The 59,329-nt window shown below is 40.1% G+C and overlaps 5 protein-coding genes across 5 annotated transcripts; 2 read left to right on the forward strand and 3 right to left on the reverse strand.

Moving 5' to 3' along the window:
* Positions 1-19,929: 19,929 nt before the first annotated feature.
* On the forward strand, positions 19,930-29,247 carry LOC103707735. Its single transcript, XM_017842960.2, has 5 exons — positions 19,930-20,333; positions 22,804-23,009; positions 23,220-23,318; positions 25,135-25,208; positions 28,769-29,247. Exons 1-5 carry the CDS (start codon positions 20,006-20,008, stop codon positions 28,995-28,997), a joined length of 936 nt encoding a protein of 311 aa, XP_017698449.1. The 5' UTR covers positions 19,930-20,005; the 3' UTR covers positions 28,998-29,247.
* Positions 29,248-30,570: 1,323 nt separating this feature from the next.
* Positions 30,571-35,492, reverse strand: LOC103707708 (ycf20-like protein). Its single transcript, XM_008792300.2, has 3 exons — positions 35,299-35,492; positions 34,985-35,184; positions 30,571-31,187 (listed from the first exon to the last, which is right to left on the reverse strand). The coding sequence occupies exons 2-3, from the start codon at positions 35,161-35,163 to the stop codon at positions 30,743-30,745; spliced, it is 624 nt and encodes a 207-aa protein (XP_008790522.1). The 5' UTR covers positions 35,164-35,184; positions 35,299-35,492; the 3' UTR covers positions 30,571-30,742.
* Positions 35,493-36,877: 1,385 nt separating this feature from the next.
* Positions 36,878-39,532, reverse strand: LOC103707734 (pentatricopeptide repeat-containing protein At2g13600-like). The gene has a single exon (XM_008792347.3). It carries the CDS (start codon positions 39,530-39,532, stop codon positions 36,878-36,880), a length of 2,655 nt encoding a protein of 884 aa, XP_008790569.2.
* A 1,111-nt stretch (positions 39,533-40,643) lies between these two features.
* LOC103707707 (ORM1-like protein 3) lies at positions 40,644-47,963 on the forward strand. Its single transcript, XM_008792297.4, has 3 exons — positions 40,644-41,100; positions 43,032-43,180; positions 47,501-47,963. The coding sequence occupies exons 1-3, from the start codon at positions 40,915-40,917 to the stop codon at positions 47,637-47,639; spliced, it is 474 nt and encodes a 157-aa protein (XP_008790519.1). The 5' UTR covers positions 40,644-40,914; the 3' UTR covers positions 47,640-47,963.
* Positions 47,964-52,266: 4,303 nt separating this feature from the next.
* On the reverse strand, positions 52,267-55,732 carry LOC103707706 (dof zinc finger protein 2-like). Its single transcript, XM_008792296.4, has 2 exons — positions 55,491-55,732; positions 52,267-54,817 (listed from the first exon to the last, which is right to left on the reverse strand). The coding sequence occupies exons 1-2, from the start codon at positions 55,512-55,514 to the stop codon at positions 53,852-53,854; spliced, it is 990 nt and encodes a 329-aa protein (XP_008790518.1). The 5' UTR covers positions 55,515-55,732; the 3' UTR covers positions 52,267-53,851.
* Positions 55,733-59,329: the final 3,597 nt, after the last annotated feature.

Here is a 59,329-nt window from a genome sequence, read left to right on the forward strand (position 1 = left end):
AAATAGGCCCAGTTAAGGGTTGGGCCCAAATTTTACTGTAGCCAGTATAATGATTATTATAAAAAAAAAAAAAAAAAAAAAAAATCATACTGTAGCCAGTACGAAGGGATAAGACCGACAGGGAAGGGTGACCCCCACCCCTGCTGGCAGTCGATGCCGGCGCACCGGAGACAGAGGGGGCGGCGGCCATTCCCGGAGAGGGGAGGCATGGAGCGGATGGGACCTCTCAGAGAGGGGGGTCTCATCTTCTAAACCACTATTTAAGTCCCTGCCGGCAACCCTAAGTCGGAGGCCCCCAAGAACACTGAAAGAGAGAGAGCCGAAGCCCTGGAGCCTAAGGCGGAAGAGCCCTGAAGCTCCAAGAGGAAGGAGGGACTACGAGGGGGAGGAACGGCCCAACGGTAACCAGCAAAAATCCAGGTAAGTGGCCCTTAGGTTAAATAATAAAGTTTTAGGGAGTGGAGATACCCCTCTGTAGGGTATTCTCCCCTCTGTTTCACTGATGAAACAGAGGGGAGGAGACTGGCACAGAGAGAGAGAAGGAGACCGGCACGGGAGAGAAGAACAGGAGGAGGGCCGTGGGCCGGACCCACAGGCTGCGGGCCGGACCAACAGGCCGCGGGCCGGCCTGAGAACGGCCCAAGCCGAGCCCACGCCACCCCGGCCGAGCCCAGCCGGACTCGGCCTGCGGGTGACAGGCCCCGGCCGTGGCTGCCCTAGGGCTGAGGGGCAGCCAAGGGCCGCCGGGTCTGCCGTGCCGGCGACCAACGCGGCCTCAAGGCCGCCAGCCTCAGCCGAGCCCCACCTCTCCGCCGGCCGAGAGGTGGTGGCGAGACTCACACACAAAAAAAAAAAAAAAAAAAAAAAAAAAAAAAGAAGAAGAAAACGGAAGAGGAAGAAGAACAAAGTAAAGAAAAAAAAAAAAAAAAAAAAAAGAGAGGGGGCACTTACCGCGGACCACGGCCTTACCTCGCCGTGGTCGGAGCCGGAGAAGTTCTCCCGGAGGAGATCGGCCTCGATCCCACCTCCCGGCTCTTCTCCTCTCCTCCGGCATCACTTCGACGGAGAGGGAAAGGGCCGGCCTCCCACCGTCGCCGCCCCGAAGGGGAAGCACCACTCCGGGCTGATAGATCTGGCCGGGGAGGGTTCGGTGAAGGTCGGAGCCGGAGAAGAGGGCCGGAAGCATGGGCTTCGGTAGAGACAAAGAAGAGAAGAGGGAAAGAGAGGGAGTGACCGAGAGGGGGAAGGCCACAGATCTGGCCGGAGGAGAAGAAGGGGAGCCGGAGGGCCGGCCGGAGGTATGGTTTCGGTGGAGACGACGGAGAGAAAAGAGAGAGAGAGAGAGAGAGAGCGGCCGGATGAGGGAGAGGGGGTCGGGAAGGTGAAGAGGCGGAAGCCTCTGGAAGGGGGGAGAAAGAACCCGATAACGGGTTCGCGGGTCGGATCCGAATCCGAACCCGCAACCCGTTAAGCCCAAAGAAAAAGAAAAAGAAAAAGAAAAAGAAAAAGAAAAAGAAAAAGAAAAAAAAAAGGGAAAGGGTTTAGCCAAATTTGACTAAACCCGAGCCCAATCAAATTGGGCTAAGTCTGGACAAGCCAGACTATAAATTAAACCAAAATTAAAGCCCAATTTAAGCCAATGTAATTAATTTGGGGGCCAAATTGATCCCGGATTGACCCTGACTCAGGCCCAAACGGGTCACAGTGACCCTAAACCCGAAATTAAACCCAATTAAGCTGGGAATTAAGCTTAGTGGCCAATCGGAAGGCCAATTAAGACTTATGAGCCCAGCCAAGACCCCAATACAGAGGAATTAGGCTTGGGCTAAATTTCAGATAGAAAAGGAAATAATATATTGTTATCATGACATGATTGTAGGTGACTTAGGACACGTCACCAGGACGCAGGAGACCTAGGAGAAAGGCGAATCACTGTAAGTAACCTGTTCTAATCCTATTATAGATCATGTCATGTTATTAATGTTTTCCTAAGCATTTATTTTAAGTACATATGTTTCATGCATGATATGTTACAATGCATAAGTAACTTGCATGATCCCAGAAGCTATGGCTATGTATGCAACCTGATGATATTGATATTTTAATCATGCATGTAAGTTTATAAAGTCTTAGCTAGCCCCAGAGGCACTATAATGGGCTCAAAGATGCTACTGAGAATGACTGAGCCGCCAGTGGCTGAATAGTAACTGAGCTGCCCCGCCAGTGGCTGAATAGTAACTGAGCCTGCCCCGCCAGTGGCTGAATTGGAATTGGGCCTGCCCCGCCAGTGGCTGAATAGTAACTGAGCTGCCCCGCCAGTGGCTGAATAGTAACTGAGCTGGCCCCGCCAGTGGTCGAGTCTAACTTCGCAGTAGCATCCGAGAGAAAAAGGACCACGGCATGCCGGGGCACGGTTTCATATGCATATTTTATGAAAAATTTTGTGATTTGCACTACTGCTTTGTTTAAATTGCATACTTATTATGCCAGGATGATTTTTAGATAAACATGCATGTCAGCTTCTCAAAACCCTGATTTACATGTTTAGTCTACTGGTTGATCCGGTAGGATTATGCAGGATTACTTACTGAGCCGTGTAGCTCACATCTGTTTATGTTTCGTTTTCTTTCAGATCCTCACCAGTGATCGCCATCAGACATGTTTTTATTTTGTTACAGAGCTTCGTATTTTTGGAGAAGCTTATATACTTTTGTACATATGAATAGCCTAGAAGTTCTGTATTTTTGGTTTTCAAACTTGAAGGTTGTACTGCAAACTTTTAATATATATATATAAGGATAAATCCTTTTGGCTACCTGTTACCCCTGTATGAGGCTGCGTGCTACTGTGGGCGATAGTCGGCAATAGCACGGCCGTGTCACGGATCCGGATCCGGGGTGTGACATCTAGTGGTATCAGAGCCTTAGGTTAAACAATAGAATAACCATAAAATGCCTAAGGAAAAGGGTAGTTAAGAATGTCACCGTTATAGAAAATGTTATAATATGCTAGTTATCATAACCTCACTTTAAAAAAATTTTGACTGCTAGGTGATCATTAGGAAAATATGGATGACGACCGGAGACCACCCTCCCCGGAGCCCAGCGAGCGGTCAGTTTCCCCGGATACTCCACGGTCTGCAGCAGGTCAGGCAGGCCTAGCCGGAGTGTATCAGCTTATGGCGCAAGTGCTGCAACAGCAGCAGATGATGCAGTTGGCCGCTATGCCATCAGCAGACTCCTGCTATGAGAGGTTCCGCCGACTGAACCCCCCGACCTTTGAGGGTGGGTCTGACCCTATGGCGGCTGAAACATGGATCCGGGAGATAGAAAAGATGTTCCGAGCCCTCCACTTTCCTGATGAGGTGACAGTCCGGCTGGCGACCTCTATGCTGACAGGAAACGCCGAATACTGGTGGACGGCCATGGAGACGGCTTATGCCGTTGACAGACTCACCTGGAGGGACTTTAAGGGGATGTTTTACAATCAATACTTTCCGGACTCAGTGCACCTGGCGAAGCAGAATGAGTTTTTGACACTAACCCAGACTGACCAGATGTCCGTTCTGGAGTACGCCAATAAATTTAACGAACTGGGACGATTTTGCCCCCAGTTCATGGAGGATGAGAGAAGTAAGGTGAACCGGTTTGAGCAGGGATTGAGGTACAACATTCGGTCCCGAATATCCTCCCATTTATTCTCAAGCTACAAAGATGTACTGGACCGAGCCTTGAAGGTTGAGGCTGACCTGATACGGTCCGGGAGAGAGAGGGAGGACCTGAAGAGGACCCGGTCATCAGGAGCACCGAGTAGTGGGGCTGGAGGCAGCAAGGGGGCTGTGCCCAAGAAGAGACAGAGCAGAGGCTGCCCCACCTGTGGCGGAAACCACAGGGGTACCTGCATGAAGAAGACCGGAGCTTGTTATTCTTGCGGGCAGACAGGACACATCGCCCGCAACTGCCCTAGCCGAAAGAAGGACGAGCCCCGACATACTGCACCAGAGGACCAGAGATCGAGGGGTAACCCTCGGGTTTTCGCACTGACTCGACAGGATGCCAGTGCTAGCGATCAAGTGGTGACAGGTACACTTCTGGTCAACTTGATTCCTGCCCTCATTCTATTTGATTCTGGTTCTACGCATTCTTTCGTGTCGGTTAGCTTTTCCAGACAATTACATAGCACATCTGAGAAATTAGTGGAACCATGGCATGTTGCTACACCCCTTCAGAAAACCGCAATTGTTGACATTAAATATAAAGATTGCATAATTCAGATAGGGGAAAAAGAATTAGAGACAAATCTTTTACAGCTTGACATGCAAGACTTTGATATTATCTTGGGCATGGACTGGATGTCACAGTATCACGCCCACATTGATTGTTACCACAAGAGGGTGGTATTTCGGATACCTGGGGAGCAAGAATTTTTCTTTCAGGGCGATATACCCCTTCAAGATGCTCCTACACTACACTTTATTTCTGTCTTGAAAGCTGGAAAGGCTGTGAGAAAAGGGTGTATGGCCTATCTGGCCTGTGTAATGGATACCCAGAAAGAGACCAAACTGGAAGATATTCCAGTAGTCAGAAAATATCCGGATGTCTTCCCGGAGGAATTACCAGGATTACCCCCAGACCGAGAGATCGAATTCACAATCGACCTCGCACCAGGAGAGGGGCCAGTCTCCAAGGCTCCTTACCGGATGGCCCCTGCTGAGTTAAGGGAATTGAAGGTACAACTACAAGAACTCCTGGATAAAAAGTTCATCCAGCCCAGTGCGTCGCCATGGGGAGCTCCTGTCCTATTTGTGAAAAAGAAAGACGGGAGTATGCGACTATGCATCGATTACCGGGAATTGAACAAGATAACCATAAAGAACAAATATCCCCTACCACGGATCGATGACCTGTTTGATCAGCTGCAAGGCGCCCAGGTCTTCTCCAAGATAGATTTGAGGTCAGGCTACCATCAGCTGAAGATCAAATCTGAGGATGTGCCAAAAACTGCATTTCGAACCAGGTATGGGCATTATGAATTTCTGGTTATGCCTTTTGGACTGACCAATGCCCCGGCTGCATTTATGGACTTGATGAACAGAGTCTTTAAACAATATTTGGATCAGTTCGTGATAGTTTTTATCGATGACATTTTGATATACTCAAAGAGCCGGAAGGAACATGAAGACCATTTGAGGATAGTGCTACGAATCCTTCGAGAGAAGAGGCTGTACGCCAAGCTGAACAAATGTGAGTTCTGGCTGGACAGTGTGGCGTTCCTCGGCCATATAATCTCCAAGGAAGGAGTGTCAGTGGACCCCAAGAAGATAGAAGCGGTGGTGGATTGGCCTCGTCCCACCAACGCCAAGGAAATAAGAAGCTTTTTGGGATTAGCCGGGTATTACCGGCGATTTGTGGAAGGGTTCTCCAAAATAGCTACCCCCTTGACCCAGTTGACTAAGAAACGGGCCAAGTTTATCTGGGACGGCAAGTGTGAGAGGAGCTTCCAGGAGCTTAAACAAAGGTTAGTTTCTGCCCCAATTTTGACATTACCATCCTTAACTGGAGAATTTACCATCTACAGTGATGCTTCCAAGAACGGGCTAGGCTGTGTGCTGATGCAAGATGGCAAGGTGGTAGCCTATGCCTCGAGACAGCTGAAACCCTATGAACAGAATTACCCGACACACGACCTAGAGTTGGCCGCAGTAGTGTTCGCCTTGAAACTTTGGAGACATTATTTGTATGGCGAACACTGTGATGTGTACACCGACCACAAGAGCCTGAAGTATATATTCACCCAGAAGGAATTGAATATGAGGCAAAGAAGGTGGTTGGAACTCTTGAAGGATTATGACCTGAGTATTAAATACCACCCAGGAAAGGCCAACGTGGTGGCGGATGCCCTAAGCAGAAAGTCAGTTATAAGCTCCGCCGCTTTACTCACCACTCAACCACAGATTCAGAAGGATCTCGATGAAATGCAGGTTGAGGTGGTTACCCAAACTACAAAAATTTTGCTGGCCGCCTTGAGTATACAACCAACCTTGATTGATAGAATAAAGGTTGCCCAGCAGTCTGATGAGCACATTTGTCAGCTCAAGGATGAAGTGGAGAAAGGGTTGCGACCCGAACTCCAAATGCACCCAGATGGCACTCTAAGGTTTGGCCACCGACTGTGTGTACCGGCAAATGTTGACCTAAAAAGGGAAATCATGGAAGAAGCCCACCAATCCCGTTTCTCTATTCATCCAGGCAGTACTAAAATGTACCGGGACCTTCGGGAACATTATTGGTGGAAGGGGATGAAGAGAGAAATAGCTGAGTTTGTGGCCCGATGCTTGACCTGTCAGCTAGTAAAAGCAGAGCACCAGAGGCCAGCAGGGTTGCTGGAACCAATAGAAATTCCTGAATGGAAGTGGGAGCACATCACGATGGACTTTGTTACAGGACTCCCCAAAACGGTGAGAAAGAATGATGCAGTGTGGGTGATTGTTGATCGCCTTACAAAATCAGCTCATTTTCTGCCATTCAGAATTGGTACTCCTTTAGACAAGCTGGCCCAATTATACATCGATGAGATTGTACGCCTGCACGGAGTACCAGTGAGCATCATTTCTGATCGTGACCCCCGATTCGTGTCCAGATTCTGGGAAAGCTTTCAGAAGGCCATGGGTACCGGACTGAGGCTCAGTACAGCATACCACCCCCAGACTGACGGCCAGTCAGAGCGGACAATCCAAACTCTGGAAGACATGCTGAGGGCTTGCACTGTGGACCTAGGTGGAAACTGGGATAGTCACATACCACTGGTGGAATTTGCTTATAACAATAGCTACCATTCCAGTATCCAGATGGCCCCATACGAAGCTCTCTATGGGAGAAGATGCCGATCCCCCTTACACTGGGATGATGTCGGGGAGCGGAAAATGCTAGGACCTGAACTGGTCCAGCACACCAGAGACAAGGTACTACTAATTAAGCAAAGGCTTCAGGCTGCCCAGGATAGACAGAAAAGATGGGCTGACAGAGGAAGAAGGGCCTCGGAATTTTTGGAGGGGAACTTTGTCTTCCTAAAAATTTCACCATCAAAGGGTATTACCCGATTCGGAAGACACGGCAAATTAAGTCCTCGCTACATTGGCCCATTTGAGGTTCTTGCTAGAATAGGCAAAGTTGCCTACAAATTGGCCCTACCTTCAGAGCTATCAGGCGTACACAACGTCTTTCACGTCTCCTTGTTACGGAGGTACGTCCCGGATCCCAGCCATGTGGTACCACATGAACCTCTGCAATTAAATAAAGATTTAACCTATGAGGAGGCTCCCCTGTGCATCATAGACAGAAAAGAGCAAATCCTCCGAAGGCGCACCATTCCCTACGTTAAAGTCCAGTGGACCAACCACACTGAAAGGGAAGCTACCTGGGAATTGGAGGAAGAGATGCGACAACGCTACCCTCAGCTCTTCGAGAACCAAGGTATGTTTAATTTCGAGGACGAAATTTATTTAAGGGGGGAAGAATGTAATGTCCGGGCCCACAACCTACTAGGCCCAATAGAAAAATAGGCCCAGTTAAGGGTTGGGCCCAAATTTTACTGTAGCCAGTATAATGATTATTATAAAAAAAAAAAAAAAAAAAAAAAAAATCATACTGTAGCCAGTACGAAGGGATAAGACCGACAGGGAAGGGTGACCCCCACCCCTGCTGGCAGTCGATGCCGGCGCACCGGAGACAGAGGGGGCGGCGGCCATTCCCGGAGAGGGGAGGCATGGAGCGGATGGGACCTCTCAGAGAGGGGGGTCTCATCTTCTAAACCACTATTTAAGTCCCTGCCGGCAACCCTAAGTCGGAGGCCCCCAAGAACACTGAAAGAGAGAGAGCCGAAGCCCTGGAGCCTAAGGCGGAAGAGCCCTGAAGCTCCAAGAGGAAGGAGGGACTACGAGGGGGAGGAACGGCCCAACGGTAACCAGCAAAAATCCAGGTAAGTGGCCCTTAGGTTAAATAATAAAGTTTTAGGGAGTGGAGATACCCCTCTGTAGGGTATTCTCCCCTCTGTTTCACTGATGAAACAGAGGGGAGGAGACTGGCACAGAGAGAGAGAAGGAGACCGGCACGGGAGAGAAGAACAGGAGGAGGGCCGTGGGCCGGACCCACAGGCTGCGGGCCGGACCAACAGGCCGCGGGCCGGCCTGAGAACGGCCCAAGCCGAGCCCACGCCACCCCGGCCGAGCCCAGCCGGACTCGGCCTGCGGGTGACAGGCCCCGGCCGTGGCTGCCCTAGGGCTGAGGGGCAGCCAAGGGCCGCCGGGTCTGCCGTGCCGGCGACCAACGCGGCCTCAAGGCCGCCAGCCTCAGCCGAGCCCCACCTCTCCGCCGGCCGAGAGGTGGTGGCGAGACTCACACACAAAAAAAAAAAAAAAAAAAAAAAAAAAAAAAAAAAAAAAAGGGAAGGGGAAAAAAAAAAAAGAAAAAAAAAAAAAAAAAAAAAAAAAAGAGAGGGGGCACTTACCGCGGACCACGGCCTTACCTCGCCGTGGTCGGAGCCGGAGAAGTTCTCCCGGAGGAGATCGGCCTCGATCCCACCTCCCGGCTCTTCTCCTCTCCTCCGGCATCACTTCGAAGGAGAGGGAAAGGGCCGGCCTCCCACCGTCGCCGCCCCGAAGGGGAAGCACCACTCCGGGCTGATAGATCTGGCCGGGGAGGGTTCGGTGAAGGTCGGAGCCGGAGAAGAGGGCCGGAAGCATGGGCTTCGGTAGAGACAAAGAAGAGAAGAGGGAAAGAGAGGGAGTGACCGAGAGGGGGAAGGCCACAGATCTGGCCGGAGGAGAAGAAGGGGAGCCGGAGGGCCGGCCGGAGGTATGGTTTCGGTGGAGACGACGGAGAGAAAAGAGAGAGAGAGAGAGAGAGAGCGGCCGGATGAGGGAGAGGGGGTCGGGAAGGTGAAGAGGCGGAAGCCTCTGGAAGGGGGGAGAAAGAACCCGATAACGGGTTCGCGGGTCGGATCCGAATCCGAACCCGCAACCCGTTAAGCCCAAAGAAAAAGAAAAAGAAAAAGAAAAAGAAAAAGAAAAAGAAAAAGAAAAAAAAAAGGGAAAGGGTTTAGCCAAATTTGACTAAACCCGAGCCCAATCAAATTGGGCTAAGTCTGGACAAGCCAGACTATAAATTAAACCAAAATTAAAGCCCAATTTAAGCCAATGTAATTAATTTGGGGGCCAAATTGATCCCGGATTGACCCTGACTCAGGCCCAAACGGGTCACAGTGACCCTAAACCCGAAATTAAACCCAATTAAGCTGGGAATTAAGCTTAGTGGCCAATCGGAAGGCCAATTAAGACTTATGAGCCCAGCCAAGACCCCAATACAGAGGAATTAGGCTTGGGCTAAATTTCAGATAGAAAAGGAAATAATATATTGTTATCATGACATGATTGTAGGTGACTTAGGACACGTCACCAGGACGCAGGAGACCTAGGAGAAAGGCGAATCACTGTAAGTAACCTGTTCTAATCCTATTATAGATCATGTCATGTTATTAATGTTTTCCTAAGCATTTATTTTAAGTACATATGTTTCATGCATGATATGTTACAATGCATAAGTAACTTGCATGATCCCAGAAGCTATGGCTATGTATGCAACCTGATGATATTGATATTTTAATCATGCATGTAAGTTTATAAAGTCTTAGCTAGCCCCAGAGGCACTATAATGGGCTCAAAGATGCTACTGAGAATGACTGAGCCGCCAGTGGCTGAATAGTAACTGAGCTGCCCCGCCAGTGGCTGAATAGTAACTGAGCCTGCCCCGCCAGTGGCTGAATTGGAATTGGGCCTGCCCCGCCAGTGGCTGAATAGTAACTGAGCTGCCCCGCCAGTGGCTGAATAGTAACTGAGCTGGCCCCGCCAGTGGTCGAGTCTAACTTCGCAGTAGCATCCGAGAGAAAAAGGACCACGGCATGCCGGGGCACGGTTTCATATGCATATTTTATGAAAAATTTTGTGATTTGCACTACTGCTTTGTTTAAATTGCATACTTATTATGCCAGGATGATTTTTAGATAAACATGCATGTCAGCTTCTCAAAACCCTGATTTACATGTTTAGTCTACTGGTTGATCCGGTAGGATTATGCAGGATTACTTACTGAGCCGTGTAGCTCACATCTGTTTATGTTTCGTTTTCTTTCAGATCCTCACCAGTGATCGCCATCAGACATGTTTTTATTTTGTTACAGAGCTTCGTATTTTTGGAGAAGCTTATATACTTTTGTACATATGAATAGCCTAGAAGTTCTGTATTTTTGGTTTTCAAACTTGAAGGTTGTACTGCAAACTTTTAATATATATATATAAGGATAAATCCTTTTGGCTACCTGTTACCCCTGTATGAGGCTGCGTGCTACTGTGGGCGATAGTCGGCAATAGCACAGCCGTGTCACGGATCCGGATCCGGGGTGTGACAATAGAAACATTCGAACTGAATCTATTCGAAAAGTGGCAGAACCCAATCAGCATAATCTAAACAACCACCAAAAAACATAATCTAGATAAAATTGCAAATATCATAAAAAATGTTCTTTGATGGGAAACCTCAAATCTTTCCCTTCTTTTTGTTTCCAATGAGCTTATGACCATGTTAAATGGCCTAGGATTGCTCCATAGCCTATTTAGATAGAACACAAAAGACCAACATGACTATATTCCGGGATTTTGGTTGCACAACCAGTATAATTTATATGAGAAGCACGCTTCAACATTGATGTTAATTCGTTAGTCTCAAGGAGGTCGGAACACCATGTCAATATGGGTGCATGAATCACTACGGCTTGTATCTGATATGAGTAGAGATAGGATGACAGCGATCTCGATGTTGTGTGCATGCACATGTAACCGAGTTATTTTTTTTTAACCTCCATGTCTCATCCATGTACATGTATTATGAAAGTAGTAGTCATTACATGCCCATGTTAACGCCAATCTTTTATTAATCTGAACTTCCATCATGCCTTCAATCCTTTATGAAGAATTTGGTGGAGTGGGATATAATAATAGAGACCGCTATGGGACTCAGGCCACTATGCGTTGATTTCACTCAATTTACTACTACTTCAGCAATGCAGAAAGTTGGGCAGCTTGGGGAGGTATCAATTTGGTCCTGGAATATTCTTCTTCAAAATCTCCAGCACGGGTACGCACTCTAGTTTTTCAGAACATAGGTTTCAGCATTTAGCCACTTATCAATTACTCTTGCTGAATGCTTACAGATCATTTTTGAGAGAGAGAGAGAGAGGAAAGAAGACTACTGGGTGTAATCCCCATCAGTTGATGCTTATAGTTCTTGAATAGAATGTTTTTTTATGTTTTTAAGGAAACTAATCAAGCTGCTGACTATTCGTCCGAAAAGGCCTTTCCTCAAACTTTCTTTTTTCTTTTTTTTTAGTAAAATTAACAAACTTTGGTATTTGGTTTTGCTGCTTTCCCCACATCTCTCTCTTAAACTTGGTAATTAAAGACAAACATTATTACCTCTATTTTGTACTCTCGATAACTAATAAAGCCTAGCCTTCTGCCTTTGATAGAATCAAACAAATAAAGGTACAACAGAAAAACACTCAAAATAAGAGTTTATTTTTTTCACTTCAATTTGATATAGCATATTAGATGCTTATCCTTTATAACACACAAAAATTCCTCTTGTCGATAAGAGACGAGCTAGCTAGCTAGCCTCAGACAAGAGGAACATGATGGCCTTTCCCTCAACCCTAGGCCCTAGCTAGCCGAAGGTCAAACTCCATTGTATGATTCTGCTTGCAAGCAAACAAAGGGACTTGCCATACCCACCTATTCATCAAGCAATTAACCCCATCGAGAAACCAGTTCCCTGACCATGCGTGAACTATGGAATTCACTAGCTAAGCGACAGATGCGTGGCATCGGAATCTTTCGCCATATCTATGAAGCTCGTTTCCGAAACTGTTACATGCCACCTTTTCAACTATGGAGACTGCTTTCGCTTTTGTTAGTATCGTTTCGCTCTCGCAGCTAGAGTAAGGTTGGAGTGGTCGTTATCCTTGACGTGGGGTGGCAGCGCACGTCCCACTGCCGTGGAGATTACGCAATGCCCACTACTAGTCCTTCACAGATGTCAGTTTCTCTGGATTTGGATCCAAGATTGGCATTGGACGATGGTAAACATGGACACAAGTTTTTGGATGGGAGCATGGGTCCGAAGGGGCAAGTTTGGGGTCCATTGGGTATTTGGGTGCGAGCTGCCCGGCTTGTGAGGCGGATGGTGATGGTCTGAGTGGCCCGGGACCAGGAGCAAAGTTGCGGTACACCTTGGGGAGCAATTAATTCCAAGGATCTGGTGGTCCACTGGGGGCCCGCTGTGACCACAACTTGTAGGGGTGTAGCTTAATTAGATCAGATGGTAATGTCACGAGTGCAAGGACCCGATCGAGTTTGTCTCCCACGGGTTGAGGTTTTGGATCCCAATTGTTCAGTAGATCTCAATCGAATTTAATTTAATTGGATGTTATAAGTTGGACATGATATAGTTAGAATTCCTTTTCCTTTTTCTTTTTTTGTTTATCCATCGGTGTTGAGAGATCTGTTAACGCTGTTCTACGACATCCGCAGACTTTTAGGTGAGTGTGGTTTCTATCAGGCCACACTTGTCTATAGAAATGCAAATAGTGTTGCTGACTGGATGACCTTCTTTGCCACTTACTACTCTGAAGGTTTTACTTAGGAAGACTACGTGTTTGTGTCTTATTCTTTGTACTATTTTCTCTTTTCTGATTTTGTTAGCTGCACCTACATCCGTCGCGCATGAGCCGCCTTTATACTATATATATATATATATATATATATATATATATATATATATATATATATATATATATATATATATATATATATATATATATATATATATATATATATATATATATATATATATATATATATATATATATATATATATATATATATATATATATATATATATATATATATATATATATATATGTTAGCTAGGATAAGGCTAGATTTGTTAAAATCATGACCGACTTGTTTGACAATTTAGTTAGATCTCAAGCATGCAAGCGATAAGTCTTTAAGTCATTTACCAACTTCTAGTGTGGGTAACAAATGGTGCACTTAGTAAAATGACTGATCTATAATATCCATTGATTTGGACTTGAATTTTACATATATTTAAAACTTTTTTAAGCTGAACATTAACTGTGCAGATCTCTACGTTATGTTCCAAGACTGCCCATGCTAGGTGGAAAATAACCCCTCTCCTTGTTTATAATCTACTTACCGACTTATATATTGCTTTTTCTCTTATAAACTAGGCCTGATTTTTTTAAGTCTCCTACTTATCAAGATTGAAACCCTATAAGTTGAGTAATAGCTCTCAATATTTTCGAGTCTTATTTGTGCTTCTCAACGATGCCAACCTGCATGACGGATTAAATCCTAGTTGTTGATGGTTGAGTATCGAGCGTTAGCTGTCCAATCCTCTACTATGTATGTCATAAGTTGGTGCTTTCCAATCATCTAAGGTGTTGTTGTGGTTGAAATTTGGCCTGAGGGTGACCACGCTGGAAGAAGCCGAGAAGACGCCGGCTGGGACGAAGAAAGAGGGCCACCTCCTGTGCTTCTGGGTATCGGCACAAAGCCTTGGCCGAGGATTCCGGCGAAGGCCCTTCGATGACTAAGTTAGTCGGACTTTTGGATAGGCTTCTGAGTGCCTTAGACGGCCTCTTACGACTTAAGAGTACTTGTAATAACTTATAATAGCTTACCGAAGGCCTTTTTCTACCCCCTTTTTATAGGGTAAGGGTCTTAGCTGTTACCTGAATTTTTGGGTCAATTCGTAATTAGCTGACCATCAATTGGAGGCGGCGTACAACACGGAGATCAACCCCGCAGGCGGAGAATTTGGGAGATATCTTTCTGGATTTGTTTTGAGAGTCCGCCACGTCGTTCTAAGCAGAAGTGGTCGAGGGAGTTTTTTAATGCATTGTTAATGCGTTGTGTGTGCACTCACTCTGAGACGTTATCTGGTGGTATGTGAGAGGTTAGTCATCAATGCCCTGCCTTCCGAGGTTGCCGTCATAATGATCGGCCTTTAACATGCGATTCAGCAAGATATGCTGAGGGACCTTCTGAGTCTGCCATGTGGCATGATCTGGCCGCTCATCTGGGCATGAAATCCGCGGGATCTTCGACGAGATCAAGGTTGACAGGGCCGAGGTCAGCTCGACCTTCAGCAAGGTTTGAGGTCGGCCTGGCCTCTGGCTGAGGTCGGCTCGGCCATCGGCAAGGTCCGAAGTCAGTCAGAATTGTGTGACTTCATGCCGCAGTAGGACGGCCCATTTTGCCTCCCATCAGGTACGTTGTATAGATACCTTCACGTTTTGTTCCAAAGTAAAGATGTTATATTTTCGAACAGGTGTTGTGAAATATCATTTGAATGACTTATCTGTACCTCGTATCCCTTTGCTTAAAAACAAAGATTCCGGGGTTTGAGTCTTGAAATGGTATTATCTCCAAGATTTCCTCCAAAGAAATTATATTCATGTATAATCGTTAGTTATATATGGATGGGACTCCTTTCTATTCTAAGAAAAGAGCAATACTAAGAAATAACAGATTACGCAAATCCCACCTGGATTCTGTTTACTTAATTCGGTCTACTGTCATTTATTAAGGCAAGACAGTGATTCCTTAAACACCATTAATTACCCGATCACGCGTGACCCACTAACCAGAAAAGCGACAAAAGCCGATGGATCACAATCATACCCTCACCTTAAAAACATTAAAGTAACCAATAAAAACACTCCCTTCGTTAGTAAATCCACTGCCGGCGAGCAATTTGGAGACGGTATCATATCTGAGAGATGTTACGTCAAGGTGGGTATACTTATCAATCTCCATTCCAATCCGAGATTAAATGCGGCCACCAAGGAAAAAAAAAAATCCGAGATTATTAAAATACGTCGAAGCGGGCAGAGAATGTCGGCCCACGGGAACCGGCCCGCCAGGAAAAGCGCGCCACATCGAACCGAGCGCCCGAGGCCCGCCACGTGTCCTCCATGTCGTCGATGACGCGGACGCTATATATCGCCGGCCCCCGCTCGGGCCCGCTGGGCAGCGGGCGACCGACTGACACGTGCCCGTGGACTGCCGGCCCGGAAGGGGGCAGGGCGGCCGGGCCGGGTCGGCGCTTTCGGCCGGCCCGCCGGGGGGGTGGGAGGTGGGACCGCGCCGAGGTGGAGAGGGGGATTATTGCGGTCCGGTGGATGATGTTATGGTAACGTAAGCAGGAAGCCATTAAAGTGGAAAGGTCTGGTCTGATCTGCCTCTCCGCCTGTCTCCCTGCCTCCTTGCTTGCTTTTCTTTTTTTTTCCCCCTCCTTTTGTCCTGCTGCTTTGCAGCTTTTCTTTATTAATTGTTCATACCATCTACGCAGCACTAAAGGTACTGTTCTGAGCCACCATGCTTTTTTTTAATTATTTCTACCACTTGATTTTTTTTTTAGTAGTACTTTAAATTTGTTACCGCAAAGGATTTAATTAACACGTTATCATGTTGCAATGGCACTCATTAAAACCGTTAACACTGTTATTATCTCAAAAAGTAATATTCCATGGGTGGCCTCTTGCTGGGAAATATTTGAGCCATAGTGACCGAAAATATTGTGTTCCAAGTCAAATAAAAAGACTAATAAAATTATAGATTGGGTGGCCTCATTTGTAACTGATTATTTTGAAAAAAATTTATAAAAAAAAAGTTATCTACAACACTTCGATACTTATTATTTTTTAATTTTTTTGGATATATATATATATTAGCCATCCGTTGTAACAAAAATAAATTATTTTTAAAACTTTTAATATCAGAACAATCATCGAAACAACGGTTGTTATAATGGTATTGTAATGAAACGTAATAATGTATCATAATAAAATAATGATATTACCTTTTCTATTATAGAAAATAATATATATTTTACAATTTTGAAGGAACAGTAAATAATGACTGTTATTAATATTATAATGAAGCGGGTAACGATAATAAAAAATAATAATTATTATTATATATATTAATATTGTTTATCTACATGATGTAATAGAAGACAGCCAAAATCGTTCTTGTTTTAAATTAATATTGGTCCGTTGAGTTCAGCATTACTGGCTTGAGCATATTATCTTAAAAAAAAGGAATAAAGAGACAAAAAAAGAGGAAGAAACGTGAGCAGATGGACCTTGCAAGCATGGAGATCCATGTTTGGATAACTTGATCATCTAATATGGTTGGAGTTCTATGTTAAAATCCTTTAAAACATGTGATGCAGTGTATGGTATGGAAGAAAAATTCTTAAATTTCTGAAATTATATACTACATATATCTCATGGATTTTGGAACATGATGCGTTCTATGAATGATCGTATAACTTGGGCATCAGATCATACAACCAATTCTTCATCATCTTTTTCTTCCCCTCGATTTCTCGCAAAGCATAGCATCTTGTTTTAACAACCTTGGATTGTAGAAATAAATTACTTTCAAGATGCGCTTGCTAGAATGCAGGTTCTGTTTCATCACAAAACAACAGGATCTCAATTGAGTAAATTATATGGTGCTCATTTGCCTGTTGTAAGGCCTTTACTATTGCTATCCTGCAAATTATATGGCCCTTAATATTAGACTATAATCTTTGATACAGTAGCACATCAAATGAATTAGCTTATCTGTTATCGAAATCTTAAAAATTATAACATTAAAAATATAATTTACTTTTTAAGAAATAAATCCAGTTTGTCAATATATGACTGATAATAGAATAATATCTTTTTATATATTAAAGTAAAATCTCATTTTTTTATTGGATTTTTGGATGCTCCCCTAAAAGCCCAAAATTCATTTATTAGACCATATTAAAACAGATACAAACACTTTGTGCGCCGAATGTAACATGACTCCGCCAAAACATGTCCAATTGCACGCCTCTCTATGTTATATTATCAGCATCCGTTCGCTTACAAAGACTACATCTATCCAACCAGCTTCCATCGCATCATCATGATTCCTTCCAAGATTTTCCCCACGAAATATTTCATGCAAGATCCAACATGTATTTTTTATTATAGGTTATACAGCATGTGTTGGACATAAATATTATTCTGGATTCTGATTATATGTTTAAAAAGTTGAAAGCACAAAGCATGCATTTTAAGATGAGAACTTGGTAATTTTAGATGTTCTAACATATTATTTATATTATTGTTGCTTTCTCAAAGCAGCTAGCCCACCAAATAATGTAGATCTTTACCGTTAGGGCTTCTTCTTTGGTGCGTAAATATTATAGAAAAGTTGTTCAACATTTCAATCAACCAACTAACCTAAGTTCTCATACTTCTTTAGGTAGGTAAGTTATTTTCTCATAGGTGGCTATTATCGGTTGGTAGAGTGATCTTTTTTGTTTTGTTCCTAAAACACCCTTAACCTTAAAATAATAATAATAAAATATAATAATATAATATATTATAAAATATAATTCAATACAATATATTATAATATACATTACCTATAATATATATCATATTATGTATTATTATCTGTTTTTGTCACAAATGATTAATATTATATTATATAATATATATTATTTGAATATATTATTAATATATTTTTTTGAATAGGTAATATAATATAATATAATATAATATGATACAATGTAATTATATATAATAATACTTATATAATAAAAGGTATTATGGAATATGTGAATAGATCTCAGCAACCTACTCAGATATAATAATATAAGAATATAACAACAGCATAATATAACATAATACATCATAATATATACAATATAATATAATATACTATCTTATAATATAATATAATATAATATAACTAATATGTAGTATATAATATTATATAATTTTATGAATTATTATATATTATCATAATATATTATTAATGTGGATAGATCTTAGAAATTTATCCGGAAAAGTAGTAATGTAGAAAAATGTGGGTAACATATTCTAGGGCTATATTCCAATGTATAAAAAAAAAATGAATAAATTATTTTTTTATCTAAATATTGTCTAAAAAATACTTATGCAGAAAAATATAGAATTTTGGATAAGTATTTTACTTTGAACCCCAGTCAGTGCCTTGTGTCTATCATGCTTGATCAAGAGGCTAGGCTCGCCACCAAGTCAACTTGACCTAAATTACGTATGTTAAGTCCATAGAACCCATATTGGCCCAGAACTGTGAACCCCTGGATGGCCAAGCCCAAAGCTAAGTTGATTAGGGCCCATCAACTTTATTAAACCATGTAAACTGGCATATCATGCGTATACGTGTTTATTTTGTACCTTGCAGTTATGTTTGAGGAGATTAAATAACGGGCCATGCGTAGCCCAAATCCATCTCTTCTTTTGAATGTGAATAGATTAAATAACTACCACCTCAATTCGCAATGGAGTGCGGGAGTTGCTCTTCATCTGGGCATAGAGCCAGGAAGCAATGGTTGGATCGTGGGTTCTCCAATCACTTTGGATTTAAAAGGAATTCAAACTGATAGATCACCGGGCTCCTCAGCCTCCGCTCTTTTTTTTTTTTGGTGTAAAAGCGGCTACTCATCTCATAAAGATCGAACGTGAGTACAGCCCTCCAGATTATAGAAAAATAAAAAGTACAAATGTAGGGATAAAACGCTTTGAAACTTAGCATATTAGTAGAGAGAGCAAGTCTTCTAATTGGAGCGAGTAATGCTAATGCAGAAATGGCCCCCAAAGAACTGCTCCACAAAATGGTTTTAGAAGAGTTCAGTAGGACGCCTGCCATTCTAAAATTTATTTTTGAGAAAGTTTCTTAGTATAATTCGCAGAAAGAATTTTTTTGCATTATAATATTTTTTTTCTGAAAAACTTATATCTGAGTATATGATGCTCGAAAAAATGATTTTTTATATTTGGTTAATAATAAAAAAATGACAAATTTCAGAACGGCTTATGTTTGGTTAAGCATCTATTTTCTTAAAAAAATATATAAAATATTTATTGTACCTTTTATAAAAAAATATCTTATTCTGTTTTATCTAAAAATTTAAAAATAATTTTAAAAATAAGAAACTTTTCCATATTTCACCTTTTTTTTAATATAAAAATTTTATTTTCGAGAAAGTTCCAACATAACATACTTGTATAATTCGCAGCAAGAATTTTTTTTCACTCTAATATTTTTTTAAAAAACTTGTATTTAAATATATAATGCTCGAAAAAGTAGTTTTTGTATATTTAGTTGACTATAAAAAAGTAACACATTTAAGAATGACTCATATTTGATCGAACAACTATTTTTTTAAAAACTTATACAAAGTACCTATTATACCCTTTATAGAAAGAATCTTATTCTTTTCTATCTAAAATTTTAAAAAGAATTTAAATATTAAAATTAAATTTGTCTACATTTCACATAATTTTATTAAATATAAGCATTATATTCTATGAAAAAGCTGCTCTTCCATTTTCCTTTGGCTACTAACGAGTGAAGGTTCCGCATGAATATGGAGTGGGCCCATGTCATCTATGGGAGGTATATCATGGTCTCTCTCTCTCCCTCACAAAGTTTCGAAAAATTTATATAGTTATCATGAAATACAACTGAGCGTGGGGTTCACCCGCACATAATAATAATAATAATAATAATAAGGGATTTTCTGGATCTAAAGGCCGTATTCGGCCTGTTAAACTGCCTTAAAAGGCCCTCCCTCCAAAGGATAGCCGCTGGACCCGGGCCTACCAGTAGATCTGGCGCGCTCACATCAGGATACCGTTGATTGGACCTCCCAACCGATCAACGAAACCTGATTGGTCCTCTTCCATAACGGACCAACCGCACCTACACCCTCTCTTATATATATTTATACATACATATACGTAACACGAACTCGATCCCAACGGCGAGGCCGTCGACCATGTACCTCAAAAAGAAAAACCAGCAGCGCCAGCGGTCCGGCGGTGGTAGTGGCAGGACCTTGAGGCAGCCCACCGCTCCGATCGAAGCGCCTCCGTGCGCGGCGGAGGAACCGCTGGCGGGGGAGCTGCTGTCCTCCCTCGAACGCCGGAGGCTGTACCGGGACGTCGTGCGGGCGCTCCGCTCCGGCCTCCGCGACGCCTCGGCCGATTTCTCCTTCCTGCGGCTCAGAGGCCTCCGGAACCTTCTCAAGTCCCTCCGATCCATCGCCGACTCTGATACCGCCATCCTTTTCTTTCGCCACTCCCAATCCATTCCCGAGCTCCAAGGTGCCTTCTTTCATCGATGCATTCCATTCATCGATCGATCGATCGGTATATATGTTATTCGTACGAGTGTAGGGTGTAGATTTGCGGGCGTCTGTGACGGTCTTGTATTTTGGGGATTTCGATAGTTTGGCTGCTGCTTTTGGTTTGATGTTTTTGGATTTTTGAAAGTCTCTAGTTTGTAATGGACTCACGAGCTGGGATTGAGACATCGGTATGAATTTAGCATTGCACTCATTAGTGGCGATTGTGGAAAAGTTGGGAACTCTTTGGCATTTGCATTGGATTCCGCAGAAATGGTGGCACAAGCAACTCGCTTAGCTCGTATTGCCATGAAAAACTTAGAGCAACATTGAGCCAGCAACGGAAATTAACTTTTCCTTTTATGACTTGCTCACAGTTGCACGATAGCCAGAGAAGCTATTTCAATAACTGCGTGCAAAGTGCCTGCTATTTCACAATAGGGATGTAGAACTAAACAAAGGGATATTGAGGATGAGAAAACAATCATATATTTTTTTGGATAGATAATATCAGTTTTTTTTTTTTTTTTGGATGGACAGTAATTCTTTTCAAGGACGTGTGCTCAATCTTTCCAAGGAACAGGAAGAGGAAGAACTTAATATATTTAACTTAAGATACATAATATAACATTTATATATAACATAACATATATAATATGCAAAATATGTATATATAAATACACACATATGATATGTATTATCTATGATATGTATAATATAAATGATATGAATCAATGCCTATTTCGGTAACGTCTGAAATGAATAAAGAGATAAATATTTATTAGATACACATAGTTGGTCGTCATCTTATCTGTTATGTTTTCATCTTGATTTTCCCGATCTAACAAATATTTGCCCTTTTGGCTGAATTTATGATATGTTATTAGATTTTTTTGAATTTATCCTTTTCCCCCTAATTATTCTTAAAGTGTTTTTCCTTTCTTTATCCAGCATTCAGCTTTCCACTGATTTTGAAGATCTCACTAGAAAGACTTCTCAATTTCAGTTAGATCCATGTCTTGGTTGTCTTTTCTGGCATAGTAGCAATATGTATCACGAACTAGACTGCCTTATACTCATTGTCGAGAGATCTTTTACTTAGTAGTGTTAGTGCTGAGGCTTTAGGACACTGATGGTTGAATCTCTCAAGTTGTCCTCTCTGGTGGAAATAGATTTAGAATGATTAATTCTATCATGTAACTATATAAGTCATGCTCTGATTATTTTCTTCATTCATCAATTGATTTTACTGCTTTGCTTCACAAACATTATGTGAGAGTAGAACCATCTTAAGTAATTTGCAGTGACTGCAAAGGCATGAAAAACCAAGTTAAGGTGTAGAAGTTCCATGGCAAGCATTTTGGTTTGGAAAGATGCGTATTGTTCAGCAAGGAACATGAATGCTTTCATCACGAATATAGGAAGCTGGAAGTGATGGAAGACCATAAATGAGAAGAAATGGATTTCAAGTCGAGAAGAAAATTCTTCAACTTCATGTTGATTTAGATCATCAACATCAAAGATTTGGGAACTTCATTTGGTATTCTTACATGCCCATGATAGTATTACACAGTAATAGGTAGAGTCATTCATGCAATATACGTATGTATGCACACACATGTATGATAAATTCAAGGAAGCGTTACATATGTACGTATGTATGTATATGTAAAGTCAGTTCACTCCAAATGTCTGCACAAATTCAAGGAAGCCTATAAAAAGTGGTCCAAAAATCAGGCGTGTTTTCTCGTGCTCTCCCTTCGTTGCTGGTCTATCCTATTTGGGATTATGTGATGTCAGGACTCCTTTATCCAAGTATTTTTTTGTGATTCATTAGCTAGAAACTAGTAAAGATCACTATATTCTGTATAAATTAGACTAGGCATCCATGCATGCACTTACTCCCATTACAATCTCAAGACGCTTCATTTATATTTAGTAGAGACAGTCCAAAGCATTTCTGCAAACAGTTTCCAGGTGTTTAACCATACTTGGTTACCCATCTTATTGTCTAAGAAATAGTAGTCCACGCAATCTTTTGCTTTTGTTATAGTTTGAAGCTAACATTGTTAGATTATGTGTGCTCTTGGTTCTTGGTTGTATGCAAAGGGACTCAATGAATTTCCAGAAATATCACGCACAAACTGAAGCATTTCTGACTGTGTAGTCAGTTTGTTTTTCGATATACCTGAAATTCAAAGTGACTCCTCATTCGATTGCCCATGATCCTACTCTGTTTAACCTATTGTAACTTATTGCAAGTGTATGCTCTTTCAGATACACTTGATATATTATTACATATTAGTGATGTGGTATGTCTGATGCTTAGATGATACAGAATACCAAGAGGACGTGATGTTTCTTAATATTCCTATTCATTTATAAACAACAAAAATTACATTCATATTTTAAATCTAAATGACTGATGTAGAAACAGATGCTTTCAACAGTGGTTCCAGTTCTGTTTATGATTAGTTTGCGACAATTAGAAGATGATCCTATCGTGGTTGCGGACCATATATTTGGTATGGAGCCTCTGAAGATAAATAGCCCTGCTACTGACTCTGAAGTTGCTCTTGCTCTGAGAGTATTGGAAGGATGTTGTCTGCTCCACTTGGGTTGTGCAGCTTTGGCTCACCAGCATAAGGCTGTCAAGGTAGATTCTATGCTTCACCAGGATGTATGTTTTCCGATCCTATTTACTAAAAAGATACATTGATTCCTTAAATCCTTTTGACCTGTAGTTCTTTGATGGTTTTAGTGCTGTCCTTCCTAACATAGAATCCTCATCCTCCTTGATAAAGTGAAGGTTTCATCTTTTTATTTTGGATACTTTAGGAGGCTGAAAGTAGTATTATTAATGCAGGTGCTTGTAAAAATATTATCAACCCGAGGAATGCTTGAGCAGGGAGCATGCTTGGATGCACTAATATCATTGTTGTTAGATTCTCCAGATAACCAGAAGGTATAATATCTAACATCTCCTTTTTTAGATATCAGACTGTACAAAAGCATAGATTAATAAAAAAATTCTAACATGCAAAACTGCCTGCTTCATACTTTATTTTCTATGTGGAGTGCCAAAACTACAATTTTGAGCTTGAGATGTGATGATCACTGAAGGTTTACTTTTCAACATTGGATTATCTTATGCCTAACTTGGATCCTTGATGGGAACTTAGAGTTTTTTTTTTTCTTTTTAATGCTAACCAGATGCAAACTTGCATCCTTCATACCTTTTTTTTATGTGGAGTGTGCAGAATTACAATTTTAAGCTTGTGGTATGATGATCACTGAAGGTTTACTTCAACAATGAGTGATTAGCAGAATTATATTTCATATATTATGCCTAACTTGTATCCTTGATGAGAACTTAAAGCTTTTTTTTCGCATTTTTTGGAAATAAATATTGTCTGACATATGATGCTTCATTTTGATGTGTGTTATACTTGATTCTCTCTGACAAAATTATGTTGGGATCAAAATAAGTTATTTGAACTGGGTTAAACACTTAAAAGCGAAACTATATGATTAAACATGGTTGAGACAATTTGGCCATGGTTTGGGTTAAAGCATTTCAGGCTGTCTTTAAATGATCCATTTTTCAGGAGATGAATGTGCTCTTGGTAAATTGTGCAACTTAATACCAAAGAGTTAAGGCTACTGGTTTTACGGAGTTAGATTCTATCTTAACAACCACTTCATGCCTTTTGATGATAACTATTTCCAACCACTTTCATATTGTCCGCATGCATATTTTTGTTATATGACTTATTGATTCTCTCGGTTTAATTTTTTTTCTATTGGTCCATAGTTTTCTGGATTGTATAATGATCATATCGTGCCCCAAGGTTGTCAGTAGAATACAAGGGCCATGCATTAATACTGGCTCTTGTTCATATGCATCAGATGACATTGGCAAGTGCTACTATGTTTTGCAATATTCTGGTGCGGACATGTCTGGGTTTGCAAATGATCAGGTCATAGTATTTGCAAAACTATCGTAATCAATTATTTATTTGAGTGGGCTTCATTTCTTGTTTTCCTTCTCCAAAGCTCTACAATTTATTGAGAACCTTGTACTTGTTTTGTTAAATAAATCCAATGTGACGCTGATTTGTGTTAGTTTGTGGCTTATAACTTGTTTATCAACCATTAACACACACACACACACACACACACACCACACACTCTGCTTTAGTATAATTTAAATCTCTTCAGATTAATTAAAAATAATTTTTGTGTTTATTCTTACTATAAAGCATTAAAATCTAGAATAAATGGGAAAAAAGATGCTTTCTAGCATATATTAGGCAAGTCATTTAATCGTGCAAGTTTTTGGCAGTGTTTTGTATCTTTCTTGTGGTGCATGCAGTGTTGGCACAATACAGGGCTACACAAGTTGTGCAAGGCACTGACACTTACATGCACAATATATAATTAGTTTGATCCTTCTTGCCGAGCATGAAGTGTTGGCACTTGGCACAATACAGTAGGGTACACATTGTGCAAGGCACTGTTGCTTACATGCACAATATATAATTAATTTGATCCTTGTGTTCTACATTTTGGGACTTGGGAACCTATCTGTCCTTCTTCTTTGATACTGTGAGTTTATAATTGCAGAAAATAATGTCAATAGTTAAGCTTGGAGCTTAGTTGCTGAGTGGAGGAAATTTTTTTCTTTGTGGATAAAAAAAATAATCCAATCAAGCAAGGTTCACTATCCCATCAGTGTTTAGAATTGATTCTTCTCTCTTTTCTCCTCCTTCCTACTCTAGGATTTTGAGGCATGCCATGGTATAAAGAAAATTGCAGAGCTCATGAAAGACAAGCAAGTGGATGATATTCTAAGGTTTGTACTCTTGAGCTAACAGTGTATTCTAACTTTTGCCTCTGTTTGCATGTCTTTTCCTCATATGAAGGGTTGTAGCTGTATAAAATATGAGCACCTAGTTGCATAATTTTCTAATTTCTTCTGCAATATTAAGTGGCACATATCTGTCTGTTAACAAAAATTGTGAAGTTTTATTTTCAGTGCTTTAGAAGAGAATTTGTCACTGCAGATTACAACTTTACAAGTCCTCTCTGAAGTAATTGGCTACTTAGCACTTACTGACATTCTAATACATATCCTTGCCTTCTAGAGTCCATAGATGATATGTTGAGTTTCTGACCAATGATAAGCAATTTAATCTTTCCTTTCTGGCCCCATTTTGTGGTTATCTACATAAATGCTTTGTGCAAATTAAATTATTTGGACACATGATATTTATATTGGTTGGTCTCATGGGCTTTGACAGTTCTGAATGCTTCCCTTCACTTAAATCTCCTGCTTATTACACATTCTTTCTATGATTGGCAGAGTCTCAACCAAAATAGCCAGTAAAAATCGATATAATTATAATTATGTGACTTCTTAGGTCTACTTGCCTGAATTTTGTTAGTTTCCATATACTTGAAGTGTAAAACTAAGATTTTTAGCATGGTCGATTGAACCGGCCCGAACTGCCTGGTTCAAGGCATACCAAGCCGTACTTGTGTTGGACCAGAATGGTTTCGGCAACCAAAACGAGAAACCGGGATAGAGGGGGGGGGGGGAGGAGAAAAAAAGAGAGAGGGAACAGGGGAGGGAAGAAAAGGGAGAGGAAGGAAGAGAGAAAGAGAGTGGTGGAGGCTGGCGGAGGGTTCGGGAGCCATGCAACATGTCTCCTCTACTGTGTCGGTATGGGCCCGACATGGATCAGCACGGGGGCGTACTAACCCGTGCCGCCAGGCAACCAGTCTGAGCCCCGGTTCTGGCATAGCAATCCTTGATATCTAGTTTGTCAACGAACTCCTTTGCTTGATTCTGAATTTCTAATGCCCTATAACAAACACTTTTGGGATTTTGGAAGTCAATGTTAGCTTGTTTCAGATGTTAGCTGATGTTAAAGCACTCTTTGTTGTGGAAAAAGGAAATTGCTCTTGTAGATTGGCTCATTAGAAAAATCACTCAACAAATTTCAAGCATACTTCTGTGTCAATTTACTTCATTTGAAGGCACAAAAGAGACTTGATATGTTATGCCTTAATATCTGAGTCCATGCATGTCTCATATCTCCCTCATGTCCTTGATAACAACTTGGCAATGCACCCGCCTAAGGTTTTAGAGGTTGCTGAGTGGAGCACTTCTGGGGAACGGGCCATGGGCGGGTAGAAAGAAGAGAAGGTACACAGAATCTGTCAGTACCTCTTGTTCATTTGTGAATATATTGAATATGAACAAACTCCTATTTATGAAAAACATGGCAGCTTAAAATTCGAGCCCTAGCAATTTATCTTGATATTAATGTTTTACATTCTTAAATGAAAACATGGATTAGATAAGTTGGATTCCATCAAATGATCTAACAATGGTGCATATCCTGTCATCAAGCACCCCTTATAGTCAAATCAGCACGTCGCATGCTCCCCATTTTGCATCAGTTTATATAGGGGAGCAAATATATCATCAAGCTAAGGACCAGAGCAAGGGTGGCGAGCATGTGGTTACCAGACTTGGACCTCTTAATTAGGATAACAATGTGATGTGCTTGAAGTGAAGGTGGGCTGACAAATCTGGCAGAGTTATTTATTACGAGGCCTTCCTGGGGTCCCATAAGATGGGTGACCTATTGGATTCTTTGTAGAATAATTTTTGGTTGAGAAAAATAAATTCATGCAATTATTGAGAAGTTCTGATGATTTTTTGAAAATTTGAAGAAAACTTACAAGGGTGGCCATATAAACTTTTCCGACTTTTTGATTACTCAAATTAAATTGACAGAACAGAAATGATGACAACAGTATGTGCCAAATGATGTGATAAAAAAGATGCTACTTTTATCACAAAAGGATCCTCAATAATGCTATGCCTTTGCTTGTGTATAAAGTATTTAAACTAACTTGTCTAAGACCTTTATTGGTCCAAATGGTTTTGGGCAGATCCAAAGTTCACCCTGATCCCTATCGAGCTGAGCCTCTTGACCGTTATGTTCTTGTTAGGTTGATTATGCTGTTGTGGAATATAAGCATTGCTATGGATCATCTACTGTGTTTGCCACTCAATGCCTGTATTCTGTAGTCCAGATAATGAACTTGTTTCTTTTATTTAATGTTAAGGGTTACGTGTGGATAAAAAAAAAAACTATGAATAAATAGGGTTTTAGTCCATATTTCAGATTCGCAATGCTTGTTTGCAGTGTTTTAAGTTGTGGTTTAATGCTCGGGCTGTCAAGGAACTGCATAGCTCTAAGACTGAATGCATACAACTAGATGTATTGTGTTATAAAATTATTAAAAATTAAATTTAGAACGTACTATATCAAAACAATTAAAAAATTTAAAAATAAATTAGAAGTAGTTGGAGGAAATAAAAGGAAACTTGAACAAATAACTGTATGTTTATTTGAAGACCTAACTTACTGTAACATGATTATTAGTGAAATGACAATATTTTCTGTAAATTGCAAAAAAAATGATCATCTAAGAAGAAGAAGCTCAGCCTAAGCAAAAAAAAAAAAGAAGCAGCAGCTCAGCAATTTAAAATTATGCAACAAGCAACACTACTAAATTTGAAATAATCTTCACTAAGTTGGAAATAAACAACTACTGAAGAATCGATGGAAATTGTAGCTTGTGGCTAGGTAGGACTTTGTGCATATGTGAAAAAGACTGTAAAGGCAATAATCCATTTGCTTGACGTGCCTTATACTGCAACCCACCACCCCCATTGATAGCACAAAGCTGACCCACCTGGTCTGGAAGATTGATTCGGCATCCGCTAAGGCAGTTGACCACTTGACCTCAATATGGGGAGCCACCTTTACAGCTAGGCCCTAAGAGGGGTGGTCAGGGAACCACCTAAGCTTAGGGGGGCCAGGCGCACTTGGAAATTGTTCTTGTTGTTTAGAATATTGGTCCTTGTAGAATCTAACTCTGTTGAAAGAATCGATGAGCAATCTTGCCTCAGAAATCAAATTATGGGAATGGAAAACTGAATGACATCGTGGGAATCAAATTTAACAAGTAATGGCAAGCTATATTTGCATTGGACGTTCCTTAAGCAATCACATCATTCCCTTTCATTTAAAAAAAAAAGCAAACACATCATTCCAAGACTTGCATGCTTTCAGCAGAGATCGCCAAGTAATAGTCTTGGTAAAAGTCCTGTCCTCTGTAAAGCATCCAAAGCATGCATGACTTGCAGCATCTTATCTCCCTCAGAAAACTAAATTTTTTAATAGCTCCATACATTATCCTATATGTAATCAGCTAATTGCAATGTGGAACAGCCTCACTTGCTTTTTAAGCTGCGAGCCTGGGAATATCTGTGGTTGTATATTTATTCCATGCTTCTGTAATTTCTGCCAATGTTTTTTATTCTTTGGTCAGGTTAAAATGTGGGGAGTTCTTGCTGTTACTTACTGGGCATGTATATGAAAGAAGGGAACCCACCCCCTTGGCAGCCATACTAGAAGATATAAAGAAGATTTTAGGTGAAAAATGTGCATCTTTTATATGGGCAGCAAGCCAGTTTGGCTCAACCCTAGACCCAGATAAAAGACAAACCGCTCTGCGCGCCCAAGCACACCAAGTTCTAGAGTTGTTGGAGCTGTACTGATGAAGATGCTAATGCCATATTTCAGCCTTTTGTTGTAAACAGACTGTATAGTTTCTAACAGCTAAATTTTTTTTGTTTTCTTACCTTACATCCACAGCTCGCACAAACCTAATCAGCATCAAGCTGCGCGTCTTCAATGATTTGCACCAACAACTTTTGGTAAGGATGCACTTCCAGGCCGGATAGCTGATTACTTATTTGTAGTTGTACAGAAATTTACTATATCGCATATCAATAAGATTATTTTTTTTATGAAGTGGCGCTCGATTATGATATACTTTATCAATGCATCGATTGACTGCATTCCACCATGGCATTTACATTGTTCATTTGTGTCAGAATGGGAAAACTGGAGAGGTCTTTTAGTCATGGGAGAGTTTTGGTTGAACTTGATAATTTCTGTTCACCTTGCTTTGATATTGATTTTCCAAAAAGGAAAAAAGAAGAATTTCCTGCTAAATAGCCTTCAATTCTTATATGCTCTTCGTTCAGAGTGTCATGAATTATACGTCGTCTTCTGGTTCTTGCGAGGTCTATCAATGTTTCTTAGAGTTTTATGCATCATGGGCTCTACCTGTGCCCTGTTCTAGCTCTGCGATTGATCCCACACAGAATGCAAAGAGCAGGCCACCCTTCACGCAGATAAGTGAACCTGCAAGCCCATCCATCAATTAAGCCTTGGGGATCCAGGATACTGGAGTTCAGATTTATTTGGTGGACATACTTGAGTTCAGCTTCACAGTTTTCGCTCCTACCTTGTTTGTGGTATTAGACTATTGGTACGCGTTCAATACCGGATACAGATGGAAAAGCTGATTTCATGCTGCCCATGCTTCATCAGCACCGAATGGAACATTTATATTACTTGAAAGATTGGAAGGCATACTGACTCACAGGAATGATGATGGTTCACAGAATGTTATTCATCATTCTCAAGATCCTGTCATCAATCATCCTCCAAAGGTCTTAAGTAGAAAACTGCGAAGTGCTGTGTGCACAGCGAGATTGGAGCGGATATGTTTGGGTCTGGGGCAGGCTTGAGATGTTGCTGCGAGGGCTATGGGTGGTGTTGATGTCAGACGCTCATGATTTGTCTACCCTTTCCTTGATTAATCATCTGATATTAACCCCCTGTTGATTCTCCATCTCTCTAGTTTTCTGTTCGTGTTTAGCATCCTTGTAGGTACTCGAGACTTGATTATGTGAAGGAGCAAAGCACAGTTTATATATCAAAGGATCTTAGAAGAATTTGGAAGGGCCTAAATAATCTCAACAAAATCCGTGCAAAAGAATTTGAACAAAATTCATCTATATTAAGAAATGTCGATTTTAACAGGAACTAGGACATTTTAGTCACGCAGATTGAGTAAATAGGTTGTGGCTCGATGGTGTCTGGTTATGGAATCTGAAAGAATTCAGCTAGATTTTCGGTTTGAATTTAAGTTATCATGAGTACAATACGAAAACTACCATGTAAACAAAGCAATGAATGCCACAAAGGAAAGCAACAAAAAGTGCAGGTTTGGGAAAGGATGTGCACAGGTGAGAAGATATCCACTGTCCTTCAAGGAAATGAAAATGGGGAAAACAGAATTATCCAGCAAATTTTTTGATCAATTAGCAATCATCCAGTTGAATCACAGATGAAATAGCATCCGTGCACTTGATCTCAATGAATCACCATGATCATGGTGCAGTCTAGGAAAATATGTAGTTTATGAAGCCAGATTGCATACTAAAGACCCTCAACTTCCTAATTTGAAAGCATCAACAAAGAGACCCAAGCATACACCAGCTTTCCAATAGTTCACCATCACCACCAATGACTGCAATCTCCCAACAGGCATAGTGAATGGTTTTCTGTACATAAGCATGCCGATACCTTCTATAGCAGCCACCACAACACCGGCAACCAAGACATCCCAGTCACCAGTCTGCCCTAGGATAGTTGCCAGGGCATTAGCTGTATAAAAACCCAAGAGGAGGAGAAATATTTTCATTGGGAAATTCTTTCTAGTAGCATTCAGCTTCTCCAGAAGCTGTCTCGCCACAGCACGGACTATTGTCCCCAGTCTTGTCCTGCCAAGCCCTGCATCGTCCCCATCAGGGCTATCTTGATCATCAGTATTAGGAGATCCACCAGTGTCCAAGGCAAAAGCTAGACTCCGTCTATTGCTTCTCATCTGCCGGCTACAAAAGACCAACAAGGTAAAAGCCTGTCAATACGACATTCAGTTTCACAGGGTTTTTGTCTACATTCCATAACATCACTAAATATTGTCCTTTAAAGAAGAGTAAGATGACAAAAACTTCTACATAAGGATCAAGCAAATTAGACCATCACGCTTGTATTCTTTCTTTACTTGCTAATGCATGACTTAGAAAAACCAAGTTTGCACGAGATTGATGAAAGAGTCCCAAAAGATGGCATAAATTGATAAGCCAACGAAATTTCCTTTAAGATGAGGGTGACACTAGCTCATGACAAAACTTGCTATTGATGTTTATTTTGAAAAATAAGAAGCTGCCAAGGTGATTAATAAAAAACTAAAAAGGATATCAAACATCAAAAATAATAGTGACGATCCTCTAGAAAGCTATTAATTTACAAAAGCTGCTAACTTTATGTAGTCATATAAAGTTATAGGAAAATTAATACTTCATGACCAAAGTTTTCCAGCCAGATTGATTTCTGGAGCCTTACCAAAAGTTTATTGATGGCTAGTGGCTCAGGATGAATCTATTAATATTAATCACCACAAGCATTGACAAGTTCAGTTGGAAAGCAAGTCCGAACATAAACATAATGGCCATGTCATCAATCTGGGGTCACATTATGCATTGGGCTCTACCAAAGTGTTATAACTTCATCACCTCAAGTCACTTCCCACAAGATCTATCCATATTTTCTCGAGACTTTAACACTCTTTTCAGACACCTGATACACATCCAGCCTTCCACTTTACAAGGGTTTGAAACTCCTCCCAGGCATGATCACATAGATCCTATTGGTCCGCAATTACATCATTCATTATTTGACATTTTTGCAACTCTAAATGATAGAATTCACTTCCTAAGTACCATTTTATTTTTATCTTCAACAACAAAGGTACATCACAGACGTTGAGATAACGAAGTAGGTCAAATTAAATCATATATTTTGATATTGTTTTTACCCTGATTTATTTCCCCTTTCTCTGATAAAGTCGTCAATAAAAAAATACTCATACTGGAGTTTTCTTGGCTATATGTATATTAAATCTTAGATCAGTTTTGTGTTTCACATGCTATTTTAGTTCAAATAGTATCTGGATCCATATTCTCTGACCATCTCCAGTGCAATTTTAGCAATCAGCCCTAATCAAGTTAAAGCAATACATCGAATATGGTAAATCATCAACTTTCAATATATGTAAACTTTGTGGTCCATTACAAGAATCAAATAGAACCGCAGACATGACTGAAATGATTGATCATTGCATAATAATGCAAAATACGGAAGTTTACATGCACAACATTGTAAGCCCACCAACTTCAAGTGGCTTTTTGAAGAATCTCCCTCTTAAAAAAGGACAAATAAAATGGAACAGATGTTTGAGTTCGGATTTATGATGTACAAATAAATAATGAATAAGCCTAGAGTTTTTCAAAACTTTACACCAAAATTGAAATTCAAATATTCATCTAGAAAGGAGGCCAAGAAGAAGATCCCAGAATAAAGTAGCAAAAGTGCACATTACTCCTTGCTCTGCAAAGAATCGTCCTCTTAATAATGTTTTAAGCTTGTCAAAGATCATCACGACCATGGAAAGTTATTGTGGTTCATTTTCCAGATTAATTGATCTAGAAAGAGATGCCATTTGTTCTCAATGATAAACATAAGTTACAAGACTTATTCCTGCTATTTCAATTAAATCTATTAGTTTCAATTCTCCATGCCCTCTTAAGTCAAATGTTCGATGCATCAAACATTATCAAATCTGCTTCTGCCAGTCTAATGTAGGCCTTCAACCTTTTCTCTTATGTACCATATATGCAGTTTATACTATGTGCCATATAACCTCTGCAAGAGCATGTAATATTAGTCACATAGGGTGTAGATTACTGCTACTAGTGAGCTAGATATACAAGAGCAAGTATTAAAGGAATTTGTGACTACTGATAGGTAATCATTGGGGATACTTTTCTTTTTTAGCCAATCTTTTCCACAAACACCAATAAATTATGCGAACACTTCCTCCAGACAGTGTTTACTACTTGGCAAGACACAAAATCCTAAAATACATGAAGTTCATCATTGTTAATGCTTAACCGTCAACATTTTCAAACATAAAGCATAAATCCTTCAGAATAAGGCATTAGTCGAATGTACAGGGTGATGTAGGATTGGTGGTATGGACTCGCGTGTATGTGATGGTGGACCTCAAGGGGCTAGGAAAACCTATGGTCAGGTTCAAGTTGATCACTTGCTATCCAGTTTCAGAGAACAAGAGAAAGTGGGCTGCCTACTAGACCTGCCCTAAGGTTTAAAGAATAGTATAAGATGTTAGGGAACATGCCCCCTGTAATCCTGAGGTTAAAGATTAAGGTTTGGTGTGGACTTAGACTAAGATTTTAGCTTTATATTGGGCTTCTGTGTACATGTTCTAAAGCAATAAATCTTTTAAAACAGAGAACAAATTTTAATTAAATCTAACAAGTAATACAGGATAGGGGGGAAGAATGATGTGCATTGGGGTTAATATTCAAACTAGGGTTCTTAGTATTATTTTTTGATTTGATAACAAATCAAAGAATTGAACTAATATTGAATATGAACCAATGACTGTTTGAGTATGGGCATGTTACAAGTAATCTACCAGTCGACAGGAAACATATAACCGTTGATAGACAAAAGAAAAGAACATAGAGAAATGAAGAATAAAAGGAAGCAGAAATAACAGGGTTAAGGGAAATCAATCGTAACAGGCTCTAGCTATTTCCATTCAATCAAAATCAACTCAAAAACCAACATCTTTAACAGAGATTATTACAATTTAAATTAAAAAGGTAAAAAAAATGATACTTTCATATAAGTGCTCACACAACTTGGATCAATTGTTTGACACTCAGAGCAGCTGAAAGCCAAGTTCCAAACATGTGCAGGGAAGTGGCTTTTGGCATACACCAAATAAGAATGCCAGGTACCAGTGTGAACTGATGTAGAACATGACGTTCTCTTTTTGATGTGCCGAGGAATGTCTGTTGCATATGTCCAAGTGCCCAAAGGGCCAGCACTTCTAAAATCCTCAAAATGTGGTGTCCAAGCGACACTGTTTTCATACCCAAGCCTTTTAATGGCCTCGATCACTAGAGCAAGCAGCTATAGGCCATTACAAACTACCATTATTTCTAAAACAATGGATGACCAGCTGGCAAAAAATTAACAAGAGTTGCTGGGAAAATATCAGTAAGCTAAAACCAATTAGTCCCTTCCAATATGTCCAACATTTCATCAATCATTTTGTCTACATCCCCAGACTATAGTAGCAATACTAACAAGACAAAGAGGCAAACTAGCAAAAACAAAATCTTGCATCATATGAAAAAGAAAAGAGAAAGAAAATGATGCTCAATATGTGAATCCTATGAAAATAAAAATGCTTTTCTATCAAGACAGGAGCTAGTGGACACCATATGAGGGTCATCACAAGGAGATTGCATGTGATTCCTCCTTATTGAAAGAGGTAGCTCCCTAACAAACGCTGTTCCAGATTTCTGAATCCACAAATTCAAATAAATACCCCAAAACACATCACTCTGATGCCCAAGAAAGATAGTTAACCAAAGAAAAAATAAAAATAAATACAAAACATTCAGAAACATTCTATGAATTTTAAACAATTCTATATATACATGCCAATTGTAGCAATTTGCAATAACATGGAAACAAAAGCCAGCAAAACGAATCATATGAAATCTAATATTTGCGAAAGTCAAAAACAAACCTTATCTCTTGAAACGGTTTAGGCCTTGCGCCAAACTCTACAACCCGTCTACCAAGATGAGTTCCGAGGCTCCAGCAATCGATCGCTCCACAGCTAATCACGGAAGAATGATGCCTTCCCAGGCACTCCCGATTCATCGCTGGCGAGCCCTGCTGCACCACGACCGTCGCCATTCTCATTTCTCATTCACATCATAATATCTACACCAAAAGAGAACGTTTCAAGAATGGAGATTTGGGGCTGGGATTGGAGAGAGACTCCTTGCAGTGGAGATGGAGGAGGCTATGGGAGATGAATGGGCTCGAGGCTCTCACCGTCTCGCATGGCATTTGGAAGCCCTCGAGGGACTTTGGGAGTGTCTTGCAGCCACCCAAATTAAGCGGCTCAGGTGTTCGGCCGGCGGTGCCAAAACGGAATTGGCTCGGACTTGCAGTCCATTGTGGTTAATCGGACTCGTGGCAGCCCGGACCGTGTCCAGTCTGAAGTTTGAACGATTATGACGACGTGAGCCGTAAGAAGTCACGCCGCATATTTGTCTTTAGTATATTTTTTTGGTCGCAAGAAAAATTACCTGAAAGATATAATTTTTTTGGAAAAAATTAGTCTTTTTTAATCTCTTTGTTTCAAGAGAAAACTGATTAATTTGAAAAGTTCACAACTAGATGACTGGAAAATATTCCCTTTCCTCATTAAAAATTATTCATTAAAAGTCTGTCCACAGTGCCATTCTTATTATAACCTACCCTATGCTAACCCACTAAGCTCTCAAAACTGGAGTTTTGCTAAAAAACCCTTGCTTTTTGTTCGAAGGGACGAAAGGTAATACCATCAGAGCAAGAGTTTGGTGTTAGGTTAGCTCTCTTTTTTTTTTCCTTCCCTCCTTGTTATGATTGGTGAGCCTTCCCTCCTTGTTATGATTGGTGAGCCATATGAAATGAAAAAGAAGAAATAAAACTCTTTTATTTAGTATCATATTTACTTTATTTTGTTTTATATTTAGAATTGATGTACCTCCCAAAAAATGTCTCTAATTAAAAGAAAATCAAGAAAACATATTATCATCCCAATTGACAAAAGAGAGAACTTCAAATATTCTTTCTAAAAGGGTAAAAGGTCTTGCTTCTGAAAACAAAAGGTTAAAAAGCTGGCTCAATTACTCCTATTGGTTATGTGTACCACCTCGTGTTCTTTTTTCCCCCTTTTATGGGTGTCATTTTTGGAAAAATTAAATAAATAAGAAAGTTAGGTAAAAACGTGGAACTGTACATATTAGTTCAAATAAAAAAAAACAATATGCATTAAAAACTGATGATATCCTAGACATCCAGCAAATATTTCTTGATTAGTCTCATGCATGGCACATGCCTGGTTCTTGTTCAAAAGATCACTGACATGAAACATGATGAGCCAACATCAGCCAGAGTTCATATTGCATTTTGCAATACATTTATCTGTAATCTGCAACACAATGTAAATGAATTAAAGGAACTTTTGTTTTGTTTTATGCATCACAACATATAAAATCCAGAGCCTATTTCTGGATTTCATTAATTTCTGGACTATTCGCAATTATTCGTATTATACAACTTTTGCTGAAGCAGTGATGAGAATTTAGTCCACCTTAAATTGAACCTGTTTATATTAGAGATTTCATCATAGTTACTGATCAAATTTTATCTTGCCCAGTTTTCCTGCCCTAATGTTTCCACACTGACCATGCATCTCTGCAACCCTGTCAAAAACCTTCTCAGCAAGTTAATGGCCTGAGAGCCTTCAAGACCAGTTCTTCAGCATTCTTCAGGCAGCAAATATGAGTGACTTGAAGTTCACCAAACTCAGGCATAAACGGCGGTAGGTTCCATCAATACCAATGCAAGCAGAAGGGAGAAGCAGTCATGCTAATTCTTGTAATAATTCAGGCTGATAAGCCGTCAAACCATCTCCATATTTTCTCATATGCCAGTTCAACATTTCTGCAGTAGCATAAATTTCATCTGTTTGTTTGTGAGATCTATCACTGGCAAGAAACACATGAACCTGATCTCTGACCTCAATCCAACTACATCCAGGGCTTTTATGCATCCCCTTCTCCTTAATTATCTGTCTTGTTCTAACTAAACCATCTTGTCTTCCAGCAGTGGCATATAAGTTTGCCAACAGAACATAGTTACCAACATTTCCTTCTTCCATTTCAATAAGTCTATCCGCAGCAATCTCTCCCAACTGTAAATTGCAGTTAATGACACAACCACCAAGCAGTGCACCCCACACCACAGCATCAGGCTCCATGGGCATACTCTTAATTAGCTCATATGCTTCACTAAGCTGCCCAGCACGGCTAAAAAGATCAACCATACATGAGTAATGTTTCATATTTGGTTTTATACCATAGCTCGTCATCAGATGGAAGTATATGCGCCCTTCCTCAACAGATCCCCCATGAACACATAAACATAGAACAGACAGGAAGGTGATCTCATCTGGTCTGTTCCCGTCCTCCAGCAATTGGTTGAAGAGTGCAAGGCCTTCCTTTACAAGCCCATGCATTGCAAACCCCGCAAGCATACTATTGTAAGATACCAAATTGTGTTGCGATATTCTATTAAATGCAATGCTTGCAAGTCTTATACTCCCACATTTGGCATACATATCCACAAGGGCTGCCCCGATATGGACATCAGCCTCATGGCCACATCTAACTGAGTGTGCATGGACCTGCTTCCCTCGCTCAATGGAAACTAATCTTGAGCAAATAGGTAAGATCATCCCTAAGGTATAAATATCAGGCATCAGCTTTGTGGTCTGCATTTCAAGAAACAACTGCAGAGCCAATTCATTGTGTCCATTCTCCATGCAACCTGCAATCAGCCCATTCCAAGTGTAGATGTTAGGATCAAATCCATCCTCTTTCATCATTAAAAGCAGTTCCTGGGAACGGCTCACTTGATCAGCCCGAGCATAACCAGAGATCACCACATTCCATGTCACTGTATTCCTTCTCTCTATGTCAAAGAAAACCAACTCTGCAGCCACAAGATGTTGGCATCGGCAGTACAAATCTACCAATGCACTAGCCACAAAGGGATTGGAATGAAAACCTCTTTTCAGTGCATATGCATGTATCTCCTTACCCTGTCCAAATGCACGCAAGGCTGCACAAGCTGCGAGAATACTCCCTAAGTTAAACGAGTCAGCTTCAACCCCTTCCTCCATCTGCATGTGTCTAAACATATTAAGAGCTTCCCCGAAGCTCTCATTATCAACTAGACCCGAAATCATTGAGTTCCATGAGATTGCATCCCTCTTTACTCCATCAATCTCCATGTGATCAAACAGCTCCTTGGCCTTGCTTAACTCATTGTTCTCACAGTACCCTACTATCATTGTATTATAAGAGACCAAACTTCTTATCGAGTACCTCAAGAAGAGTTCCGATGTGCTGGCCATATCGCCACACCTCCTGTAAACATCAAGCAATCCATTAACAACAAAAGCATTACCCATAAGCCCATGCCTCATTATATATCCATGAATTTCCTTGCCAACATCAAGTGCTTCTAATCTTCCACAAGAGGGCAAGACACTAGCCAAAGTCTGAGCATTTGGCTTAACACCAGACTCTATCATTTGAGAAAGCAGCTCAAGAGCGTCTTCATCATAGCCATTTTGAGCAAACCCTCCAATCGCCCCGCTCCACGAAACAAGATTAGGCTTCAGATTACCCAACGACCACATGCTTTCCAGAAATTCCAACGCCTCAGAAGCCATTCCATTGGAAGCACAGCCAGCAATCACAGAGTTCCACGAAACACAATCCCTTTCAGGCATTCCCTTCAGAACCTTCACAGCCTCATCCATATCACCGCACTTGCCATACATGTCGATCAGAGAATTGCCCACATATAAGTTCGAAATGAATCCCGTCTTCAAGACAAAACCATGCAGACTCTTGCCCAAGTCCAATGCACTCAGCCCAGCACTTGATTTCAAGACCACAGGAAACACGAAGAACTCCAACCCAACTCCCTCAACCAGCAATTCCTTAAACAGAGAGAAGGCTTCCTCAAAGAGCTCATGATCCACATATACAGTCAGGATGCCAGCCCATGAGTATATGCTTCTTAGAGACATTTTCTCGAACAGTTGGAGAGCAGGTTGGACGCCATGGCAGCGGCCGTACATGAGGAGCAACCTTGTCTCAAGGAACTCACGGCAGCCACAGAAGTCTCGCTTGAGGGCATGGGCGTGGATCTGCCGGGCCAGCCGGGGGCAGCAGCAGGAATCAATGGCAAGGGAGTAATCAGCCGTGTCAGGGGAGCAGTCCTCCCGAAGAAGTGCTTGAAAGGTGTCATGAAGGCGGGGAGATGTTCTGCTCGAGCGTTGGGGGATGGCATTTTTGTTGGGGGGATTTGGTGCTGTGGGTGAGGATTCTATGGCGAGGTGGTGTTTGGAAGACAGCGTATTCGGCTTGCGCTGTCCAATTGAACCGTGAAACGGAGGGGATCGAATAAGCGGCGACGCAATGGCAGGGGCTGTTGTGGCAACCATCGCGTGGCCTGCAGCAAGATGCCAGTAGAGTCGAGCCTTAAAAAATAACGGTCGTTACAACGGTTCCCGGGCCTCGGTTATAGTAGATCACTTTCATTCAGTAAAATTTTTGTCTGACTCAGACATTAGAGGATTATCCGCCGAATAAAATTTGACGACCTTCTGTGTTGTTTTTCTCTTATTTTTTAGGTTAGACTCTTAGCAGGCCTCTTCATCCAAGCATAGTTACAGTTGAGCTTGCCAATCCAAACTTTTCAACTTATATTTTGAGAGCTAAACTCATTATGCACCATAGCCTTTATTGTCCATATAGACTCCTCATTGGAAAAAGAAAAAGGCAATGGTCATTATAATATATTATTTAGTATGCTAATAATGTATTATTGCATAAATAACAAAAAGTATTTATACTATTTCTATATAAATTATATTTATAAAATATAAATTCTTTGTATTGATTTTACTTCAACATATGTTCTAAAGACTAAAAAGTAATATTGTTTATCACATTATTTTGCTTAGGTTTTCTTTTTTTGTTGTGGTCCACCTCAGTTTAAGTGCTACAATAGCTACCATAAAATTCTAATGATAGAGTTTTTTTTTTAAAATCTTTTATACTACACAAAACTATACTATATCCACCATGATGACTTAAGGGATGACCATAATGTGTGCACAATATCTACTAAAACCCACGTACGAACACCGTTAACTAATCAGCACCATTAGTATCCTAAGCTTAATGTATTATGTGTCATTCATCTTGACACATAAATGATTAATAATAATAATAATAATAATAATAATAATAATAATAACAACCACAGTGAGGATGATGATGATATCAAGTTTAACTATGAAATTATAAAGATTACAAAATCATCCCAATGCTTGTGGTGGTAAGTTCAAAGGTGAGAGAGAGAGGATGAAAAGTGGAAAGAATTAACAGTAAAGGAGGTCAAGGATGGTAAATTTATACTATTTCAACTTGTAAAGCGCATTGATACAAATCCAAACCGACTAATCTAATATTAATTCCACGGGGTCCACACAAGGCCAACGATCAATGCCGGCGCAAGCCATCGGAAAGTAAAAGTATCTCCCATTGACCCATCGATCGTTCGTTTGCTCTCTCTCTCTCTCTCCCTCTTTCTCTCCTTCGCTCTCCGCCTTTGAAATTTCCTACGCTCCTTCCGTCCTCCGTTCGCGATTCCCTCTCTTCTTCTATAAAAACCCAACGCTTCTCTCGTCTCCTCTCTCGATCGACCTATTCCAGTCCCAGTCGGAATCCTCCCCTGTTTCGATTTCGTCTATTTCTATATATATATAAGAGTAGGAAAAAGGGATTTATATAGATAGAGATTTAGGAGGAGGAGGAGGCGATGGCGAAACTCTACGTCCAGGCGGTGCCGCCGGCGGATCTGAACAAGAACACGGAGTGGTTCATGTATCCCGGGGTGTGGACGACCTACATCCTTATCCTCTTCTTCTCGTGGCTCCTCGTGCTCTCGGTCTTCGGCTGCACCCCTGGGATGGCCTGGACCGTCGTCAATCTGTTCCACTTTGCGGTGTGCCCTCTCTTGTTCCCTATTTGTGTCGAAAATTAGATATTATGATGCAAGATTTGATTTTAATAGTGATTTCTGGTGAATTGATGAATTTTTGCCTTTTCTTTTCTTTTGGCTTAATGAAATTTGAGGGATTCTGATCTTTTTTCGTGAATCTGAGGTCTAAAGATGTGTGTGTCTCTCTCTTTTTTTTTTGGATGGGAGTGCTTTGGGTTTCTAAATATGTGTTTGTTTGTGTGTTCAGATGTTGGGATTTAGAGATTTATAGGTTTCCCGTTTACAAGTGGGAAAGAATTGGGGGAACATTAGCTGTCTTAGTGGTTTTTCGAGATTGATTTGACCACGAAGTGTTTTTGTTCTTTAATGGAATTCGTTTGGGTATCCTAGGATTGCTCAAATTAGCCATCTTCTGCAGTTAAAAAAAAGGATGTTTCGAACGATTGAGAAGGAAAACAGACTTGTTCCATAATTCGTATAAATTAGGTTATAAATAAACCTTTTCTCATTATATACTCATAGTGATTGGGGAAATCTTTTTTACGAATGTTGGAAGCATGACTCTTACATGTAAGACTACTCCATGTCAATTCTAAGTCTCTCTGGTGTTGCTTCTCTACAAGAGCTCATGTTTGAGGAATTTGATATGTAACTGACTATGACGGAGTCATGATTTTCCTTCCTTTCATTTTTTTCCTCTTTGTTAAACTCAGCTTTATTGAGTTTATGGCTTTGCTTGTTTTCGGGAGCGTGCTGAAAATTTGAGTCCTTATGCAGTCGAATGATGAATCCATGCTCTACTTCATTCTATAATGGATTAGGAAACAATTAATACCTGAAATCAATGCAATTTTAGACTTTGAAGTTGAGGGAATGCAAGTGATTGTTCGTGATGTTGGTTCTCAAGGTGGAGCCGGGCTATTAGAGTCTGCTAATGACCGCATTTCTGAGGGGATTGTATAGACTATGTAAGTCATCAAAATTATCGAATCTGAAGAGTTTGCAAAAATTCCTTGTATGCATGGTTTCGGTCCCCTTTTCGCTTGAAGGAATTGCAAACTCAGTTTAGCACTTATTTCTACATTGGCAAATTATAAAGCATTAACAATTTGGTTATTTTGTTATCTAATTACAAATCCTTGATTGTTTCTTTCCTTTGCGCATCTCTCTCTCTCTCTCTCTTTCTCATGTGTGTTGTCGTAAGAACTCAGGCCTAACTGTCATACGTTTCTGATGCTAACTCAAATAAAAACCTTGTATTTTGTGGACATCTTTTACTGAGCAGTACTTTGCAATTTATACAGTACATCATAACACAGAATGAATGCTTTCCTTTTTTCGCCCCCGGTCTTTTGTATTTACACTTATGTCTTGGTGCATTTCAGAGAACAACCTTTTTTCATGGAGCTAGGTGCTAAGAGAATTGATTTGTGAAACCTGAAATAACATAAGCACTGATGAAGTTTGCTGGGCATTCCTATGTGATTTGACACTAAGGAAAGCCAGCTGTATATTTCAGTCATAGCATATTCTACAGCTGTGACTGTATTGATTCATTTGAATTATTGGGAAACAAAGTGAAGAAGACTTTTCTTGGGTATGCATGCTGTTAGAAAGGGTTGTATCTTATGAACTTGTTTGTGTTGTTCTCGTGGGAACATATGTTTGCTTGAGTCCTAGACTTGCAGATTGTTCCAATGAAAAATGCAAGAAATTATGTGTTTGGCATCTGGCTTTTCTGGTTTAGTACAATTCTTTCATTATTTTTACTTAGGCATTTGAATTTAATAATTTTTGAACCAATTGTTCTACTTGTAATTTCAGGCATATTATTTAAATTTTCTTTGTTTCTACATGTTCTTGAGTCGTATCACATTCTTTTTTTTGGCCTCTTTAAACTCCTACAAGTGGTCTGATTGAATCCTATGTTGCAGATAACCTATCACTTTTTCCATTGGAAGAAAGGAACTCCCTTTGCTGATGATCAGGGTATGTACAATACTTTGACTTGGTGGGAGCAGATGGACAATGGCAAGCAGCTTACACGTAATCGGAAGTTTTTGACTGTGGTTCCTGTGGTTCTGTAAGTATTCTTGTCATTTTTGCCTTCATTTGACTTCCAGTTTGTTGACATTTGAAAATCATGAGGGACCATTTGCAGAAAGATACCTCAGATATTCAGAAAGGCATACATGATCCACTATAATTTAATAATTTATTATATATAATTAACTTCTTGAAACTCTTTATATATATGTGGTATGGCATGCATGTGCTAATAATTTGCCTCATGTGTGCTCATAAGAACTTTGTGCTTAATTTGTTGCATAATATGTCTGCTTTGAACTTGGTTGCAATTACCTGAAGTATTCAAAGTAATGTTTTTTTTAATGAATTTTTCAGATAAAATGGACCCTTGGAGACCCCTGGGAAATGATTGGATGGATTTAATTCCACATAAGACCATAAAAAAATTCATGCTCTTTTGTACTAATGCTAATGTAATTACTTAATGTGTATTCATTTTGCTCATAGTCATAGAAATTCAGGCTATGATCAAATATACCTATAATAACAACAATCTCCCATCTTAACATGCAGCATGAGATCTTTAATGTCTAGCTTATAATTGAAAATCATGATACGAGCTTTAGCATGCTCTATTAAGGGGTCGTTTATACTGATTGCAGCCTGAACTATATCTATCAATGAAAATAAAGAGAACCTATATTGTCCTGATTGTCAGCCTATGGTTCTTTATGCATAACATTGTTAGGTTTCAGTCAAGATTCACAATCTCGGTACCGAACCTTGGGAGAAGATTTGATTTTCTTTTTTTTTCTTCAATTTTTTACCCAATTTTGGAGCAATTTTGATCTAAATTCTGTGTCCTATTCTGAAAAGTATAGGTGTATAAAAGTGCTATTATATCTGTAGTCTGGGTTAGTCAAGGTTTTAATTTACTAGGATTGTGTTGAATTTTGTTTGCTTTTCGCATTGGATTTTTTTGAGATGGATTTGCAATTTTGACAAAGTTTGAATGTATCTTACTTTCTTCCTTTTTTATTTCTTTGACTTTAGAAGTGTTATTTAGTAAGTCTCATTATATATTTAGCTATAAAAGGAGAGGGGAGGGATGATGTAAAGTCTGTTTTGGTGATATTGAGTACTGATTTGATTGAAATTCTTTTCTTCTCTATCGAACATTGTAGTGCTTCTATCTGTACCTATGTACCTCTCTAATCTTTATTCTTCTCTCTCTATTGGTTTCTTTTCTCCATTTTTTACCCCTTTATTGCTCTCTTTTGTTGATTATGCTGTTCTAAAGAGTAAAAACCAGATCTTGAAATTATTTCAGCAATGTAACTTAATTGTGCGGCCCGATTCTCCATTCTCTGCATCACCTGCTTATTTGATATCCATTGTTATGGTTGTAGTTCAGTTCTTTCAAGTGAGAATGAAATGATGAACTGGAAGAACATTCATGAATATAGTCTAACACTTTATTCTAGTTATGAAATTTAGTAAAATAGAGTGCTGAGAGCTGTTCTCCATTTGCTTAAACACAAAAAAGAAGGTTCAATCTATTAGTGGACACTTTCTTAAAACATTTGGAGGCTTAACTGAGAAGAGCACTTGATGGCAAGGATTAGGCTATTGCTTATCATGCCTTTGCTTCTTAGGGCCAGCATAGTACGTGCGCTAGCTGTACCTTTCTAACCCCTGGCAAGTAGTGGCATGGAAAGATATATCAATATTTTTTTACTTCTTTATACTAGTGTGTGAATACATATTAAACTTATAATTAGTTTTTGACCAATCTATAAAGACTTAAGGCATAAGTTATTAAATGTATATGTTGATTACTGTTTAAGTTATGCACTGTATGGTTTTATGGAATTTGTCATACAAATTAACATGACAGAACTTTCTGATGCATCAACAACAAGAATGAGCTTAAATCCTACTGGAGAACAACATATAACTGCGTTTACACAATAAGAATGCATTTTAGGTGTTATACATGTCACTAGTACTTAGGGAAGCCTATATCTTTGTAGTACTATATAGACTGTTGGGTAGTAATACCAGTAGGATGGATGATACGAACCACTGTACTATGGCAATAACCTGTTGACCTGGTAAGATATGGTATGGTAGGGACATGCACTTTGATTTTTATTAGTGAGGGTACTAAGTCTTGATCTTGAGAGACTCTAATAGGAAAAGAATATGACATGTAGGGGTAACAACTACCGTCCAGAAAGAAGCATGGCAATAGTTATTGCTGCTCATGCAGATTTTGTAATCATATGAACATAGAATATTCGGCAACCACATTTGCAGTACATTGTGAAACCCTTAACTATAAGTTTATCTGTATCTACTAATGCATTTATCTCCCTTTTGGTTTCAAAATGCGTGAAGAAAATGAGCTGCAGTGACTCTGGTGTTTCACTTGGACCATTCTTAGAACATGTGGTTCTGATATTAGATCATCATAGTTTGCTTTGCATTTGCTCTATCACAATGACTTTTTGACATTAAACAAGAATTCTAGTAGCAAAACAAGGAGCTTATTAGAAATTTTAACTAGGGTTTGTTGCATGAGTACCTCCTAAATATCGAATTTTGCATGAATACCCTTCCAAAATTGATATTTGCATGTATACCCTCGTAAAACACTTGTTTTGCGATTCTACCCTTTTTTTATTTTTGTTTGCATATGTACCTACGCCATCTAACACCGTTAAAAAATTAACGGTTTCAAATTAAAATGACTAAAATACCCTTAATGGATAAATGTGCAAAAATAAACATTTATAAGACGATCGCGATGGGGAACCAAAAAGTAATTTCAAAATTCTATTTTATTTTTAATTAAAATAAATATGATTTTATTAACGGTGTTAGAAAAATCGTTATATTATGGGCATTTGTGCAAAAACAGTATTTTATGAGGGTACAGAAATAAATATAAATATGAAGAGAGTATTCTTGCAAATTTGAATTTTTAGAAACGTATTCATGCAAAAAACCCTTTTAACTATAATGTGTTGTCTCCATGGTTACTTAACCAAAAGGTTAAATATGACCTATTTTATATTGTTGGCCTAGTGAATGCAAGTTCCATGATAAGCTCAAGAATGCAATTCCATGACTATGGGTAAGTGATGCAGATTGGTTGGTTCCAGAACTTCATGTGTTTGTCTACGGTAATGCAGAGTACTTCGAATGTGTAGTAATAGGATTTTGCATTATTAATTCTTACTGACAAAGTTTACTTGTTTGGTGCTTCTTTGTGGCCTTCAAATTTGACAAAACCACATCAATTTGATCGATTTTCAATATGAATGTTTTTTGCTAAATGATTCTTGAAACTTTTAAAATAAGAAAATAATGAACAATTTACATTTTAAAACCCCAGAAAGGGCGAGATATGTAATGATGCAGAACTAGAATACAATCAACATGGTCTAGAAATTTATAAACAGTTTGTGCTTTGAGATAAGGCAAAAGAAACATACATCGAAAGAGGCCATGTTTTGTCAATACTTGTCTTCTCGTTCATGTTAACCTGATTGGTTATCATTATAGGTTCACATTTTAGATATGGTTTCACAACCTAGTTGGGTGCAGGCCATAAAGATTGTGCTTTTGTGGGCTTGTTATATGCAGGTCTATTTTGGATTTGTCTTTTGGCCTCATATTAAATTGGCCACTTTGCTTTTAAATCTGGCTAGCATATGTCATTTCTAGTTGTGCAATGATGGACCCAAATATGAGGATTAAAATATTGATGACCTTAATTTAGTCATACCAGTATTGTTCTGACATATTATGCTGCTATACATGAAACATTATATTGGCGAAAGAGTTCACTGAATAATTGGTAGCGAGCTGCTTATAATAATCATATATTTGTAACAATTTGTTAGTTTATATTTTTTGATGTTTGCCGCATTGTTCTGTGCTTTATTCTGTCATCTGTTGGTATCAGGGGTTCTCTGCTAAAAAATAAACATGGTTTTAGTATTCATGGGAGAAGCCTGCCTTATGACACATTCAATTGCACTTTCCTCTACTGAGTTTTTGGTTCCGTTGGAAAAATACTACATGATGGCTCATATGTGCTACAATCATTAAAAATCATAAAGCATGCTTTGCTGTGCCTTTTCTTTTTGCTTTATATGGAAATGCTTGAATTTTTAGCACAAATATAGTTGCAATCATGCCCTAAATTCAAATTGATTATGACTCTATTCTATTAAAAATAAACTTCTGATCCATTTTCTTCTAATTGTTGCTTCCTGTATTATATGCCTAGAGAGACCTTCAAGCGAGAATTTTAAGCCTTGATTTCCTGACGCATGTTGAGGGGTTCCTTTATTTTTCCTGGCAGGTACTTGATAGCCTCCCACACAACTGACTACCAGCATCCAATGCTTTTCCTGAACACGCTTGCAGTGATTGTGTTGGTTGTCGCCAAATTGCCTAACATGCACAAGGTCCGCATCTTTGGAATCAATGCAGGTAATTGAATGGCAGTGCTCGACAGATATCACAGTTGATATCTTTTTTGTTGATTGCTGGATCCCTATATGCTACAAAATGTGGAGCCCATCATGGACTAGCAAGTAGCCCTTAAGTCTTTTAGTAGGTGGTTTGTAATCTCTGTACAGAAAGCACTTAAAGAAGCTGGAAATGTTTGTCATGCTGTGTCTGATAAATTAAAGCTCTCTGTAGACTTTCAGGTTGCAATCTTTTTTTCTGGTACAGTTCTCTCTTTGGGAAGGAATTTGTTTTGCGGCTATTTGTGGTGTTACTTTTTTTTTTATTATTCCACATCCATTTCTGGGCTTTTATTCATGTATGGAACGATAGTGGTGAATGATCTTTTTTCTTCTTTCTTCTTTCTTCTTTCGGCATGACTAATAGTGAATGAAACCGATAATGGACGGTGTTTCGAGAGTTTGGATTCTCAGGTAATTAACTTTTCGATGGTGATGCATTCCCGAGTCAAATTTCAGGTGCTTGGGTTGCTTTGGTGGTTTGAGATGGTAATATAAGAATAGGTATAGAATTTAAATCCAAATGCGGATAGGAAACGATTCAATGGAGGACTTTGTGACTTGAGGGTGAAAGGTATGAGATACTGGAGTCTATGGTTGCTGGATAGTGGTTTAGGTAAGCTTTTCCAAGGTTATATTTAAAGGATGACACATCGGATAGACCTAAGTGCATATATGCCAATATTTCAAAATTAACTGTCTTAGAGACCGACTCATCTCTTATGAAAAGAGTAATATAAGTGGCTGACTTAGGGCCTCTTATTGCATTATAGACATCTTTCTTTTCTCTACATTCCTGGTGATGTGATGGAGATGGAGAAGTAGTGGAAATAACCATACCTTACTGTCAATGGCTACAAGAATGGAGGTTTTCTTACAAAGCTCAAAAGGGGTTTCTTGAGGTGTCCCTTTCATTTCTTCTACATTCCTAATGGTGGGGAGCAGTGAAGAGAACTTGCCTGAGTTTCAATGACAAGAATAGAGGTTTTCTTCTCTCAAAAACAAAAAGAAACTAAAATAAAGTTACTTGCTACAAAGGGTCCAGAGCGATTTCTTGGCATTGACTGGGATTCTGAAGAAATAAAGAAACAGCTAAACAATTGTAAAGGATGGGAAAACTGCATTATAAGTGCACAAAAAATAAGGAGATCGAGGATTCAAGGCAGCTAACTAAGATGAAGACACCTGCCTGTGTATATATTGATCTTGAGAGTTGTAGCAGCGACAAGGAGTGCTTTTGAGTCCCTCCTTCCAAGGTTCTTGAGGGCCGTACGTATCTGAAATGCTCTTTGGGTATCATCTACCAAAAATTCTAGATCAGTGACCTCAATTGAAGGATAAATCTTGGCTGGAGAAAGGAGTCTTTTTTTTTTTAATTAAAAAAAGAAGCAAATGCAAAAGCATACTGAAACACCACTTTTGTCAGCTCGTTCGACATTCAAAAGATTTATTCAGATCCTCCTGCAGAATAATTACACAGCTCTCCAAATTTCAGCAATCTTTCTAGTTTCCATAGGTGATCATGTCCACGTTCAAGAATAGTCTAGCCAGTGTTCATTACACCATCCAGTCTAATGGTTCCTGTTCTCACCATGCTCAATCTTTCCTAGTGGGTCTTCCAAAGTTTCCACACAAAGACACTGTGCATGGATATATGAGTTTTTAGCAGGATGCAATTTGAGGAGGATGGTGGACCGAACCTCACGCCCATTAAGATATTAGGCCGAACTTAAGACTACTACATGCTCAATGATGAGCAAGTACTACATCTAGGAACATGTTTTGACTCAAAATGTATTATATATAATACATGTAAACTCATACTACCATGAATAAATAAGTATATGGTATCATGTGGTTTCATTTTCGTGACTTAATTAATCAAGAGTAAGTTAAAACCATACATCATGGACAACAACACGTCACTAACATTTACTAATCTCTCAAAATATGGAGTTCTGATGACTGATAGAGCAAGTTTCAGCGCCGTCGGTCATACATGGTTGGAGGCAACAGTCTAGACAATTACCTTGTTCTAATGGGCTTATCAAGTGTATGATTCAAATGATTCTTCTCTGGGGGAAAAAAAAAGTTACACATTTCATGTCATTCTCTTACCTGCTCTAATTCTGCTGCTAGCCTTGTGAAAGATATGCTGTCTTTCTTTGATGGAACTTTGTTAGGTTTCTTGCAAAAGGAGCAGGGGAAAAAAATAAAACTCTACCCTCCACAAGAAAGGACAGAGCACCATCCAATCAAGACAAGTCAGGATTGTCGAGGACCATTTGTTTCTTTCTCTCTCTAGATGCTTCCGGGATTGTGAGTCAACTTTTCCTTGTTATTCTCATTGTTCTTGTGGCCAACAGGGGCAAATGGCTCGCCATGCATGCCTTGGCCAATAAGAGCAGCACATTTGGTGCCTTGTCGGATAAAGGAAAAGGACCGAACAAAGAGAACTTGCACCAGTGCCTTGGGGGTGAATAAAGGCAAATCCATTCTTGGGGCATGGGAAGAGGAGGTAAAAGTGATTTAACTTGAAACTTTTTGCAAGCTTCATTCAAAAAAGTAATGCAGCTTCCTGATCAACTACTCTTGGAAGCCAAACTAAGTTGAGGCTCATTCTTTATAACACTTGCAAGCCAAACTGAGAATGCTTCTGCGTACACTTGTTTTTCTCTAGTTAACCTGCCTAATCTAGGAAATGAATATGTCCAAAACCTCCCATCACAAGATTATTTAATCCCTGATACTAACACTAAGCCATGTACAAACCTTTCGCTCTGGGATTAACACTCTTAAGTACGATGAAAGCTTTTGTCTCTGAGTAAGCCTTCTGCCTCTGTTTGCTGCTCTACTTGCGCGCATGCACAAGCTATGCACTAATTTTGTGCATGTAATCGAAACCATTGTTGTGTTGGAATCGGAACATCATATGGCCAATTCTCTCGTAGACAAAAGAAATACAAATTCCCATCAAATTCTATCACTAAGTCGATGTCTTGCAACCGCATTTATCCCAATGCAGATATATTACCTTACGTCTCGTGTCTATGTACTAAAGTTTATTAATGCATTGATTTAGGCGATTCTAAACCATACCGGTAACATTGATAAGCAGATCATACATTTGATATCCTTTGAATGGTAAACTTAATTTTGATGCACAACAATATTACAGAACCACATCACACATGTATGCAATTTAACAAATTTAAGAAGATGCAGGATATCATCCGAATATCTCTCTCTCTCTCATTTTTTGTTCATTATTTTTCATTCACAGACCAAGCTTTTGGGTATACTTGAAATCTCGTTGAAAGGTATGGAAGATGAGATTGTCCACTCTCAATAGTGTCATCAGCTTGTTACCCGATGTAAGAAAAATACATTGTTGTACATGTCTTATTAGGCCTTGGAGAGATGTGCAAGGACAAGGACTGGTCCGCTGCTTGCAGGGTTTTAAGTGCAGTGCCCTGCCAAAAGCTTTGGTTCTTTAAAATAAAACCATTGATTATTGGTAAATTTAAAGAAATATAGAGTGTAGGTTTGTGATCAACCAAAGTAGAGGTTGGAATGGCATTTAAAATAGTCATTTTCTTTCGATGTGTTTGGTTCAGAAATGAAATAGAAATCAAAATCAAAAAATCAATTAAACAAATAAATATTTTTTAAATTTGATTAAATAGAAAAGTAATTTTGAAAAATTATTTTTGCATGCAAATATGGTGAAATAAGATTTGAATACTAAAATATGGTGGAATAAGATTTGAATACTAAAGGAAGAGCTGGAATTAGATTATGAAGGATTGGAGCATTTCTATTTCCTTCTAAAATAGAAATAGGATTTCTCCCGAAGATGAGAGTTACTTCCATTTCCATTCTAGAATCCAGCTCTTCCCAACCAAATATATCCATCCATAAACTAAAACAAAACTTAAACATACACCATTCCAGTTCTCCACGAATTCTTCACCATAAAAACCTCCACAGAAGAAAGACTAGCCATGGATCTCAAAAACACTAAAAAAAATGCATTTGGGAGGAAAAGAAGTTGAGTCGATTCATGTACATTCGCCTAAGAAGTCAACCCACATAATAGGGATTTCCAGCCTAAAGATCATATAGATAGAACACAATCATAAATTTCTACATGTAACTCATAACTCTTAATATTTCTATCTCACATATTCATAACCCATGACTTTTCATGTTCTACAACTTAAGAGTCTTAATCTTTGATGACTCTTGTGACCTTTGGCCTCTCACCTTTTTGATCTTAATTACTTTGACTCTCCAACTAGAATACTAGGTGGATTCCATATCATCTTACAAATCAAGTTTATCATCCAACACCATTTCCCGGATGCTCAACTGGAAAGGTCCACTGTTTATATACTATCATCAGCAAGGTGGATGCTACGAAGGTTTGGGGCAAGTGTTTTATTTCACTGTTTATAAATGTATGCGGAAGCTGTCATCCAATTACTACGAAGCATGCGACAAGGCTGGTACAGTCCAGCTATAATCTATCCTGTTAGCTAATATTGATCACAGCAACTATGGTACATGCAATAATGTTTTCACCTGAAATCCTGGATGAGAATAAACTAATAATAGCATGCGAAAAAGAGAGCAAATAAATATACAAAGACGAGATTTTGGCACTAGAAGTACTGTGAGGAGGACGTTGCTGTCAAGATCATAAACTGGGGAGAGAGGGTTGCACCCTCCCAGAGTCTTAGGATGATATCAGGGTCATAATGCTATATTCCATGGTATACCACAGACAACCAAACGTAGAACACCGGCATAACGAAGTATTAAAATAGATGATGGAGTTATTTAATGAGTTCAGCATCAAGAAAGTGGGGGGAATCATTCCTCAGCCCTCAGCCCTCATCCCCAGGGGAATGTTTGTGGGTCCTCCACCTGCTCCAAAGCTCGATGCTTGGAGAAGAGAGTTGGCTTGCCAGCTATTTAAATGCAAGGCATGGAGGAAGGGCAAGGGAAGGGGTAATCATGCATGGAGATGGTGTGAGTAGGTGCAGGAATCATTAGGTGAGAAGCTTTAGGTTGAGGCAGGTGGGGAATTGGTCTCCAATTTCCATCCTTCAGTGGCCATTCATCCACTTCGGTTTTGCTTTCTCTTCTGAGACCATGGAGAGGAAGAAAAGAAAAGAAAAAAAAAAAAGGTAAGGAGGGGTGAAGAGGGGGGCTGTACCTTTTATTAAAATAATAGTTACATAGTACAAGTGCCCGCATTACCACCTCTCCAAATGGTCTAACATAAGATATAATACCATGTGGAGTGAAAGAAAAGTCTTGAGTGAGCGTGAGTGTGGTCATACCTACTTATTCCCTCTCCTTCCCCTTGGTGCTCTCATGGCTGGAAGAATCTTGTTTGGGATGATGCGACGTTCCATCAAAGACCTGCTGCAGAAGTGGAGAGAAAAATGACAGATAAAAAGCCAAAAATGAAAGAGAGAACCATGATAATATTACATAAATATTACATTCAATCCCCTTGTTTCATAATTTAATAAACAAATAGACCGTTCTTTCAACCCACCCCCCTTTTTTTTTCTAAAATAGTCCATACAATCTTTCAAACTCCAGAGTTCTAGCTACAATACCACATTATTTCCAAATCCATCAAAACATATAACACAGGGGTGCCCATCCTTCTCTCTTTTACCCGTTTCCATCGAGGCAATGGTGCAACGATCCCTACCAAGTAATAGGGTTATACCGCCTCCCATGTTATCCCTGCAAGAAAAAGAAAAGAAAAGAAAAGAAAAAAATATTGGGCACCGTAGGCCTCTTTTCTTCTCTTTCACCATACAGGCAAAAGTCCACTTTGCTAAGACACCCTATTGAAGCCAACCTAAAAAGAAGCTTCACATGTCCAAAGAGACCAGAGATCGAATAGGAGAAACTAAAAGAGAAGCAAGGAGAAGGGGAAAGAAAAAAAAAAGAGATGAAAAGAAATGAAGGTAAACAGAAGGAACTCCATGTATCCTGTGTCTGCTGTTAGTCCATAACAAACTCCAAACAAAGTTATCCACCAGCACCACCACCATCATCGGAAAAACAAAATGGTTAAATAAACACCAACTCTTCTCCATTGTTCTTAAGAGTCTTGGAAGCCTCCTGCTTGCTTGCTTGTCTGTCCCTCTTTAATTCTACCAAGAGCCTCCACCACCCATCATACCATTCCAAAACCCAGGAGGATCCCCAACTTGGGCTCTATTTTGCTCAAATTCAGCGGCAGTGCTCGAAGGGACAGACTTCAAGTCCTCGAAAGGAAACAGCAGCCTCCCACCAGCATTCTCCTGCACCCCATGCAAACCCCCATACCCACCACCACCACCACCACCGCCGCCACCACTATGCCCTCCTCCCTCTCCTCCAATCCCGTCCAAGGGGAATCCGAGGGTGGGGGGCCTGAATTCCTGCAGTCCAACTCCGAAACCAGCCGGGTACTCGGGCATGGGCATCGGCACGAAGGGCCCCAGCCCCCTTGCACCCATCCCACTCCTCAGCAGGTCCATGGCAGAAAGAGCTCCAACAGCAGTGCATGGAATGCTCCCACTATTACTTCTGCTGTTGTTGTTGTTGCTGCTGCTTTCCAAGTTGGGGAAGTCGTTGAACTCCTGCAGGCTGTGATGAGGGAAGGCCAGGTTGAGGTCCTGGCCCTCGTGGAACTTTGGGTTCTGAGAGGAGGTGGGTAGAGAGATGGGGGTGGGGGTGGGGCTCAGCTCAGGTGGCAGCTTCCTGGAGGTGGAGACCATGGATGTTGCCGCTGTGACAGTGGACGAGATGGCGGCGGCGGGGGAGGCAGGGGTGGCGGTGGAGGAGGAGGAGTTGGTGGACCTCTTGTTCTTTCTGGAGCCACCGCCCACAGGGACATTCCTGAGGGACCCACCCTCAGTCCAGTACCTCCTGCAGGTCTTGCAGAAGTACCTGGGCTGGGTTAGGCTGTAGTTGTTGTAGTAGCAAAACTTGGTGTTGGTGGAGTTGCACCTGGGGCAGTTGAGGGCTTGCTCCTTCTGGGGCCTGGCTCTCCTCTCCATCGGATGAGGCCTGGTGGTAGTGCTGCCGGTGGTGGACGACACCAGCTCCTCCATGGGCTTCACCAACCCTATCTCCTATTGGGCACCACCGCAACCCCATGGGGACAAAGAGGAGAAGGTAGATATCAGCAAAGAAGCATATATACGTACATAGAGATAAAGGTAGATAACAGCTGGCTAGCAGCTATGTAGAAAAGATCTTGGAGAACAAACAAAAGCCTTGGAGAAAGAGGATCGATAGATGATAAAGGAGGAGAGATGGGAGATGGATAGCAAACAAAAATGAAAGAGAAATCACATACATGCGCTTGGTACATCACAAGAACAAGGCAACCCTTTTTCATGCCTCTACTTTATTACACAAGCTGAAAAGAGAGAGAGAGAGAGAGAGAGAGGGAGAAGGAAAGGTGGGAAAAAGAAAGTGGTGTGCTGCTTTCAAGGATTAAAGGAGGGGGTTGTGACAGGATTAAAAGACTTAAAGCCGAAGGAAAGTAAAGGGTGAGAAAGAGAAGATGATGCAGTAGCCTCCCAGGAGATCTCTAAAGGGGCAACAACCACCTCACCTCCCTCCCATCATACCAACCGAACAAATTTACATCAATTTCATGAACCCACACAACCCAATACAATCAAAGAAAAGAAAAGAAACCCATCCCCCGGATCCCCAACACCCAAGACAAACCAAAACAAAGAACTCTAGATCGGGACTCGAGACCAAGCTGCCAGATCTTGTGTTCAGATTTCTTACCTGAGGCCACTGGGCAGTATCCATGCAAGATTTCCTTGTGGGACTTGCCTGATGGCCTCCTGTGATCCAAAGAAGAGCAATTCTAATCTCCTACCCTTAGAAGAAGAAGAAGAAGAACCAGAGCTTTCCTCACAGAAGGAATGTCTTTGGCTGGCCTGAGTGGAATTGTGATGTGCTGTGGCCTTTCATATCTCTGAGAGAGAGAGAGAGAGAGAGAGATGTGGTGATGGATTCTAAAATAATATTATACTAATTTTTATGCTTATATTTCTACTTGTGTGGGTGGGGTGGGCGTTTGTCCATTGCTGCCCGTTCGCTATGTTCATTTACGGTGCGAGTCTGCCACAGAGACAGGACGCGGTGTGTAAGTGGGCGAGTTGGTGGTGGGGCCCCACACGCGTGTGGGGTGACCTGGCACGTGCGTCCAAGGTGAGGCCCCCCGACAAGGGCTTAAGGGAGGACACGCGGGCGGGGCCCACCCGGGCTTAGTGCGCGGATTGGAAAATCGGGATGCAGCCGATGGGGACGCTTTCCCTGCCTCTCCTCTTCTTTTATGAGAAGAATGGAAGGAGGAATCGTATAAGAAATTTTTTATCCCAAGGGAATAGTTCTTCATTTATGCAAGTCCCTAGCCAAAATTCCTTTCCTATTCAAGGACTGTGAGACCAATTGGCCTTCCGAACGCTGGCCCGTGGGTTCTGCTTGGCTTTTGTGGCTCTGGCTTAGCTATGTCTCCACATGTACTGACACGAGAGATCTCAACAAGTCTCGTTCATGTGATCTATGGAAGAGGAATAGCATTTAATATACCGTCATAGTCATGATCTTATCCATCAAAATTACAAATTATAAATTTTACAATTATTTATTAAGGAGAAAAAAGGAGAGAGAGTGTATTTATTAACAGAATACCGGGATTGTAGTGAAATATGCAGTCGATTGGCTCAATAGATGGAACTCACCAGCCTCAGAGACAACATCATGACAAAAGACTTTGAGAACAAAAAAAATATAATTATGTTCCATAGCTGACATAAGCCACCTTGGAACTAATTGCCCAAAGGATCATAGCAAGTTAAAATTTTACTCTTTTTCTAACGTTCATATCCTTCTACGTATTAAAATTTACATAAAGATCCTTCCCGAATTAATATATTTTGCATGTATTTCTTTCTTTTTGTATATATACCTATATCATCTTACACGGTTAAAAAATTAGCGGTTTAAATTTGAAAAAACTAAAAAAATTTTAATGGATAGATATGCAAAAAGAAATATTTATAAGGTATACATGTAAATAGCAACTTTATGAAGATATTCATGTAATTTTATATATGTAGGAGAGTTTACATACAAAAAATTCTTTACTAAATAAGGATTCTGGTAGAATTGCTTGGTATCATCATCCCTGTGGAGCAGTCTTGAGATTGTGTCATGGTACAAAATTTGGCCTCAAAATCGGGATGTGTTCTATGTACAAGATTGAAGAGATTGTAAGGCTCTCAATTTTCCATGAATCGCTCATGGTCCAAGCTGGAATTTTGAATCCATCAACTTGCAAAGCCGACCAGAATGGATTCGTTATCTAGGTTTTAGGCTGACTTTAAGGACAAGATGTATCAATTTATGGGATGGACAAAGTACCCGTTAGACCCACTTAAACCAGCAACCGATTTTTGACCCTCGGTTCCTGTCCAATTCTTGATTTAGCCACTAGTGAATCCAGTACCATCCATGCATGTCAATGCTACCGTTCAACGATAAGCAATACATTAAGCTGTATTCAATAGGTTGATATTTTTTCAGAGTAATACGGTGGTAATATGTCCCCTCTAGGCTTTTAGCTAGCAATAGATCTCCTCCTAAGTGGCTGCATAATATTGTCGAGCCATGGCATGTCGTTAAGCTCAAGGGAACAAACATGACAGACAAAATAAGTAGTAATAATTGTGGATACAATCATGTTGATAAAAATTAGGGTACATCTTTGTCTTTTTATTTTGTTTTTTTTTGGGGGGGGTGAAATTTCTTGTCTGTTGCTTAGATACAATTGGAAGGATTAAGAAGGTGAGAGGGTGAGATCTAATGATGCAGTTCAATTTTCATATAAATTGCACATAAAGATGCAGGAAGCATCAGCATGCAAGCATTAAGAATGTCCGACACTACAATAAAACTTAATTACCACCAATTAATGCATGATATTTGATATTAGTTTGATTTGGTCATGCCATATTGCTAACTTGCTACTATATCTTGTAAAAAAATATAAAATATATGAATAAATTTACTTCAACTTAAACTTTTAGGACAAGTGGTGATTTCAACATAGTATTAGAGGAATGTAATTTACTTCATTCTATCAGCTTAACTTTTATAAATTTATCTCATTCTATCATCTTAAGTTTTTAGGCCAAGTGGTAACCTGAACATATCTCAAATTAACCCTAAGTTTCACATGAAGGATATGGATCTCAATTAAAAGAAAGCCGTCGTCTGAGGGACTTTTAAGTATGATTTAATTTGATCAGAAAATGTTTTTTGTACAGTACGAATACCAATATAAATCAGAGGAAAAGAAACAAAAAAGTACGCTACTGTTGGCTGGCAACCATTTAGGAAAGACTTGGTCGCATAAAATTAGTTGGTCCAGAGTCCAAGATTTGAATACAATGTCAGATCAAGCGGCTCTTTCTTCTCTACTGTTTTCTTCCACCCTCCATATCATGTTCTCAATAGAATGCGACATAGGCTTAAAGAGAAAGAAGAAACACACAATGTCCAAGGGGCTATGGATTGGATTTTCCCATGGATCTTCACGAGTCGTCTTATGCTGATGCTACTAGCTCTCTTTTTCTGGTGGACGAGCTTGGTTCGGCCTTATATTTTCCCTCAACCAAACAAAAGAAGGAAAGGAAAGACTGATTAATTAAGTTCATTTCATCTTGGAAATGTATATCTGAAGTCCAATCAGAGAATAATTTAGAATTAGTTTATTCATTAAGGGCTTGACATTGATCTAATAGCCTGGTCATCATAATAAGCTACATCAACACCCACCCTATGACTCTCTTAAGGTAGCCAAATGAACTACATCAGCAACATTACAATATTAACTGAGCCATCACTGCGTGAAGACAATTGGTGATCTAGGGCCAATTAACTATCAATTTTCTAAGCAGCCAGGTGAGACTTAAGAATGGGACAATGAATCGAGACCACTTTGATGCCAAATGGTGGGGCTAATTGCGATGGATGGATACTATTATCGGTCCGACAGCTGATTCGATTCGATCGCGACACCCTGCTGATCGATCTGGAATCAATCTCTTGGGTGGATTAGGTTAGAAAACATATGTGGTTGATAAGGAAGGCACCATACTTGTTTGCAATCCCGGCATTCTAAGGGCCAGCAACTTTGAACCCATGAAGTCTCAGAAATTGGGGGACCCTTGCACTATTGGAGAGAAAAAGAGGGAGATGGGGACTTCGTTCAAATGTAGCCTCTTGACCCATCTTTGAAATTGAGAACTTGGGAGATTCATAAGGCTATCGTGGTCATGAGAAACGCTTGTTTTGGACGGGATTCCAAATGACAAGGACACCATCATTGAAAAAAGAATCAGGAGTGGGAAGTGAGGTGGAATGGGAAACTTCCTTTTGTTGTGGCAGATGCGAGTGGAGCCATCTCTCTCGCAAAATTGGTGCGAGCGTCCATCAAAAGGAACCATCCAATCAACCGCCACGGCACTCCATTTGGGCATGGAGAGAAAAATGGTGCAAGCTACGAAGGTAAACATAATCCAACCCATGCTTTTCTGATTCATCTTTAATCTGGG

The sequence above is a fragment of the Phoenix dactylifera genome, chromosome 5 (genome assembly GCF_009389715.1).
Source record: "Phoenix dactylifera cultivar Barhee BC4 chromosome 5, palm_55x_up_171113_PBpolish2nd_filt_p, whole genome shotgun sequence".
Classification (NCBI taxonomy): domain Eukaryota; kingdom Viridiplantae; phylum Streptophyta; class Magnoliopsida; order Arecales; family Arecaceae; genus Phoenix; species Phoenix dactylifera.

Coding starts and splice junctions, on each gene's coding strand:
- LOC103707735 (XM_017842960.2), top strand. CDS start 20,006: ATGTACCTCAAAAAGAAAAACCAGCAGCGCCAGCGGTCCGGCGGTGGT. Junction 20,334..22,803: donor ATCCATTCCCGAGCTCCAAG/GTGCCTTCTTTC, acceptor TGCTTTCAACAG/TGGTTCCAGTTCTGTTTATG. Junction 23,319..25,134: donor ATTCTCCAGATAACCAGAAG/GTATAATATCTA, acceptor TTCCTACTCTAG/GATTTTGAGGCATGCCATGG.
- LOC103707708 (XM_008792300.2), bottom strand. CDS start 35,163: ATGAGAATGGCGACGGTCGTGGTGCAGCAGGGCTCGCCAGCGATGAAT. Junction 31,188..34,984: donor AAACCGTTTCAAGAGATAAG/GTTTGTTTTTGA, acceptor GGTCTTTTGTAG/CCGGCAGATGAGAAGCAATA.
- LOC103707734 (XM_008792347.3), bottom strand. CDS start 39,532: ATGGTTGCCACAACAGCCCCTGCCATTGCGTCGCCGCTTATTCGATCC.
- LOC103707707 (XM_008792297.4), top strand. CDS start 40,915: ATGGCGAAACTCTACGTCCAGGCGGTGCCGCCGGCGGATCTGAACAAG. Junction 41,101..43,031: donor TCAATCTGTTCCACTTTGCG/GTGTGCCCTCTC, acceptor CCTATGTTGCAG/ATAACCTATCACTTTTTCCA. Junction 43,181..47,500: donor ACTGTGGTTCCTGTGGTTCT/GTAAGTATTCTT, acceptor TTTTCCTGGCAG/GTACTTGATAGCCTCCCACA.
- LOC103707706 (XM_008792296.4), bottom strand. CDS start 55,514: ATGGATACTGCCCAGTGGCCTCAG. Junction 54,818..55,490: donor ATACTGCCCAGTGGCCTCAG/GTAAGAAATCTG, acceptor GGTGCCCAATAG/GAGATAGGGTTGGTGAAGCC.